The 72,089-nt window shown below is 35.8% G+C and overlaps 4 protein-coding genes, 1 non-coding gene and 1 pseudogene across 6 annotated transcripts; 4 read left to right on the plus strand and 2 right to left on the minus strand.

Moving 5' to 3' along the window:
• The first annotated feature begins 4,023 nt into the window (after positions 1-4,023).
• Positions 4,024-5,178, plus strand: LOC141685554 (uncharacterized). The gene has a single exon (XM_074490648.1). The coding sequence runs from the start codon at positions 4,024-4,026 to the stop codon at positions 5,176-5,178; it is 1,155 nt and encodes a 384-aa protein (XP_074346749.1).
• A 2,951-nt stretch (positions 5,179-8,129) lies between these two features.
• LOC141684544 (WD-40 repeat-containing protein MSI4-like) lies at positions 8,130-22,307 on the plus strand (annotated as a pseudogene).
• Positions 22,308-26,388: 4,081 nt separating this feature from the next.
• On the plus strand, positions 26,389-30,929 carry LOC141684543 (transmembrane 9 superfamily member 7-like). The gene is made up of 7 exons (XM_074489571.1): positions 26,389-26,676; positions 27,265-27,429; positions 27,559-27,668; positions 27,857-27,965; positions 28,051-28,163; positions 29,175-29,325; positions 29,413-30,929. The coding sequence occupies exons 1-7, from the start codon at positions 26,563-26,565 to the stop codon at positions 30,568-30,570; spliced, it is 1,920 nt and encodes a 639-aa protein (XP_074345672.1). The 5' UTR covers positions 26,389-26,562; the 3' UTR covers positions 30,571-30,929.
• Positions 30,930-31,051: 122 nt separating this feature from the next.
• Positions 31,052-38,390, minus strand: LOC141684546 (uncharacterized). Its single transcript, XM_074489574.1, has 6 exons — positions 38,112-38,390; positions 37,896-38,020; positions 37,114-37,203; positions 32,355-32,407; positions 31,731-31,836; positions 31,052-31,435 (listed from the first exon to the last, which is right to left on the minus strand). Exons 1-6 carry the CDS (start codon positions 38,302-38,304, stop codon positions 31,349-31,351), a joined length of 654 nt encoding a protein of 217 aa, XP_074345675.1. The 5' UTR covers positions 38,305-38,390; the 3' UTR covers positions 31,052-31,348.
• Positions 38,391-39,376: 986 nt separating this feature from the next.
• LOC141684545 (calcineurin B-like protein 10) lies at positions 39,377-42,444 on the minus strand. Of its 2 annotated transcripts, XM_074489573.1 has the most exons (10): positions 42,237-42,444; positions 41,966-42,146; positions 41,766-41,848; positions 41,306-41,365; positions 40,556-40,664; positions 40,375-40,427; positions 40,090-40,170; positions 39,861-39,973; positions 39,677-39,750; positions 39,377-39,557 (listed from the first exon to the last, which is right to left on the minus strand). In XM_074489573.1, the coding sequence occupies exons 1-9, from the start codon at positions 42,267-42,269 to the stop codon at positions 39,696-39,698; spliced, it is 768 nt and encodes a 255-aa protein (XP_074345674.1). In that variant the 5' UTR covers positions 42,270-42,444; the 3' UTR covers positions 39,377-39,557; positions 39,677-39,695. The 2 variants fall into 2 exon arrangements, with proteins under 2 accessions (XP_074345674.1, XP_074345673.1); XM_074489572.1 differs by having other exon boundaries at positions 39,377-39,750; positions 42,237-42,442.
• Positions 42,445-65,822: 23,378 nt separating this feature from the next.
• Positions 65,823-65,929, plus strand: LOC141687849 (small nucleolar RNA R71). Its single transcript, XR_012561329.1, has one exon. It is a non-coding gene; the product is annotated as a small nucleolar RNA R71 (small nucleolar RNA).
• Positions 65,930-72,089: the final 6,160 nt, after the last annotated feature.

The following is a 72,089-nucleotide window of genomic DNA, read 5'->3' on the forward strand; positions in this document are numbered from 1 at the left end:
TCATCAGTATGAAAAGCATAAGTAGTCTGAGGTACCTTTGATTCAGCAGCTTCAGAACTGCTTTCAGCACTTGCTTTATCAGCATTTGCCATCAAAGCATAATTCTCCTCACTTTCAGAGTCTGAGGTGTCTGTCCAGCTTTTCTTCTTTGTGACAAGAGCCTTGCCTTTGTCACCCTTCACTTTCTTGCAATCAGGGGATATGTGGCCTTTCTCACCACAGTTATAGCATTTGACAGTTGTATAATCTCCTCTGTCAGACTTTCCTCCTCTGCCCTCAGATCTTCTGAAATTCTTCTTATCAGAACTTGTGCCTTTCCTGGAAAACTTCTTTCCCTTCTTGAACTTCCTGTATGCAATCTTTGTGATCCCTTTCACCATAAGAGCACACAGATTCATCATCTCCTCATCAGCATCAGTCTCAGGTAAGCTTTCAGAATCTGAGTCATCATCACTTTCAGAACTTGATGACTCAGTATCAGACTTTGTGAAAAGAGCTTTACCCTTGTCTTTCCTTGAGGCAGTTGCCTTGGGGGATTCTTCTTCAGCCTTAAGAGCAGCTGTCCTTGACTTTCCTCCTTTCCTCTTGCTTCTTTGTTCCATCTCAAGTTCATGAGTCTTGAGCATTCCATAAATTTCATCAAAAGTTGTTTCATCAAGATTGTAGTTGTCTCTTATTGTTGTTGCCTTCAAATCCCAGCATTCAGGAATAGCTAACAGGAATTTAAGGTTTGAAGCTTCAAGATCATACTCTTTATTAACCAGTGACAAATCATTCAAGAGTTTGACAAATCTATCATATAAATCAGTCAATGACTCATTAGCCTTTGAGTCAAAGTGTTCATACTCTTGAGTGAGTATTGTCTTCCTGTTCTTTTTAATTGTATCAGTTCCCTGACACATTGTTTCCAAAGCATCCCATATCTCCTTTGCAGTCTTGTAGTTAATTACCCTGTTTGACATTACATTATCAATGGCACTATGTAGTAAGTGTCGTACCTTAGCATCCTTAGCAATTGATGCGATATCTTCAGCAGTATAATCACTTTTCTCCTTTGGTACAGTTTTTGCTGCTTCACCTGTAACTGCAACAACGAGCTTGGTTGGTTTGTGAGGTCCTTCCTTGATTCTATCAAGATATTCTGGATCTGTAGCTTCCAGAAACATTGTCATCCTCACCTTCCATATGGCATATTCAGATGGTCTCAGTATGGGAACTCTGATGGTCTCATACCGACTTTGAATTTGTGTCTTTGGAGGTTCTTCAGTTTTGGTAGGCTTAGTTGGAGTTTCTGTGTCAGACATGATTGTGTTTGGATCTTAAACTGTTTGTGCATTAATAGATAGGCTCTGATACCACTTGTTAGGTCACACACACACTGTAGAGGGGGTGAATACAGTGCAAAGTACAATCAATAGAGATCTCAGAGATATCGACAAGTCACTTCTACATGTAAAGATCTCACAGATACCGACAAGTCATTTCACATATAGAAAACTAGAGACCTCGACAAGTCAAATATACCCGTAGAGAACTCGGAGATATCGATAAGTCATTATACTTATCGATATGTCACTTATCTATAGAATAATTGGAGATCTCGACATTCTATCTCAAATTCAGAATATAGACAAGTTCAAGATTCAAGATTATCAGTCAATAAATAATTTATTCACTGAATTGAAAAGTCTACAAAAGTATCTTGAAGAATACAAGATCAAGGGCCAAGATTCACTGGACAAAGGTTGGTCATAGACCTGCAAGATTATGCACAGATTTGCTAACACCGAAAAAGGAAATAGCAAGGTTGGTTTAAAAATTGGTTTAGTACATTTTAGTGCAAGTTTTGTAAACCCTTGTTGCTAGTCTATAAAGCATGCACGGGTTCTTAGTTTAAAAGTAACAAACATATCTAGATTTTCTTGTATTCTCTCAAGATAGAAGCCGAGTTCTTAATTTTCAAGAACACAGATTTGTAGAAAGACAAACTTAATTAATACAATTAATTGAGTTTTTTATATTGGTGTGTTTTGTGTGATTCTGTGAAACATAATATCTTTACATATCTTATCTAACGTTGTTCAATCATAATCCAAAAAGTTTAAAACAAAGAAAAATCCAAGAAACACATTCACCCCATGTGTTACTTTTCATAGCATTCAATATCTAACAAGAATAGTTGTTTAATGGTATTATATTATCATCATAGATGTGAGATGTGACGCCCCCAAATCTGAGGTCAGGGATTTAGGAACTCACGCCATCTTGAATCATATTTCAACATTTACCTTGTATAACAATATAATAAATCACGCATCTACGAACCCGCACTTACTATTACACATAATCACAAGTTATTGTCTTGGAAACGAAATCAATGCACCACTAGAGTTTTAAATCCATAGAGTAATAGTTATTACAATCCAAAAGTAATTAAGTTATGTCGGCGGTGTAACCTCTATTTGAGATTAGACCGACGACCAAAAAAACTTTTGTTCATAAATGCTTTACATAAGTCATACTTATATATGATCCGAAGATTGCTGAGATTCGCGCGGGAACATCCACTTTGACCAAAAATAACTCAAAAGTGAAATAGCTCATACATTCGACATGTGGTACACAACTCTTTTCCCAGTGATACACACCTTTTTTTGAAACAATGTCTTTAATTGACTCACTTATTCTGCGAATACCTTTTTAGTAAGGATGCACAATAGTTATAGGAACCAGACCGACCAGATCTCAGTGTTCTAAAAATCGGTCTAGGCGGCCGCCTAGGCGCCGCCTAGGCGCTAGGCGGATGGAAAACGCCCGGAGAAGTGGCTAGGCGGGATTTTAGACGTTTTTTCGAAAAGTCGGTCAACCTCGGATTAAAGCGGGTCAAAATCCGCCTAGGCGGTCCAAATCGGCCAAAAAAAATCTTTCATATGGTAAAAGAAAATGAGGGCATTATAGGTAATTCACAAAACAAAACAAATAAATATTTATTTTGAAAATAGGTAGATATTTATGAGAGTAGTTACAGAGTTACGCGATACCCAAATTAAGCTCCTGTTTCCCTAATTCTCTTCGCGAAGATAGGTAAGTTCTTCAAGTTCTCATCTCTATTTCACAAATTGATATGGTTAATTACATCCCCATTTTTAGTTTTCTTCACCAATGCTTATAATGTATTGTATAAGTATATATCTGTACCATTGTGGCTTGTAGGCTTGTATAGTGTTAGGTCACACTTTCACTGTAGAGGGGGTGAATACAGTGTTTATTACAATCAAATCAAACTTCAAGAACTTATGTAACAGAAAACAAACTTTATTGAAACAATAAACTCTGTTACAATCTGGAACTGTTATCTCTCAGTGATGAACAACAAATCACGAGAGCTGCTAGGGTTACAGTAAATAATATTCTCGATATATTATAACACCTCTAGTGTAAACCCTATGTCTGTGTTTATATATTACACAGTTACAAGATAATCGCTAATTGATATGGAATATAATTCTGCTTCCTAATATATATCAATCAGATATCTTTTCTTCCAAGTATTCCATTCTTTACGGAATTCCTTCTTCATGCATATCTCTTCTTATGTTTATCTTGATCTTCTTAACTTTAATCAGCTACTGTCCTTATCTGATCGTCCTTCAGCACTTAAGTTCTGATATCTATCTCCTGATGCTTATCTCCTGATAACATAAGTACTGATATCCCTTAAGTCCTGACGTCCAGTATAAGTACTGATCAGTTAAGTACTGATTTGTCCTGTTCAAATAAGATCTGAAATCTAAACATAAAACATATTAGCCATGACATTATCAAATATATCTAACATATAGACTCGACGATTCGTTGATTTTTCATTCGTTATATACTTATATTTACATGGGTTAGTGTTCTTGTGTTGTTAATTGATTTGTATTTTCTTGTTGTTGCTTGTTATCCGTTATATCTTGTTAGTTGTTTCTCGACAAACAAATTAAGTTATGATTTTTGTGTTATGTTTGTGTGTATACAAAAATGGACAATTCCTCTACACCTGCATCTAATTCAGAAGCTGTTGGTTCAGTCACCTCTTTAAAAAGAAAATCTGATGATGTTGGTTGGGAGTTCTGTGAACTAGCAGTTACAAATGATCCAGAAAAAGTGAAGTGTAAACTATGCAATAGAGTGATCAGTGGAGGTGTCCATCGGCTAAAACAACATATTGCCCATATTAAAGGAAATGTGGCCTCTTGTCAAAAAGCTACTCCAATTGACAAAGCAAAGTGTATGCAAGCATTACTTCATCTGAAAAAGAAAAAAGAAGAAAAGAGGGAAAAACTTCATGAATTGCAGGAGCGTGTTAATATTTCTGAAAAAAGCTCAAATGAAGTTGAGATTCTTGAAAGTTGTACGACACCATATTCGCTCGGTCCCATGGATAGCTTTGCCAGACCAATATCTCCGGCAGATTCATTGGTTGAATCTCGCAAAAAACTGAGACAACAAAATATTAATGATGTCCTATTTAAGAAAATGACTAGTGAGGTGCATGCGTACTTGGCACGCTGGGTGTATGAATCTGCAATACCTTTTAATGCTGTCAATAATGACGTATTTCAGCAACTTCTTGAGGCTGTGGGTCAATTTGGTCCTGGGTATATTCCGCCTACTCAATATCAACTTAGGGAGCCTCTGTTAAAGCAAGCAGTTGAGACAACTAAGGAAACAGTTAAGAAACAAGAAGAAGAGTGGAAAAAAAGTGGTTGTTCAATTATGACAGATGCATGGTCTGATAGAAAGCGGCGGAGTATAATGAACTTATGTGTTAATTGCAAACTTGGCACAACAGTCTTATCTTCTATCGAGAGTTCAGCTGATGCTCATACAGGAAAATATATCTTTGATTATGTGGACAAATGGATTGAAGAAGTTGGTTCAAAGAACGTTATTCAAGTAGTAACGGATAACGCGTCTAACAATATGGCAGCTGCAAAACTCTTAAATGATGCTAGCATGGCTCAAGCATGGATTGTAGAAGCAGATGAGGAAGATTTTGGATCTCAGTGGTCTACTAGCATTGTAGATGAAATATTTCGAGATCTTGATGAAGATAATTTTGAATCGGATGATGAAGAAGTTAATGCAGAATTAACATTCGAAGAAGATGAGGAAATTAATTGTCACTGGTGAATTAAATAGTAAGTATTAAACTATTAGTGTAACTTAATATTAGTTGTTGTCTATAGCCTGTAAATCTATTTTTGTTTCCCTTTGTTCTTGTTAAACTATAGACTATAGTACTGCAGTACTGTGACAATTGATAGCAAAACATTATGTTCCACTTTAATCTATCTTGTAAGTTTGTTATGACTTATGTGATCAATGCTTGAATGAATGAAAAAAGGCTTGTCAAATGTTATATTTTGTAATAACATATATATAATTAATTTTATAAAATAAAAATAATATTTATATATGACCGATTAATGCTCCGATTAATCCTTCCGATTAATTCCCGATTTCCCGATTAATCGCTAGAAGGTACCCTAACCGCCCTGGGACGCCTAGCGATTTCTTGAACATTGCCAGATCTAACCAAAAATCAGAATTTTTCAAAATTACGGATCGAGGACCGGACCGTTATAGACATGTTTAATTATCATTTATATAAAATTATTTTATGTAATTTATATATAATTTTTCTTTTTATGTAATTTATATATAACTTTTCTTTCATATTTAAATACATAAAAAAATTTTGTTACTTCGTATAAAAATAAATTTTTTAAAGTAAATATATATTTTATTATTTTAGAAGTAAATATAATACAATTTTTATATTTATGTTTTTTATTTAAATTTGAATTTGGATAAGGGTTTACTTCCCCAACCATGGTTGGTTGGGGTTTTTTCAGAGGCAGCTCATTAAATCATTACGGAAGGACGCAATGATTCATTGCGGAAAGTCCTTTCCCGATGATTCATTGCGGAAGGTCTTGAATATGAGAGCTGATAAATTTTATTTTGTGTAGTTAATAGTTTTTATTCGATTAAAACTCAAAAATAGGTATAACCGAGAAAATTTCAAGCAATTAAGGCTATAACAAAAGCAATTTCTTGTTATTCTCCTTCCACAAGTAAATTTATATTATTTTCATTTTTTATGATTTTTTAAAATAATTAAATTTGAAAATTCGAATTAAGTGATAAAAAAGGAAAATATTTTTTTAAGAAAACATTCCAGAAAAAATGTTGGGAAATAAAAACTTTGAGAAAATAAATATTTTAATTTTGTTGACTAAATTTATGTTAATTTTAATTTTTTATGAATTTTTGAAGTAATTTAAATATGAAAATTAGTGTAGTAATAAAAAAAATTCAAAAAAACCAGAAAAATACGAACATATTTTTTTTAGAAAATAAATAGTGTAATTTTGTTGGCAAAAAATTTATATTATTTTCAATTTTTATAATTTTTTTAAGTAATTTATATTTGAAAATTCGAAAAAAAGGTTGGTGAGAATTCATTTAATACTTCTTCCGCAATGATTCATTGCGGAAGGAGGTAAGCGAGAATGCATTTAATGCTTCCGCAATGAATCATTGCGGAAACATATTCCTTCCGCAATGAATTATTGCTGAAGCAATGAATTTATTTTTAATTTTTTTAAATAAATTTTTCGTGTCACAAAAAAAATAAATTAAAATTCATTATAAATTTGATACCCCTTGTTGATTTTATATAAATTTTTGATTTTATATAAATTTTTGATATCATTTTTAAAAAAAAAATTAAACATAAATATTGTTTATTTTACCTTCTATTTTGATAAAATAAGTACACTAAAAAATAAAAATAATAACAATTTAACAAATATAATATTAATTTTAAAATAATTTATTTATGATATAAAGTCCATTTACAAAAGAATAATATACAATTATGCATCAAAATATTTTAACACATCATAATCACGAATGAAGTACTTTGAGTATAAATTCTATTATTTGTTTCGAAATGGAAAATTTTATACATTTAAATTTGAAATATATATATATATATATATAAATTCAAATATAATAAATAAACTATTTCCAAAGTGGGTTTCTTATGTTCACATTTATATCTTTCAAAAAATATTTTATAAATTTAGTAAAAATATATTTCATTAAATAATACAATATTAATAATACATGAACTCGGTATGATTTTTATTCATGAACTCATGGTGTCATGAGTTTACGAATCAAAAACCTTCTCGAATATACGTTTTTTGGAATAATTTAATAGTACTAAATATTAAATGAGTATTATTATTTTTAAATTATAATTTTATTATTCAGTGTTACATATTTTTACTAAATTTATGAAATACTTAATTTTTTATAGTTGAATTATTTAATATTGAAAACATAATTTAATATAATGCAAGAATGTTATATTTATTTTATTTTAAAATAAGTAAAACAGGAAATAGTTTCCGGGAAGTCCACTTGACTTCCGCAATTTGTTGGAACTTTTGCCTTTATATAGTTTGGTATAAATCCTAAATAAGAGTAATAAATTCGAGAATAATGGATTAGAATGTCATTTTCGAGTGTTAAATGACCCAAAATGTTACTTTTGAGAATAATGGTCCGAAATGTCACTTCATAAAGGCACTTCGTATTCCGTTTTGTGTTTTTTTTAAATGCAAAACGGTACATAGTTACCATTTTGGCACTTTATTTTTTTAATTTTTTTTATAATGTGCAAAACGTTAGTTGAAGTAGCGTTTTGACTCAAAACGATTATATAATGTTTTGTATCAAAACCGTTTTGGATATATAATCCAAGTCGAGAGAAGCACACCCCCTTTAGATCTTTCTATTCACTTGATCTACCGCTTTGCATATAAAAAAAATTCAAAATGTCAAAACGCTACACGAAGTACCGTTTTAGATATTTTACATATACATTACACGATATACCGTTTTGAACTGATATTTAGGACCTTTTTCAAGCCGAAAGTAACATTTGCCCTGAATTTTATGCGTAAAACAAAAGAAAGAGTGGGTAACGATTGTTTAAAGAACAGGAGGAAAAGTAGTAGTGGGAAAGAGGAGAGGGAAGGCGGGAAATAAAAAAAGAGGGGAGGCGGGGAAGCGACGAGGAGAGTGGGGGGAGAGAGAGAGAGAGCAGGGAGAGAGAGCGAGAGAGAGAGGATGAACATTTCAGGTTGGAATTCAGAGAAGAGATACACACAGTGGAAATCGCTAGTACCTGTTCTTTATGACTGGCTCACCAATCACAGTCTTCTCTGGCCTTCCCTGTCTTGCCGGTCCCATTCACAACTTGTTATTGTAATCTCTCTTTTATTCTTATCATTAATGTTGACTCCTACCTGTACTACATGTTTAATTTTAATTTGGTTTGATAAATGTATGTTGTTATAGATGGGGTCCTGTGATTGAACAAGCTACTTACCAGACTCGCCAACGTCTTTACCATGCTTCTTTTATAGTTTCGTCCTCCATAGTTTTACCATGCTTTCCTTCATTTTTTTTGTTTGATTCAACTTGATGGTATTTTGTATTAATTTCTATTTTTGCTTTTATCCGTCTGCCAGACAGATGGCACGGTCCCTAATACGCTTGTTATCGCAAACTGTGAAATTGTTAAACCTAGGGTTGCAGCTGCAGAACACATTTCGGAGGTTAATTTTGTATCAATGTACCTTCCCTTTTTTGTTTTTTTTTCCTGTTTAACTAGGTTTGTCTAATTCTGACAAAAAAAACTAGGTTTGTCTAATTTTACTGATTTTTCGATTAATCCGGCTCTCATTTGATTCCATATATAGTATAGTTCAATGAAGAGTCGCGTTCTCCCTTTATAAAGAAGTTCAAGACCATTTTGCATCCCGGCGAGGTATTTACCACTTCTATAACTCTCTATCATATTTTTTACCTTATTTTATTCAGTATAGCTATTCACGTCGTGATTTATTTGAATATGTAAAGAAGAAAGGGATCAGTGGCATAAAATGTAGCCAGCCTTTGTCAACTAGAGTCGTTGAGAAACGGTTGTCCTCACTAACATAATAATATCTCATTTAAAAATGACTCAAATTTGATTAAAAAGAGTCGCCTACGCTTGCAATGGCATTCTAAGATATTCTATTTGCTTAAATGTTATTTGGTTTTTGATACGCATTCCAAATCATAATTTCAGGTGAATCGGATTAGAGAACTTTCTCAGAACAGCAACATACTAGCTACGCACACTGACAGTCCTGATGTATGAAATTAGTTTTCCGATATATTTATTTTCATTGAAGTTGCAGCTTTTAAAATAGATACTTATACAGGTATTGAGAATTTAGATACCTTATAGTGACTTATAGTTCTTGTTTACTTTTAAATAAGGTCCTCATTTGGGATATTGAAAGTCAACCTAATTGTCAGGCTAACCATCTCGTCCAAATTTGGTGCGTAAACTTTATAACTTTTGCTCCTTCTGCAATTGTATCAATATTAGTGTTTTTTCTGCTAGCTCAGTTTCCTTTCATAGTTTTGCCTATTTCGGGGTTTGCTATAATGCTAATCGTTCAAAAAGATTGAATTATGATGCTGCCTAAATTTGTACTCCCCTTTGTTTAGTTTATCTTTCCTAACTTATTAATTGTCATTGTTCAGATACTGACTGGGCACAAGGAAAATGCAAAATTTGCTCTAGCTACGTGTCCAACTGAACCCTTTGTACTTTCTGGAGGTATAATTTTTTTACTACTTCAAAAGTCCTCTTTGTTGGGGTTAAACCCAATAGGTAGTATGGTCTTGGTGATAGAAAACATAATTGAATTGAGTAATAATTGTATGGGTAGACAATTATTATCATAATTGAGTTGGGTAATAATTGTATGTGTTGACAATTATTATTATAATGGGAATGGGTAATAATTGTATGGGTAGACAATTATTATTGTAATTAGATTATGTATGTCTTGTTGGCTAAGTTTGTGATGACTATATATACATAGTCATGTTATTGTTTTGATGTATGCTTGAGTATTGTTTGACTTAAGTATCGCTTGAGTGAATACCGTTTGGTGAGATTGATTGTATTATTGATAATTGTTTTGATTAATAATATAAGTTGGGACGTAGGTTTTTCCGCGTCATATATTGAGTGTGTGTTTTGCATTGTTTGTTGGGTTCTATACTTGTGTGTGTTCCTCCTAACAATTGGTATCAAGAGCCAAGGTTCATGATGGAGAAGGTTGGGGGATTTGAAATTGAATTGTTTAATGGAAGAAACAATTTTACCTTGTGGCAAAGTACGGTAAAAGATCTGTTAATTCAACGAGGGTTATATGCGACTCTCGGAGGGAAGAAGCCTACTGAAGTTGATGATACAAAGTGGGGAGACATGAAGTTACGTGCGGCATCAACGATCCGGTTGGCCCTTGCACCGGAAATCAAGTATGATGTTCTTGAAGAGGACAATCCCAAGAATTTGTGGGAGAAGTTAACGAAGACTTATCACTCAAAGTCTTTGGCCAACAAGCTGTTTCTCAAGAAAGATTTGTTTGGGCTCAAGATGGAAGAAGACGGAGATTTAAGAGATCATCTGAATCGTTTTAATGGCTTAATCAACCAGCTAAATAATTTGGATGAAAAATTAAAGGATGAGAACAAAGCTATTCTACTACTAGTGTCTTTACCGAAGAAGTATAATACTGTGATGACTTCTTTATTGGTTGGGAAAACGAAGTTAGATTTGGATGAGACTATTGTTGTTCTTCTGGAGGCCGAAAGATTGATGAAACAAGAATCGAGTGACACATCTGATGGAAGTGCATTTGTGGTACGTTCGCGTGACACGGAAAAGAAGTATGCTAAGAAACATAACCCTAATATCATGTGTTTTTATTGTGAGGAATTGGGTCATATACAATTTATGTGTCCAAAGGCAAGAGAAGACTTGAGAGAGTTGAAGAAAAATCGAGGGGGTAGTGTTTCGCTTGTAGAAGCTGATGAAGATGTTCTTTTGGTTCAAGAAGAGAAGGGATCAAAAGAAGAATGGGTGCTTGACTCGGGATGTTCTCATCACATATGTGGTAGGAGGGAGTGGTTCTCGTCCTATAAAAAGTGGAGTAAAGTGCACTTTGTGTACTCGCACTATGGTGAAGACACCACTTGCAATATTACAGTTCAAAAACAACCAACTGAAATATTACATTTCTATTTTCGTTACGGATGAATGCAATCCGTTAAATCTTATTAATGCCGTGAGGGTATTTCAGTAAACTCAAGTCTCAACGGTCAGATTGGGTATATGCATATAAACATTTCACTGTATGTATCTCCTTCATCAGTCTAAACCTAATTTCCAAATTACATCCCACCCAAACAGAAATATGGCAGCTACAGAAGACATTTTGGATCTCGCTTGTGATTGTGATCGAATGAGTGTGGTTAAAACTCGTTGGTTTGGTGTGAACGCGGGTCGGAGGTTTCGCGAATGTGGGCAGCAATCTTGTGCGTACTTTGTTTGGATTGATCCACCCCTTGGAGCTCGTGTTGTTGAGGCTATTGAGGAGTTACACGAAATGCATTTTCAAGCTCTTCGAAGGAACAGTCGCAGGAGGGACAGTTTGATTGAAAGGCATGAAGCTGAGACTCTTAATTTGAAGCGAAAACAAGGTTTTATGGTGGTTGCTATGTTTATTGTCTTCTCTGTGATGATGAGTACTGGACTTGCTTCAGTTATGCCTGATAATGTGGTTGATGATTACGAGTCCGATGAAGATGCTTAAGATCTTAAGTTTAAGGTTTTTGTCGGTGTGTTTTGTCTTTTAGCTATGTTCATGAAGATGCTTAAGATTTTATGTTTATTGTCTTAATGTATTCGAATTGTACTCTGATGACTATGTTATTCTCTGTAATGTATCTGATATTTCATTTTTGAATTTGACTGCTATATTTGACAATGTATTGTAATAGAATTTTAACTTTTCAATAAAACAAAAGAGGTCAATTCATTGCAAATTGTAACATAAGGTTCCATACCAAGGTTGACCATAACAAAAGAAGGTTCATGTAGAACATAACCATGAGTCATGACTACAAAGGTTCTATTACATCCATACCAAAAGAGCCAAACTAAGGTTCATATAGACCATAATAAAAAGTTAGCATCAAAACAAGCATTATCTTCTCAAGATGGTTGATCAACATTCACAATCATTAGGTTATTTACAACTTCCAAACAGGTTTCTGCTTAAGCCTACTTTCCCTTTTCTTCTTTGCTAGCTCCAGATTCCTCAAACTTGTAACACTGGCCTTGTCTTTAGTTGTGAATCCAAGTGCTTGAACACCAAGAGGATTGTTTGTGCCTTGTTGAGTGTTGGTATTGGTGAAGACACCACCTTGACTGCCTTCTCCAAGTGTAGTGGACCTTGTTGCTCTCCTTTCACCACTTTGTCCACCTTGATTTGGAGTTTCTTGGCCTCCCTGACTGGCTTCTCCAACTGTCCTGGAGTTTGAAGCCTCCTTTCCACCACCAACTTCAGCTGTCTTTGCCTTCTTGGTCCTAGTTTTCACTTGCTTCTCACAGCCATTAGCTTTGTCATGTGCCTGTGAACATAAGAAGTACATACTCTTCATATACTACTCCTGATGTGCACACATTATCATATTGAGATAATGAAAAAACAACATACCTTAGCAGGACAAGTCCTCATGTTATGAGAATATTCAGTGCAATAAGAGCACCTGACTTTGGTGTTCTGTCTTTTTAACCTTGTAGCCCCAGGGGTGGTTGCATCATTGGTTTTGTTCCTTGATTTCTTTGGCCTTCCTGTTTGTACCTTGAGTACAGGTGGTAATGGCTTAGGGTATGTTGCATCCCATTCTTCTTCACCACAAATAGGATCAAGAATGTGGTTGTATGTTGCAAGGAAACTATCCTTTGAGTAGCAAGCATGAATATACTCCTCATAATTTTTCTTAGACCATGCTATGCAAGCACATGCATGGTAACATGGTATACCTGAGATCTCCCATTTCCTGCATGCACACCTTTTGGCCTCCAGGTCCACCACCATTTGGTAACCCCCATCACTCATAGTAACCAGGTACTTTGCACCTCCAGACCATACCACATGACAACCTTTAATCAACTCAACAACTCTGCAAACAAAATATTAGGCATTAACAATTAGTATCACATAAACTTAAAACATGACACTGCAACATAGTTAGTTGAAGACACTTACTTATTCAGTCTTCTCATGGCATTAGGGCAAATAGGGTTCAAGACATAACTATTAAGCATCTTGTCCCTCCTTTTTTGTATCCTTTTCATGACATCAATATGTATGCTTTGTAGCATTGACAGAATAGGCAAGTCTCTATATTTTCCAATGGTGCTATTAAATACCTCACATTGGTTATTTACAAACTGGTCAGATTTAGGTGTCAATCTGAAGGCACTTCTACTCCATTGAGTTCTTGGTTTTTCAGATAACCAATCATAGCATTTCTTTGATAACTGCCAATACATGATTTTATAATGAATAAGCAAACAATTCAAGAAAGTATGACTAATGATTAATAACCAAATGACTAATGACATGGAATGATAACAACTTACCTTTTGCAACTCATCCATGTGCTTCTTAAATGTGTATTCAGTTGTAGCCCTAGCTGCTTTCCAGAGAATCATCCTGACACCAATGCCTTTGTGTTCTTTCCACATGTTTCTGTACAAGTGCATAACACAGAACCTATGTTCTGCATTAGGCACAATAGTTTCCAAGGCATTAATCAAGCCTTTCTGCCTATCAGATATAAATGTCCAGCTGCTGTCATTCTCAATGTTCAAGTCTTCAACTACTTGCTTTAAAAACCAATTCCAGCTCTCACTGTTCTCAGCTTCCACCACTGCCCAAGCCAAGGGATACATCCCATCATTAGCATATGTTCCAATAGCTGCTAATAATTGGCCACCATAAGGGCCCTTTAAGTGGCACCCATCTAGCCCTATTAGTGGCCTACAACCCTCTCTGAATCCCTTCTTAACTGCTCCAAAGCAAGTATAGAATCTTTTGAATCTTTTATGTCCAACCTCTTCTGCACCACCAGCATCTTCAGTCATCACCAAGACAGTGCTATCAGGCAATGCTTTCAATAAAGCATTAGCATAGTCCCAAACTCTTGAATACTGCTCCACATGCTTCCCATTAATTGTCTGCAATGCCTTTCTTTTAGCCCTAGCAATTGCATAAATGCTCACATGACAACCCCAATCATTGACAACCTTTTTCAGAAAAGCTTGCAAAGGCCATGTGGGGTTCATCCTTATGTCATTTTCATAGTAATTTGCAATCCATTTAGAATTTATCTGTTTCTGATCAAAAGTTTGAGTGCATGTATGTTTGGGGTCATACACTCGAACTTGATAAGTGTCAGACCTCTGCATCTTGTTTGCATAAATATTCCACTTGCAACCATTAGAGCACACAAACTTCACTCTTGAACCATAATTTCTTTTCTGCACTACAGGCCTTCTTTCAACAATGGCTTGCTTCTTTACTGCCTCTCTGAACACCTTTGCACTTGCAAATAACTGCCCCAACTCAAACTTTGGATGCCCCATCTCACTCTTCTCATCAAAAACAGACCACTTAATCTCTTCTTCATCTGTGGAGTTAGCAGCCATCCTCTCTTCTTCACTGTCTGCATATTGTGTAGAGTCAGTTGAATATTCTACATTTCGAACTGTCCCCATGTCATCTGTAACCCTTGTTTTCCCCTTGTCAGTCATGTTTCCTTCTCCTTTTGCTTTTCCTTTTCCTTTTACAGTATTATTGTTTGCTTTCTCAACTTCTTTTGCTTCTCTTTTTTTAGCCCTCTCATTCTTATAGAAACAAACATCATCATCTGTGCTGTCAACATTGGAGGAGTCACTGTGAAATGAATCATCAGTCAACTCATCTTGACACACCACAAAATCTTCATCCTCTGGGTCAGTATGATCACTAAACACCTCTTCATCATCTACAAGATGTTCAACTTCACCTTCATTCTCTGGATTCTTTTCTACATCTGCATTCTCTGCATTTTCCTCCTCATCTGCTTCATAGTCAAAAAGACCCTCATACACACACATTTCTCTAAGAAAATCTTCAGAATTGAGGTGGTCATTCTCCACAAATTCCAAGTTAGGATCTTGTGAAGGGTTGTACTCCTGTGACACTTTCCCATCAGGTGTGACTACTGCTAGGGGTTTAGAAGCAATGGAAACAGCAAAAACAAACACCAACCTTGAAGGTGGCACAAGTTCACACATGTCTAAAACATCAGCATCTGATTCTAATGTCCATAGACCATTGACCCAATCTGTTTTTGGAAATTTATAACTAAATGAATGACACCCATCTTGACCACATTCTGTTAGCATAGACTTTAACTCAATTATACTCATCATGTCTACATTACACCCGTCTATATAAACAAAATCTCCACCAACATAATTCCTAGGTTTTTCAGAGATGACCCCACCATAATACAGTTTAATTGTAAACAAATCTGCAGCTGAAAAGAATAACAAACAAAAACAGAAAGTGGGGAAAAAAATCACAAACATATACATAAAGGAGGACATAAACAATTCAATACACGTGAATGGGACCACTACCAGGCCAAAACCCTAATTTGTACTCGTCAAACACTAACAGTCAACAAACCTTAAAATTTATCAAAACCCTAACATACATATATGAAAAAACCTAACATTACATCTCAAGAACCCTTTTTTAATACAAATTAAAGAGATTGGGGATACCCTAATTTACCCTAAAATTACTGGAGATATCGAATACTTACGTGTATAACTGGGGCATTCATTTGGTGAGTAAATATCCCTTTCTTCCCTTGGACGAATTAACCAACTCATGCTTACTAGATTTTGGATCACCCTTCTCTTCAGTTTGCTAGATTTTTTAACTAAAGTAAATGTTGCAAGAAAATGGAAAAAGAGGAGGCGAAAAGGTACTGGTAAAAGCCCGCGTAATTGGTTTATGTGGAAAAGACGATGAGGCCCTCCACTTTTGGTCACGGCGTTAATAAAATTTAACGGATTGCATTCATCCGTAACGAAATAGAAATGTAGTATTTCAGTTGGTTGTTTTTGAACTGTAATATTGCAAGTGGTGTCTTCACCAAAGTGCGAGTACACAAAGTGCACTTTACTCTAAAAAGTGTGAGGGAAAGATTGTAACTTTACCGAACGGTAAAACGGTAAAGGTTGCTGGCATTGGTGAGGTAACAATGAAACGTCACAACGGTCGTGTTCAGAAGTTAACTCAAGTAAGATACATACCGGAGTTAAATTGAAATCTGATTTCGTTGGGTAAATTAGTTGATTTGGGATATACTGTTATGATGAAGAACGGTATGTTGAAAGTCACTAAAGGAGATTTAGAGATACTCAAAGGTCGAAAAGATAAGAGAAATCTTTTTGTACTAGGAGGGGTTATTGTTCGAGGGGAGGTATTGGGCGATTGACGTCGATGGCTTGATGGTGACCGTTAATTCGGTTGTGCATGAAATCATATTGGGTTGAAGGGGAAGATTGTTGGGGTTAAACCCAATAGGTAGTATAGTCTTGGTGATAGAAAACATAATTGAATTGGGTAATAATTGTATGGGTAGACAATTATTATCATAATTGAGTTAGGTAATAATTGTATGTGTTGACAATTATTATTATAATGGGAATGGGTAATAATTGTATGGGTAGACAATTATTATTGTAATTAGATTAGGTATGTCTTGTTGGCTAAGTTTGTGATGACTATATATACATAGTCATGTTATTGTTTTGATGTATGCTTGAGTATTGTTTGACTCAAGTATCGCTTGAGTGAATACCGTTTGGTGAGATTGATTGTATTATTGATAATTGTTTTGATTAATAATACAAGTTGGGACGTGGGTTTTTCCGCGTCATATATTGAGTGTGTGTTTTGCATTGTTTGTTTGGTTCTATACTTGTGTGTGTTCCCCCTAACACTCTTCTGAGTCACATTATATAATTTGCAGTGGAGCCCCTTCAGGCTGACAGATGTCAATGAGTAATGTATCTAATTTACGAACATTTCTATTTAATTTATTAATGTGTCTTCATATCAAAATTTTCCAAGTATATAAATGGGATACTAGCTGATGGTTCTGTATAAGCAAAACATCATGTTTTACATTGCTTAAACAAGTACAGGCTAATCATTTTTACTAACAATGTGCAAAAAACTATACTGAGAATCTTCCACCCTTGCAGCTTGTATTAGTAGTAAATGAATATATGCATGTTATTACTTAAAACTTAAAAGAAGGGATTTCCAAGTTTTTCATAAATTAATATAATAGACAGAGGCACAGGCATATTTTTACACATGGATATGCAGATACTGTCTATTTGTACATTTGAACTATTTACTATATTTGCAACATTAATTAGATTTATATTATTGTATATCCATTGATAAAAGTCAAAAAATGTGCATTGACGTATTTACTTCCTGCAGCTAAAAATTTGAATTTTGTTCACATGAATGTAACCATAATGCACAAGGGATACATCTAAAAAGTTAATATTGTAATAACTATATGGCCTGCAATTTCAGGTGCAGGTAATGGCTGGTGTAAAGCATTATATGTTTTCATATATTGATATCAATGTCTGTTGCAGGGAAAGACAAGTCTGTAATACTATGGGGTATACATGATCACATATCCACTCTGGCAGCAGATCCAAGATCCACAAAATCTTCCGTACAAGCCCGAGGAACTTTCCAAGGGCATGAAGAAACTGTTGAAGATGTGCAGTTTTGCCCCACAAGGTATCTGGCATGATCACTCTGAATGACCTAAATTAAAGAAAACATTATGATTTGTTTTTTTATGGGTCATTATAGAAATTACACCAGAGGAAGATATGTGTGAGAAGATAATAATGATTGCTGCTCTTCTTATCCTTTTTGTAACCCAGTAAATCTACTCTATATGTCTAATGTTTCTTCACTTGACTTAAATTGTTATATCCTGAAGTGCCCAGGAGTTTTGCAGTGTTGGTGACGATTCATGCCTTATCTTGTGGGATGCAAGAAGCAGTTCTACTCCAGTCATCAAGGTCGAGTTCATTTCTCTGTTTCATTTTATTTAGGACCATTAGTTATAAATAAACAACTTGATTGCAGTTCTCCTTTTTAAGAAAAAGGTTGGAATTATTAAAATCCTGATAAGCAATCATAGGTCTCACCCAATTTTCCAAAGTAGCATGCATAGAGGTTACTAAATTAGCATTTGCCTTACATTACCCAGCAATATATATTCGAACTTGTTTGCAGTTCGTAGTCAGAGATGGACAAAAGATTTGACATAAGTGAAGTGACTAGAGTAGTATTCAGTGGAGAACCAGAGAAACGAGAGAACTGTCAGAACCAAAGATTTTGCACAACTGAAAAGTCAAAATCCAAAGGCTATGCACTTTTTCTGTATACTGGTGATGCAAATTTTGTGCAAAATCGTTGCTTCTCACGGTTCTGTATTTCTTCTTCGAACCAAAGTCAGGTGAATTAATAATAATAGAGACTAAAAAATACTGCTTGCAAACTGGTCAATACTATGGAAATTGAATTCACTAAACTATGTACTGGAGAAGCAGAAGTTTGAACTGAATTTTTATGATGCATACGTGAATTACCCCTAACAGAAGAATGTTGAGGTGAGGGAGAGTCATAGTTGTGAATGGACAAAAGAAATTCTTAATCCCTCATAGGATATCTCTGGAAGAGCCGAAGAGGCAATAGGAGCACTGTTTTTGCCACCTTATATTACTCTGACTGTACCTCTGATTGTAGCTAAGAACTTATGCACTAAATTATCTTGTCACATCCTACACATCACCTTTCGCTCTAAGCCAGGCTCTTCCACTGAGCTTAGAGCCTAAAATTTGTTTCCTCTATAGGTTGAGAGAGCTCACAATGCCGATCTTCACTGTGTTGATTGGGATCCTCTTGACGTAAACTTAATACTGTCAGGGTAGGTGTACTTTCTGTAGTTTTCTGTTTGTGTCTTTGTGCAATTTTTTAGTTCACAATGCAGACAAGTTATGACACCTTAAATAAGTTTGTTGTCTATTGTGGTGTCGAACTGTTCATTAAATAAGAGATTTAGTGACTTTTGTATCTAGATTTTCTGTCCGACTTAATGCCTTCAATTGTTTTTTTGGGGCTTTCAAGGTCTGCTGATAATACTGTTCGCATGTTTGATCGTCGAAACCTCACTTCAGGACCTATCAACATATTTGAGGGTCATACTGAAGCTGTCAATTGTGTACAGGCATGTATATATGTTCCTGACTTCCTGAATATTTTGGGTACGAGTTCTAGCTAGTTTTTCTTAGGTATTGATTTTTTTTTTGAAAAATGCTTCATCTTCAGTGGTCTCCAGATAGGTCATCTGTCTTTGGAAGTGCAGCAGAAGATGGGGTCTTAAACATATGGGATTATAAGCTGGTGCGGAACTTCAACTTTCATGCATCTACTATTTCAATTACCTTTTTATGGTCCTCCTATGAAAATAATATAAATTTGGATGAGGAATAGAAGTTCTGATTAGATAGTAGTACAACATATAAAGGAAAATGAAGTTCTGGGAAGTTGTTTATATAGAAACACTCAAAATTAGCAAGGATCTCTTTGAAAGATAAGATGGTATACGTAACAGGACATAGTAGAGGCTCAGGAGTCACATAACAAATGGGAAGAGATAGAGCATCGAATGTACCTTACTTTGCAAAGATGACACCTTGTTTCCAACATTATACAACAGTCACAACACAATAATTATCTTGTTAACCTTTCTAAGATTGTAAACGCCTAGTGTAATACCAAACTATAACCTACTGTGTATTTCAAACCTTTAATACCAGTTAAAACTAAATTAACTCTTGTATACATGTATCTCCGTGGTGTGCGCTTCAGTCTTCACATGTAGTATGATTGAGTTCAATGCTTACTTATAGATGGAATGTAGATGGTGGCTACCATATTTATTAGTATTAAGACCTAAAATGAAGTAGCAATTAAGGTTAGACCTGGAAAATCGCATACGGGTAGTTGACATACTGTGTATAAGAGTTGTTGACTAAGGATAGACATGTACTCATACCACATGCCACATGTACCGAGAATCTGGTAACACTGTTCTTCCTGAAGTATCAAAAATTAGGAAGTTTACAAATCTTAATCCAATATGACTATATCTTACGAAATGAGTTTGTATGCCAGATTGTATAGAGAGAAGATAGAAAACAGTTGGGATAGAAGCTTATGTATTGGACCTTGAATTATATTCATACTTTTCCAAGAAAATTCACTGCCTACACTATACATTTTACTATAACAGTAAATAGAATCTGATAACATCATAACAATATAAATTACTGCCTCCCTTTAACACTACTTACTGCAGTAAATATATTACTACTGCTGTAATTCTTCTACCAGTAATTTAGGCTAGGATGTCATTGTATTGGCATCATGCTATATCCTTGCTATTTTTGGTACTATATTTTAATTTGTACAGACATATTTTTTTTATTCCCTTCCTAAATCTCAAACTAAGTATTGAGTACTCCTAGTGATGCGTGTCCGACCTTTTGGTAATGGAACACTGCACTCTGTAAGGTCTAAATATCTTTGTTTAGAAACATTGGATTTTTTTATACCTATTGTATTAATCTAAAAGGATTATTCTTCATATTTAAAATTACAAATGCTTACAGAAAATGAATAAAAAACTTAAATGTACATGTACCTCAGCTTAGACTTGTTGACTATATGATCTCTTATTGGCCTTCAAATTTTAATGATATTTATTCTGATTTAGGTTGACCAGCAAAACAAGTCAACAGGCTTATTCTTTCGACATGCTGGGCACAGGTTACTGTTCTGTGCCTCTTTTGCTATACATATTAGAAAATTTTGTGTAAGATGCTCTTTGTTTAGTTATCAATTGCTCACGTGTAAAGTCTACACTGGCCTAATAACGTGTTTAAATAAGTTCTGGTGGCCATGATGTGCCACATTTAGGAGTAGCACATTATATTTAATTTTAAAAACACATTATATTATCAATTTAATATATATGGATATATATATATGTATTGTTCAAATAACCGGTGATTCATTGTAGGTTGTTTGCTTAGCTACGCAGCATCAACCTCTGTTCTTCAATAAAGTCTCCACTTTAGTAGATTCTCACCTAATTCAATTGTTATTTCTTGTAATACAGAGACAAGGTTGTTGACTTCCACTTCAATTCTTCTGACCCTTGGACGATTGTCAGTGTCTCTGATGATTCTGAAACGGAGGGTGGAACGCTGCAGGTGTGACTAGTACTCTTTTGCGTGTTCTTGTACTAACAAAAAAAGGCTTATTTGACTTCTGATGTCAAGATGACCATTTATAGTTGAAATCTTTTGATATGTTTATAAAATTAAACTTGGAAAAATCATAACCTTTAGCATTTTATGTATGGCCCGACACTTAAAGCTGGTGTAGGTATCCGTTATAGTTATTGTCTATACATCGACTGATACTGGTCTATGATGAAGGTTTTAAATTCCTATAATGCTAAAAATTTGGCTATGATGCGTCCGAAGTTTCTTTGATAAGCTTTCGGGTAACAGTGTAAACATTTTCATATAATGCAAGTTGTAATTATAATAAAAATACACGGAAATTAATTAATAAAGGTATCAAGTGTCTGTCGTTTCTTTGTTCATCAGATGATTCGCATGTTTATTAGGATTTAGGAGACTAATTGTTTAGTATTTCCTCCAGTGCAGAAAGCCATTTCAATTTTGGGCATAATGTGTAGTGTATGTTAGGTATCCTTCATTGCAGAAGCTGAGACTTGTTTTGGTGCAGATATGGCGGATGCTTGATCTGTTATACAAGCCAGAAGAGGAGGCTCTAGCTGATCTGGAGAAAATCAAAACTCAAATGCTAACATGATCCTCTTGATCTATCTAGTTTCTCTTAACCTGTACAGCTGGTTTCTAAAATCTACAAAGCTGATAATCAACCCGTTTAAGAATTCTATCCTTTTGCTGAAAACTGGCAGATGTCTGCTCTTTTCCGGATAATGTAGAACCTGGAAAGCAGCAAAAAACATGATCTTCAAACGTAATCAGTTTAATCTAGAGTTTCACAAGTAGAGTACATAACAGATAGCTCCATAATTACCCATTTCTATTTAATTTTGTACTTGGTAGTTGATCTTCTAAATAAACACGTTATCTGTGGAGTTCTTTAAAATTGTTTACGTGGAAAATCGTAATTTTCATATATAACTCCCGAATAAATTATGTCGGGGTTTTCCGCAACTTCGAAAATTTTCTGTATAATTTAACAGGATTTCATTTTACTTTCTTCAAAACTTTTTAAATAAAAAATTTCAATTTTTAAATTGATATCCTTCTTTTATACGACATAAATATCTCAAGTTCTAAACCGTTTAAATTCTCTTAAATTCTTCAAAATGACCCGTATTTTATAATATACAAAACGTTACACCTGCAAAGTGATGTACATAAAAAGTTACTAGAATTATTTTTATTCTATTTTATATTTCATTTTTGAAAGGAGGAATTAAATAATTTCTAAATTATTAAGAAGTTTATTTGAAATTCTCTTCCTTTCACAAAGTTAAAAGGATTCGCAGGCTTACGTTAGTCTGTGGTGTTTATCTGTATAAAAGCCCGCATTTCCGAACTATTAATTCAAAATATCAAACTAAAACAAAATATTATTACTAATCAAAAATCACTATTACAAAGTTGTCTATTACAAAAGCCTAGCTAACAGAAACTTAAAAGTCAATCTACTCCAATTCTAAGTCCACGACTCCAATGCTAACCAAATTGAGTCTTAGATGAAACCTGAAATTGAAAGAGGTGAGTTACAAAACTCAGCAAGAAAACAATCGACCAACTAGTAGGCCAAGTAACATAAACACATATAACAAAATACGATAACATATACAATACGGTATATGAAATAAACACTTTTAGTACATATTTTTATTCTTATTCGATACATACAATACACATATCACATAAATAACAATAATTTAAAATCCACAATTTATGCCACGACCACTACAACCCGGTGATAACGGTCCTAAATTTTCAGAAAACTGTCACTACAATCCGGTGACTACGGTCCTAAGTTCTTATTCGATATTTTCACAAACCATGTTACAAATCAAAGATCTTAAATTATCGCCGAGACACACAATACATACACAACAATACATATACTCTAACACATAATAATTTCAAATATATCATCACTTAGCCCATATTTTGTTAATCAAATATAAACGTATAATATACAATTTTGAAAACATTAGCAAAATTGATCGAAAACTTACCTCAAATATTGGTCAGACCTGAAATTAGCTTTTTTGACCCTCTAAATGATGTTATCTTGAAAAACACGAAATCGGAAAGTTGTAAAGAACGAAAAGAGCTTTCCAAAAAGTCCAGGATCACTGAATTCCGACTTACGATGAATTTTATACGGATTTTACAAGACTGCTGATTTTTGTGAATAAAGCCCTACGAATTTTATGAATAAAAACGAGAAAGACGAATATGGTGTATTTATAACGATACAAAACCTTATTTCTTAACCTACAAGTTATCCATATTAGAATCTGATCCAAATTTTAAGTCCATTACTCTAATTCAATTTTAAATCATAATCTTTATCTAATTTAAATCCTTTTTTCTATTATTATATTATTAATCGAATTCTAAAAATTACGGTATATTACATACTACCCTCCTTAAAAAGAATTTGGTCCCCAAATTCACAACAATCCTAAAGTTCGAGACCCATCTACCCCATCTACCCGTGATATATCAAAAGTCAAACTATGGTCCAGAGGAATGCATCCTAGAGAATGTACTAGTCCCATAGCTAGTACACTCCGAAAGACAACCTGACTCTGATACCAATTATAACAGCCCGCACTTCCGGACTATTAATTATAAAATACCAAACTAAAACAAAATACTATTACTAATCCAAAATCACTATTACAAACGTGTCTATTACAAAAGCGCAGCTAACGGAAACCCAAAAGTCAATCTACTCAAATTCTAAGTCCTCGACTCCAATATTAACCAACTTGAATCTTAGACGAAACCTGAAATTGAAAGGGGTGAGCTACAAAGCTCAACAAGAAAACAATCGATTCAACTAATAGGCCAAGTAACATGAACACATATAACAAAATACGATAACATATACGATACGATATACGAAATAAACACTTTCGGTACATATTCTTATTCTTATTCGATACACACAATACACATACCACATAAATAATAATAATTCAAAATTCACAATTCATGCCACGACCACTACAACCTGGTGACAACGGTCCTAAATTTTCAGAAAACTGTCACTACAATCCGGTGATTACAATCCTAAGTTCTTATTCGATATTTTCACAAATCATGGCACAAATCAAAGATCTTAAATTATCGCCGAGACACACAATGCATACACAACAATACATATATTCTAACACATAATAATTTCAAATATATCATCACTTAGCCCATATTTTGTTAATCAAATATAAACGCATAACATACAATTTTGAAAACACCGGCAAAATTGATCGAAAACTTACCTCAAATACTGGTCAGATATGAAATTAGCCTTTTTGACCCTCTAAACGATGTTATCTTGGAAAATACGAAACAAGAAAGTTGTAAAGAACGAAAAGAGCTTTTCAAAAAGTCTAGGATCACTGAATTTTGACTTACGATGAATTTTCTACGGATTTTACAAGACTGCTGATTTTTGTGAATAAAGCCCTACGAATTTTATGAATAAAAACGAGAAAGACGAATATGGTATATTTATAACGATACAAAACCCTATTTTTTAACCTACAAGTTATCCATATTAGAATCTGATCCAAATTTTAAGCCCATTATTCTAATTCAATTTTAAATCATAATCTTTATCTAATTTAAATCCTTTTTTTTATTATTATATTATTAATCGAATTCTAAAAATTACTGGATATTACAATCTGGTACGTACCCGATGATAGCGGTTGCGAGTTCCTTCTACGATAAAAAAGGGATGAAATATTACTAAATTTGTATCTTTACTAATTAACCCAATTCAAATACTGATTGATATAACTATTAATATTTAAGTTTGAATAAAAGAAATTGTTATGTTTAGTGCATTTTACAAATTATTTATGATTTAATTATTTTATTTTTTTATCTTTCATATCGTTTTATTTATTTTATTATATGTATTAAGTAAATATAAACTAATACTCCCAACTCTGTCTTGTATTACATGCCCATTTTTGATTTTACAAAATAGGCATATAAATATTTTTTAGTTGGATAATTTTTTTTTATGAAATGTGGAAACTTCATAGGGCTGTTAATTTCGTGTTAAAGGTCCGGTCTTGCCGATTTATATTCCCAGGTCAAATTTTAGGTCAACATTAATCCCGATCCGAAAAATATTGACCCGTAAAATTTTCACACCTACCCAACCCGTGTATTAAATGGGTCACCCGACCCGACCCCATCAGCCAGCCCATTCTCAAAGAATATAATTATTATTTAGTATATTTAATCTTAATGTTATATTTATCAAATCATTACACTTGATTTTTTTTAGTTTGGATAGTATGATGAACAAAATATATTTTTTAAGTTATTCACCGCAGACTAATTAATTGAAATGCATATGTATATTTCATCATAAAAAAGTAATCATATAATGACTAATTTTTTATAAATTTATGTAAGTTTACGTTTTAAAAATTAATTATATTATATATATTAATTATATTTTAGAAACTATAGTTTTACGGATCATGTAGGTCAGGTTTATGTTAAATGAATTTATCGTAACTCGTCTTTTTTTATTCGTATCAATTTCGGGTCTGACCCTACCCGTATGTGGACAACCCTAATTCGTAAAACTTGTGCGGAGATAATGTCGGGTAGTGTATTATCTTGATGGGCCTAGTAATTAATATTTAAAAACTGCGAATACACTTAAGTTTAAAATAATGAAATCATGTAAATATGAATTATAGAGATAATTTTATAAAAGTAACTTTAAATTCGCTTTGAAAGTATTAATGAACATGTAAAACCGGGACAAAAATAATTAAAAAATGAAAATGTTAAAGGGAACGGATGGATAGATTAGACCGGTTCCAGAAAAGAAAAAATGAAGAAGAAAGAGTTAAGAAAACCCCCCCAAAAAGAAAAAGAAAAAGAAAAAAGAGGTGAGAAAATTAAATAAACGATGGGGAAGAGAGGAGAGAGAGAGATCTGATTTGGGAGTCTACTCCTACATAATTAAATAAATACCCGCATCGACTCCCTTGAGTTATCTCTCTCTCCCTCTCTCTTTCTCGCTCTCCTCTCTGGAATCTCTCTCCCTCTCTCTCTCTGAGATGGGTCGTCTCTATTCCAACTTTGTACTCTCACCCGTCATCTTCTTCCTCATCTTCATCTCATCTGCTCATTCCTTTTATCTCCCTGGTGTTGCTCCTCGTGATTTCACTAGGGTATCTCTCTCTCTCTCTCTCTCGACCTTATTGTATGTTATGCATATATGTTTATGTATTCCAGCTTAAATAATTCCATTATGATTTACTCTTTCATACATCTACTTAGATCTGGGATTTTAGCTATTAGATCACTGTTATATACCTACTCTATATCATATCTTAATAATGTATTTTTATTTTGGATCTTGGGCTTTATATGTACTTTGGACTTGGATTAAACTTTAATTTATATTGTTATGCCCATTTTATGTATTTATGTCTTGGTTGTTTATGTTGACAACATCTTGAATGTCGTCCGTGATTAAATTCATTAGCAATTGTCATGTTATTAGTACATTGTCTAAAAATGCACATTGGTAAGTTTCACTTGATCTTCATAAGTATTTGCGTAAATGGTTACTGCAAGTTTCCGTGGTAATTTTAAGTGAAGGAAATTGCTGTTGTTAGGTGCTTTCCTTTTTACTTGTTTCAGTGATGGTGTTTTCTGTTGAGTGGTTCAATGTTGGTTGTTTTATGCTTTTATCTCCTGATCTGTGCGGAGAAGTGCATTGTTACTTATTTCCTTTTGGGTACTTTTTTTTAAAGGGCGATCCACTTCAAGTTAAAGTCAACAAACTGTCGTCTACTAAGACGCAGCTTCCATATGACTACTATTACTTGAAATTCTGCAAACCCCAAAAGATCATGAATAGCGCAGAAAATTTAGGGGAGGTTCTTCGAGGTGACCGTATAGAAAACTCAGTTTATACTGTGAGTACTATTATTTTACATTTAGTACTTTGTGGTTATATGGGCTATAATACAAACACAACTGGGTAATGTATTTCGTGTGACCATTGTGCCTGTTGCCTTGTTTGTGCACCTTTTTATTTTTCGCAGTTTAATATGAGGGAGGAGCAGCCTTGTAAGGCAGCCTGTCGTATGAAGCTGGACGCTGAAACTGCAAAGAATTTTAAGGAAAAAATTGATGATGAATACAGAGTTAACATGTAAGCGCTCTGACTAAATTTTACTTTGGTAACAACTTAAATTTGAGCTTTTGTCTCTAAATTGTTGCCTTGTAAGTTGTAGGTCCTGCACCTCTTTTCTTACTTGCAAGTCTTTTAATATAATAATATTTTATATGCAATAAATTTTGATGCGTTTTTGACTGTTATTTATGGTAATGGTTATACAGGATCTTGGATAACCTTCCAGTTGCTGTTCTTAGACAAAGAAGGGATGGCAGTCAGTCAACCACTTATGAACATGGATTCCGTGTTGGGTTTAAAGGAAATTATGCAGGGGTAAGTTCATCGGCAGCATTGGAATTTTTCTCTATTAGTTGCTGACTACCCATACTATAATATATTCATTTTCTTACTGATGCAGAGCAAAGCGGAGAAGTACTTTATTAATAACCACTTGAGCTTTAGAGTTATGTATCATAGAGACATTGAAACTGATTCTGCAAGAATTGTTGGGTTTGAAGTTACACCAAACAGGTATGTAATTTCTATTTCTATCTCTATCCTCTTCTTGTGTTGCTAATGTACATCTTGGGTGTTCGTTTTGTCTGGAAAAATCATTTTTGTTATATTTCATTACATGTTATGCTTTTGGAAGAGTCAAAATATATTGTTTTTCAATTTTTTGGATATGCCAAATAGAATTAGCACTTCCTTAAATTTACTGGAATCTGGAATTTTGAAGTGAGTATAATAAGTGTTGGTCATGTCCTATGTTGCTCAAACTTCAGTACAGGTTGTCTAACTGAGTTCTGGAATTGGTACCACGGGACCCTCTCCTCAGTGGAACACAGCATAATTTTAATTGTCAGTATGCATGTTTAAGTATCCACTAACAGTAGGCATTTATATTTTCAGCCAGTCACTGCTTTAATCATTGTACCTTCTTTAACTGATGATTTTGCAATTTGCAGAACTTCATAAGCGTGGGGCTTAGTAGTTTATCATTTGGTCTAGACCACCAAGATTTTATAAGACTTATGCAAACCTGTGATGCTCGGACTCTTTGGAAGACTAACCGTACCCGTGTCCATAGGACTCGACACTTATACCGCCACTTGGATCCGGATCCGAATGCCATTTGGAAAATGAACCTATATCTAATTGTTTGTTAAACAGTATAATTTAATCCTTTAACTTTGGAAATTGTACCTTTTATGAATTTATACATATAATAAATATTATTTTACCCTTGTTTTTCAAAAGTTTATATACTATTTTATATAAAATGATAGGTATTTTTTAATACAAAAAAATGATATTATATTAAAAATAATAAATGCCATGTCCAAATCCAAGTGTCGGATCCTTATAAAACGTGTCCCCGAATCTTTGATTTTCGAGTTCGAAGAATCGGACTCTCAGATTTGTGTCCGTGTCGGATCCTTCTAAAGGAATCTGAGCATCATAGATGCAAACTTCTCCTATTTTTGTTAATTAATTTTTTGGTTTATTTTATTCTTGTATTCTTTTCTTCTATATCTACAGCATAAATCACGAGTACAAGGAATGGGATGAAAAAAACCCCCAGCTAGCAACATGCAACCAGAATACCAAAAATATTATTCAAGGTAGCACTGTGCCCCAGGAAGTTGAGAAAGATAGGGAGATTGTATTTAGTTATGATGTTTCTTTCAAGGTATGCTGCGAAATTTTGTATTTTGCTCGTGTTCAAATTCTTGCTTAGCTGTATCTCTTACCCATTTTTGCTGTTACATGTGTTAAGGAAAGTGATATCAAATGGGCATCACGATGGGACACCTACCTTTTGATGAACGATGATCAGATTCACTGGTTTTCTATAATAAACTCTCTGATGATTGTCCTATTCCTTTCTGGAATGGTGGCCATGATCATGATGAGAACTCTTTACAGAGATATCGCAAATTATAATCAACTAGAAACACAGGATGAGGCTCAGGAAGAAACTGGATGGAAGCTTGTTCATGGAGATGTATTTAGGGCACCAGTTAATTCCGGGTTACTCTGTGTTTATGTCGGCACTGGGGTTCAGATTTTGGCAATGACCCTTGTAACCATGATATTTGCTTTGCTGGGTTTCTTGTCACCTTCAAACCGAGGTGGGCTTATGACTGCCATGGTTCTATTATGGGTTTTCATGGGCTTATTTGCTGGTTATTCTTCTGCACGGTTGTACAAAATGTTTAAGGGAACGGAGTGGAAAAGAAACACATTAAAGACAGCTTTTCTGTTTCCTGGTATTCTGTTTGTCGTCTTCTTTGTGCTGAATGCCTTGATCTGGGGCGAGAAATCATCAGGAGCTGTACCCTTTGGCACGATGTTTGCTCTTGTCTGTTTATGGTTCGGGATATCAGTACCACTAGTTTTTGTAGGCAGTTACTTGGGCTTCAAAAAACCAGCAATGGAAGACCCAGTTAAGACAAATAAAATTCCAAGACAGGTACCGGAGCAGGCATGGTATATGACACCGATCTTCTCGGTGCTTATTGGAGGCATTCTTCCCTTTGGTGCTGTGTTCATCGAATTATTCTTCATCTTGACATCCATATGGCTGAATCAGTTCTACTACATATTTGGCTTCCTATTCATAGTTTTTGTTATTCTGGTAATAACATGCGCAGAGATAACAGTTGTACTATGCTACTTCCAGTTATGCAGTGAAGATTACAATTGGTGGTGGAGGGCTTACCTTACAGCAGGATCCTCTGCCTTGTACCTATTCCTCTACTCCATTTTCTACTTTTTCACAAAGTTGGAGATCACAAAGCTAGTTTCCGGCATCCTGTATTTTGGGTATATGTCAATCGCGTCGTTTGCCTTCTTTGTCTTGACTGGAACGATCGGCTTCTATGCTTGTTTGTGGTTTGTTCGAAAGATTTACTCATCAGTGAAGATTGACTGATCTGGTGCTGGAAATAAGGGGCCTTGATATTCAGTACATTATGAATGAATGATGACCATGTATGAAAGTCTGAAAGTACGCTCTCAAGAAGAATTCTCACTTTTGCAGGATAAGAACAAAGTTACTGAGTTTTCCTACTTCAGAGAACCTTTTTTTTTCTTTCCCCGTAATTTCTGTAGGAATGATTGTATGTTTCTTATAATTGTTCACAATTTACACCAGGTTCCTGATGTCGCCTATGTTAGTAGTTTGTGACAAGGTTAATATATCTTAGTGGTATTGAAAGACTATCTTTACGTATGTTGCCAATGGTGTATTATAGTTGAAAAATATACCTGGTCGAAGCAGTGAATTGGTCAGGAGTCAGTATGTAAAGTCATATACCATGTTTGTTTTAAGGGAATTCTCTGAATCCAAGACTATTACCATCCAACTAAATTTCAATCATAATTTTTGTTCAGTTCTATGCCATTATAATACCTAGTGAGAAGGTAACGTCAAATTAATAGAATAAAATATATCTACCATGAAACAATGTGCATTGTTATATACAATTCTCTATCCAGGATGTAAAAATTAAAGACTCGGTCGAGTTCGAACTCGAACTTCTATATTTGAGATCGAGAACTTTTATTCGAGATTGTGAGCCGAGCTTGTCAGTGTTTGACTCAGTTCGGTTCGATTACACCCCTGGTAAATACATTTAATACACTACAAATGTTAGCTTGTGAACTTGAACTAGCACCTTGCATTCACTTGCCATTTTCTCCATTTGAGTTTAACTTGACGGACCATCAGCTAAGAAGCCTAACTTTAGCATGACCTCTTCCAGACGTTTTGTGTTTGTCAAGTATAAATATCCAATCTACATAAAAAAATTCAGTAAGATAATAAGATCAAAGGAATCTTATGTTGGAATCTATCACTGTATAATAGTTTTTTGATTTTTATCTCTTTAAAACAATTATGACGCGGCTCAATTGAAAATTGCATCTTTGGATCATGCTTCTACCACACAAGTTCTACGACGGCTAAACATAAGAGTTTTTGTGGCAATAGTTTCCAGTAGAGATGGAAGTTATTTATTTAAAATTTAACAGCACTTGAGCTCATTTTCTACAACATGATTTAAAGGAAATAGTAGGTAGAAATGAACTAACAAGTGTTTCAAATGAGGACGCTCTGTTGTAAACAGCTACACCAGCACGTTTCTTTGTCCTTGTTTTTGCTGCCGAGCCAATATTTTTTCCCCAGCGGATAATATCCCTGCGGTGGTGGATGCTTATCAGATGCAATAAATTAATATTGTACTTCACATTTAATAAAGTCACAAAATACATATATTTGAGCTTCCTTAATGGAATCAGACTGAAGGCACATTTGCTATGTACAATTAGTAAGTACAGGCCGAGATTTAGTGCGGCCTCTAAAAAGCCATCTGATGTAATATAAGTGCTGATAGCAAAGGCCAAAAGGTTTAAATAAAAAACGCTTTCTTGAGCATGGTTGGATAACTCAAGTGGTCAGGAGTTTATCCTATGTCGTCCTATCAGAACAAATACTCATTTGTAAGGCTATAAGTCATATTTCTTAAAAAAAAATTAATATAAAACTTTTTCCGGTGTCTAAAAACCAGGTGTAATTCACTAATAAACTAACTACTCCATATAAAGATAAAACACAACACATATTTCGATATCTCATTCTTTTCAAACTTATCCACAATATCAACAACTATAAACTGACCAATCAAACTTTTAAGAGACAACGAAATGTACACTAACATCTCTTCTTCGGATAAAACTTTCTCATTTATAAGCTTTCGCAGCATTGCATCCTGCAAAGACATGAGACCAACTTGTATTGATTATTTTTCCAGATAAATTGATAAGATATATAATACATAAACAAAATGTATGATATTACATAATAGAAACTTGACTAGCGTATAAAAATAACATTTTCTTTTTCTTTTTTTGGTATTATTCTTTCGCATCATGTAGACTTTGACACTTATAATGGGAAACTGGAATGAAAAAACCATATGTTCATTTTACATATAGTATAATAAACTTACTGCTATTAAAGTAGCTGGCTACCAGATTCTGAACTTGTTTGCAAATGTACAAGAGAAATGCTAAACATCGTATGAAATCCCAAGTCACTCACAACATCTCATCAACAATTTTGAATATATAATAAGAACTTATTGTTGACTTGCATATTTCTGATGACCTAATTCAAGATGTACGTAGAGAATACAGATTATGGGACTTAGTTATTGTAAGTGATAGGGTTTTTGAAATTCTATTTGACTGGGTAAATAAGTTTATCTTCAAAACAAACTCTATTTTGATAAACCTATTTGAACTATTCAAATCTTATCTTTTATAAGGTTTATCTTTTACAACTAACTAACGGGTTGTTTTACAAAAATTTATTCAAATATTTTCAAAAAACAGATTATCCAATCTTATCTCTTCTTTGTTTTGAAAATATTATCCGTTAGACTTGTGTGTATACACATCTTGTTTTTCAGATTCAATTAAGAGTGCTTATGCCACGTCCTAACTTTATTCTCTGAAAAATTCTTCTTATTCCATTCTCTTGAATATCCTATTAAATAAGAATACACATCTCATGTTTTCAGATTACACCTAATGCTTTACACGATCTATCGTATATACATTCTGAAAATCTTTCTTGTTTATATCTCTTGAATATCTGGTCAAACAAGAAGCTGGTTTGAGTTGTAAATCTTTATCATTGTTATTCAATGCGCGTATTTATATCAACTTGTGCCGGGTTGTGGCAAGGTTTTGATTCCAAGGGATTAGCCAAGGTAGCCAGTGGGCTAGGTTATAGCAGGTGTGCTAGGTAGCAGGTGTGCTAGGAAAAGGGTTCTTTCAGGGCTATCCTTTTGTAATCAAACAAAAGATTGTAAGTTCTTTTATTGAAGTTGATATAATACATTCTCTATACTAGTTGACATGGGGACTTGGATGTAGGCCATAGACTAGGAGTAGGGGCCGAACCAAGTGAAAACTCTTGGTGTTCTGCATTACTTTTATTTCTGTTTATTACTGCTTCGCATTTTAGTAATTTTTATTCTACAAATTAATTGAGACTGTATCATTGTCTGTCTCATTCGTGAAAGGGTCTGTCCCTTTTACAAAAGAGACTGTCCCATTCGTCTTAACAGTTAGATTATCACATATATAGATTGTGCCTTTGAATTTCATTTGTTATCAGAGCAGGTTTCATTTAATTCTCTATTTAGTGTTTATTTTGCTAGCGATCCATGGCTCAATCAGACAAGTATTCGAATAATTACCCACCATTGCTTCACGGTGCTGAAAATTACGACTGGAAATTCCGCATGAAAATCTTCCTCCAGCGTGATGCTTTTGAATGGGATGCTGTAGAAAATGGCTTTACAGTCCCAATAAAAGATGGCAAGACTAAATCTCTCGAGGAACTCTCTCCTGAAGAAGTCAATATGAATTCTAAAGCTAAAGCTATGAATTCACTTCTCAATGGAATGGTGGCTACTGAGTTACGAAAAGTATCAGCTTGTACCACGGCTAAACAAATCTGGGATACTATCAAAGTCAGCCATGAAGGTATATCTAAGGTACGTGAAGTCAAACTTAGTATATCTAAGGACTATTCCACAGTCCGAAATCAATCGGAAAATTCTCTCCGAAATCAATCGGAAAATTCTCAGGGCTATGCCAAAGAAATTTGCTCATAAAGGCACCATACTGCAGGATTCGATTCTTCTTTCTACGATGGACACCCTTACACTCTTCAGTGAACTGGAAGAATTTGAGAATCAGCTACGCAGATATGAAGAAGATGATATTCCTCGAGAAAAGATATTGGCGCTTAATGCAGATGCACATAAATCTCCTGATGATTCCGATGTGGAAATCGCACTCCTGACCAAGAAGTTCCACAAATTTCTTGCTAAAAGAAATGCATCAAAGGGACCTATGAAATCTCAGTTTCCAAAGAAGGATTTCAAGTCCAATCGCAGCAAAGAAAAAAAAATTAATTGCTTCAAATGCGGGAAAAAGGGGCATTTCAAAAAGGACTATTACAAGCTCAAGAATAAGAAGAAAGCATTGCTTACATGGAGTGATGATGATTCTGATGTGGAGATAGATGAAGTTGATCAACTATGTTTTCCTGGACTCGAAGACAGCTCCAGTGATAATGATGAGGTACAAAATGTTCATTATAATATAAATTCAAATATATCTTCAACTGTACTAACCCTGCAGGCTTAGAACATAAAGCTAAAAGAAAAGAATGCTTATTTAAAACAAGCATTAAGTGAAGTTCTCGGTGAAATGGATGATCCCATGAAAGATGAAGCATTGGCTGCTGAAAATCGATCCTTAATTGAAAAAATATCTAAGCTTACCGAAGAAAATGAGTATCTCAAGAATGAGAATGAGATTGAAATGAAAGATGTTTGTCTTGAAATTTTAAAGAAAGAGCCAATATTAGTTGATCAAGAAACTGTCAAAAGAGATAGTGCACCTGACCCGTTGGTTCCTGAATTGAAGCAGAAAGTTGCACAACTAGAAAAAGATCTAGCCCGATGTTTCCATGGTAAAAGAACTCTGAATACTCTTCTTGCTGAACAAAAATTCTTCTCTCGATAAAGAATGTATTGGATGTGAATCAGTCAAGAAGCGTGCTTTCCAAAGTGGTTACAAGAGGACTCTAATAAAGTACAAGATGCCGTATGATAAATGTCAAGATTGTGGTAAAACTGGTCACACTACTTCTGAATCAAGATTATGTGGTATCAAGGGCCACTACTCTAACTCATCTTATAGACCGTCTACTATATATAAATCTACTCATGCATCTGTTAGTATTGTTCAAATATGGATTAAGAAATCAGATAGATATTTATATAAGATTTGTGATACTAACAAACAAGGACCCAAAGTCAAGTGGGTACCTAAGAGATGAAGAATCTTTTGTAGATGTGCTTGAAAGTCCATGTTCAGACGAACTTGGTATGTGCTCTTTGTATAATTAATTATTTTGTCCCTTTTATGATGTTGAGGTGGAGAGAAAGTTGTTTTTGATTTGATTATGTACTTATTTCATTTGGTTTTATACTCATTGCTATATCTGTTGCATAAGGATATAATCTGCATATGCTATTTTCTTGTTACTAACATCTTGAACATGGCTTAAAGTATTTTTGATAGGGGGAGCTTTTGTACTCTCTGTCATCATCATAAAAGGGGGAGAATGTTGACTTGCATATTTCTGATGATGACATAATTCAAGATTTACGTAGAGAATACAGATTATGGGACTTAGTTCTTGTAACTGATAGGGTTTTTATAATTCTATTTGAATGGGTAAACAAGTTTATCTTCAAAACAAACTCTATTTTGATAAACCTATTTGAACTATTCAAATCTTATCTTTTATAAAGTTTATCTTTTACAACTAACTAACGGGTTGTTTTACAAAAATTTATTCAAATATTTTCAAACAAACAGATTATCCAATGTTATCTCTTATTTTTTTTGAAAATATTATCCGTTACACTTGTGTGTATAAATACACATCTTGTTTTTCAGATTCAATCAAGAGTGCTTATTCTACGTTCTATCTTTATTCCCCGAAAAACTCTTCTTATCCATTCTCTTGAATATCCTATCAAATAAGAATACACATCTCATGTTTTCAGATTAAACCTGATGCTTTTCACGATCTATCTTATATACATTCTGAAAATCTTTCCTGTTTATATCTCTTGAATATCCGGTCAAACAAGAAGCTAGTTTGAGTTGTAAATCTTTATCATTGTTATTCATTGCGTGTATTTATAACAACTTGTGCCGGGTTGTGGTAAGGTTTTGATTCCAAGGGATTAGCCAAGGTAGCCAGTGGGCTAGGTTATAGCAGGTGTGTTAGGTAGCAAGTGTGCTAGGAAGAGGGTTCTTTCAGGGCTATCCTTTTGTAATCAAAGAAAAGATTGTTAGTTCTTTTATTGAAGTTGATATAATACATTCTCTATGCTAGTTGACATGGGGACTTGGATGTATGTCATTCATAGACTAGGAGTAGGGGCCGGACCAAGTGAAAACTCTTGGTGTTCTACATTACTTTTATTTCTGTTTATTACTCTTTTGCATTTCAGTAATTTATATTCTACAGATTAATTGAGACTGTATCATTGCCTGTCTCATTCGTGAAAGGGTCTGTCCCATTTACAAAAGAGACTGTCGAATATTTAGTGATGATGATGTTATTGGCTTCCTGTCTCAAAACTGTAACATTTCATGCGATAAAAGCAGTATACATTCTTGAACCAATCACACATAACGACATGCCTATACAGCTACCGATATAAATACATATTGATATCCATAAGTTTTTCATCAGAATATCATAAACAACGAGATAAATTAAATCTTCAACTACATTTCAATTAAAAATTAGCAATAAATTTCAAATCTCAAGATTTTATTAAACATCTATGTAAATTTAGATAGGATACCCTACCTGTGCCTCACAACGTACAACAGCCATCACACGATCATTGTATTCTTCAATATTTAGTGGAGGAAATAGAAAGTGTCTACGAGCATATAGCTGCACATAATTTAGTATAGAACAGGCAAGTTTGTTATGGAAATAAATGAATAAGAAATATTTTATAACCAATGAATAGGAAAATATATGCCATGTAACAAATGAACGTTCTCAACTCGTAAGTTTTGTAAGACATCCTCAGTTATTATTTAATGTTAATAAAAATTCACAAGCAACTCCTACTAAAGGAGAATGGCTCCTTTACAGTTGCACATGTGATAGAGTGCATGTCAAAGAAAAAGATTATTCACCAATGTCTAATTGCACAAGTATCACGAGTATCCATGATTGTCACGGCGCGCTGGACTAGTTGACTAGTTGATGAGCTGGACCTGTCAACTCGACTTAATGCTGTGACAAACATGTGGACATCATCAACTATTCTTCTTCTGCTGACCTTTGAAAGGATGCGGCCTAGTCCCCACTAAATGGCCCAACATTTGCAGATTATTCACACACAAAATAATTAGAACTAGAAGAATACTGATTACACAACACCTAAATCACGGAGACAAAACGCGCGAAATCAATCTATCTTACATTCACATTACCTTTTCCAACAATAGCCTCCTAGATACTACTTGTGATTCATTTCAGTGTAGTCATTACGTACTTGACAAACTAAGTAACTAACTAATTAACTAACATAACATGATACGACAGATGTCAGATATTTAAAACCGAAAGCAAACCTCGTAAATGCAGTCACCAATAAAGGCCAGTGATGCTGCATTGTAGATGGAGCGAGGGTTGTCTACTATAGGCGGTGTCGGTAACCACGTCTCATAACCCATACAACTAGTTTCCCTAACCTTCCCTGTTACCAAGACAAGGTCAGGAAAGTAAAAGAATGACAAGTAAAAATAATGCACACGAAGTGTATGATGAAATGCCTGAATGAAGAATACCTTGGACAGGAGCTGTGGTGCGGAGGTCCGAGACCGAGGTGGTTGTAGTTATGCCGGAAGGAGAAGGGGCGGGGATTGTGGGTTGTTTGGGAGTAATACGATGTGGGGTGTAAGGAAGTCTTTGATGTGTTGTTGTGTCTAGTGATGAACACACATTCAAGGACACTATCCGGTGCTGACAATGCAGTAGCATACTTACATATCCCTTATCATTCTACTTGAATTTTAGTATTTATAATGACAATATAGCATCATACTTGTATATCCCTTGTCATTCTACTTGAATTTTAGTATTAATTATTGTTTATTATTTTTTTTGACGTTCTTCTAGCTTATGAATATCTGTTCTAATAAATTTATGGGGTGAGTAAAGGCGTAACATAAGCATAAAATGCAAAGTTATAACGTGAACATTTAAATTTTTTTCCTTAAATAAGCAATGAATTTTCTTTTAATAATAATATAAATGTGAGAATTTTTTCGCAACTAATGAGGCAACATTTGTTTATCTTTAACAAATAAATTATTAAATATATAAATGCGTATTGTAAATTTCTGATTATCAAAAAATTTAACCATGCCCGATATAATAATACATATAATATGATGCTTATTCGTTCCGACTTGTGTATTCAAATAACCTATATCCTGTCAGATGTTGGTTCAGGTGCTTGAAGAATGAGAAGCTGAGCACTGCAAATCATCATTTGAGCTTGGAAAATATGTTGATCCAACTCAGCTTATTCTACACATTTGTGCAAAGATATAAACTGCTTCAGCTTTATGTGCACAAAACAAGAACAACTATTGAACACTACTTTGTGAGACTATTGAACAATACTTTGTGAATTTGCCAATGCAATTAGCTAGTGAATTTCTACTTTGTAAGACCGTTGAACACTGAAAGTCTGAAACCAATCTGTAGAGATGCAGGCTATTTAGAAGTCTCGTGTGTTTATCATTGCATTCCAACCACAGTGACGAATTTGCCAGGCCTATCTGTAGAGATGCATGCAGGCTTTGGAAACACGTTTATTCTGGTGAAAAACCTAAGCCCTGCTTCATGGGGTTGGGCTGAGACAAGGTGGAGCTTTTAAGTTGTTTTTTTCCCAATATATGTCAGAATATAATGAGATTGTTTGGGTTTTTCTATTTGGTTTACCCAACTAAACACCCCTGACCTCAAACAAGTACTAAGTTGGCAACAAATGTCAATAGAAAGTATTGATGAAGTTGGTCATTTCATGTGTCAATTGCCCCTACAATAATATGTTAAATAAATTTGATATTGCTCTCTTTTATCTTTCAAAAATAATGAATCTGTACAAAGAATGAGAAAAAATAGAACCCAGGCAAAGAAATGCAGGTAGGCTATCAGTTTCCCAACTCTGTCTACTGTGGTATTTGTTTCCAATCTCTACCCTAGCTTCCTCTGCCAAAGGCAAGCAATGTTGGATGTCCCAGTTGTGCATGACGAAGCAGATGTGAAAAAGATCAGTCAATCTGTGCAACAGTGCAAGTGAATGTAATCACTTTGTGGCTGCACTGTTTTGCTAAGCTCTTACCTTTTGGAAGAAAAGGACTTCAGTCGATAACTCCTGTATTAAAAATAAAGCTCGGGAATGCTGTGGTGATGTCCCTGGTACATAGAATTAATAAAATGAATTTCAGAACCATATAGCATAAGACAACTGAGTACATGATTTGTGGCTATAATTTTAATACTAATATATGAAGAAAAAATACTACTTTAGATGAGGAAGAGTCATATTCTTTAAGAGTGTGGGGTGCCGAACAGCAAAGGATTTCCATTCTTCTTTGCTGATTTTACCATCCTTGTCAGCATCCGCATCCTCAAACGTCTGAACCCACAAAAACATAAACTGTTAGGAGTACTTTTAAAAAGGACTACAAGGTCACTGAAAAGCATAATTAGCAACAATTAAAACATCATCCAGTAACAGGTATTATCTCTTTCCTTGTCAATGATAGCTTCAAGAACCTCATCTGACAAAGATGCATTTGTTTCCTTCAAAATGGCGACTACCATTTGCATCACCTAAAGAATAAAGTAACCCTTATCATCTAAGTAAAATATTGCGAGTATTGAATATCTACGTAATATCTGCTCAAATACATTAGAAACGTGTATTAAATCAGTAGGTAGAAATACACTGAAACATTGGAGAAAATACACTACATCAATCATCCTCCTATTCATTCTTATGTCATCTCCCTATCTTAGAAGCATGAAGATACTTACTTCTTCCCGTTCTATGTATCCAGTTTGCCTTAAATCATACAACCTAAATGCAACTGCGTGAAACAAATAGGAAAAATAAATCAATGCATTTCAGCATTAAAATGTCTAGGTCTGAACAGATCCCTTTTCATCTTTAAATAGTAGGAAAATTAGAAAAGGAAGAAATTTTCTGAATGCTCACAGTCGATCTTTTTTGAAATAGAAGCAGCAGGATGGAAAACTCCAAGGACATGCACAAACTCTTCGAATTCAATAACCCCATTTTGCTTTTCATCGAAAAGATCAAAGACCTGAATAAGAAGGTAAACATGTTGTGGATCGTATAATGACGTAAAATTTCAGATCAAATTTGGCAAACCCGTGAAATTATATGAACATCAGGCTGAATCTGCTTCAATTGTGATACACATGTCTCTATTTGGATTAGTTAGATGCTTTATGGAGGAGCACATTGTTGCCTAAGATACAGAGTTTATGATATATAGGAATTATAGAAGAAAGTAAAATTCTTAAGCATCAATTATTAGTTAATGGCTATACAGTATAAAAGCTGTTTATAACGAAGGTAATATCATATCATATCTTTCGAATTCGTAAAGGTGTGTAAGCCCATACCACCGGAAGAACTTCTAAGTTTACCCCTTGCTGAGAAGAAAACTTTGTCAAACTATTGCAATCATATCAAATATTGAAGTACATCAGAAACCTATTATTTTTTTGATAATAATGCTTGTCATGAGGTCTACTAAAGAGACAATTAACTAACCATTGTTAAACATTCTAAGTGATGTCTTTGAAATATTGCTAGGAAAGATACTAACAGGTGATCCAAAAATGAAATTGATTTTCAACTTCTTATCTTAGGTAAGCAGATTGAAATTTACCTAAAAGCTATACTAATAGAACAAAAAGTTGTGGCATATAACTTTACCTTATCCAGGAAAATATTCTTGCCTGCAGATGAGTTGAACAAAGCCAATTGGAGCTCCTCCTTCGAATGTAACCAAAGAATAATGATGTATAAATAAATGATCATTCAATGCATATAAGAAGTATGACATAATATATCTTTAGAAAAATATTAAATTTTAATTATAATTACTTCATTAGCAAATGATTTCTAACCTTGCACTGCACTGTATACACATTTTATCCATCATAATATTACATTAAAAATTGTTGACGAAACCTAAATGCAATATCTATCTCACATAATGAGTAAAATGCAGGTATCAGTTTCACAGTACAACATTTATCGAACTCTCAACAGACAATCCAGAAACCACAACTTAAGCAAAAATTTAAATCACTTTGAAACTTGAAACGAACAATTCAAATATTTTACAGAATTGAAAACAAAAAAAAAAACAATTATCCGAGTAGGAAAATACCTTATGTATGAGACCATCATCTATAATGGAGCTACTCAATTTCTTAAACAGTTCACGCAGTGCCTCAACTTCATTAACCGTAACTGCAGCAACATAATCAAAAAGCACCTTAGCCTTTTCACATCAGATCTTCTAAACAATTAGAACACTACACTGAGAGAGAGAGAGAGATTGGGGAGAGAGAGAGAGAGAGGACAAACAAGGAGTTTCTTGAGAAAGACGAACGATGTCATTGAAGGAGTAAACAATAGGTTGATGAGAGGATGAAGAAGAATGCAAATCAAAGCAAGCAGTTAAATTGCATAAAAAAGCTTCACACAAAGCTGCACATGGTATAAATAGAGCGCAAATCTTCTCTCCAATTGTAAATGAGCTAGATCCCTGTTGTTTATAAGAAAGCAATCAGCAAGTTACAATATAAATGATGATGTATACAGACGGGGAGAGAGAGAGAGAGATTAAGTGGATTACCCAAGTAGAATTGGAGCTTTTTGATGCATTCATTTCCGGCGCCGATCGCAAGTCGAAACTGTTTTATTTTGAAAGATCTTGTTTTTCCATTTTTGTACGTAATCTTTAATTTAAATGCTATCAGTAATCAACTATTATTTAGCACAGCTTATAGTTTACCCGCTACATTAGAAATTTGTGGATACAACTCAATCTCATACAGCCTTTTCAATTAAGAGCCAGCCATCATTGTGCGTTAAAAAGATAATTTTTTTTAATTTATTTTCTAGCATGTGTGAATGTGATAGATAGAAACAACACCAAATTTCCCATTCTAAAACAAATGATTCAAAAATCCAAATATGGGGTAAATTACCCCAAATTTCATTACAACAGTGATCCAAACATGAACAATAGTTCCCTAATCCAAATTTTGATTACTTGATTTAATATTAAATAATGATTTTGTTATTTGTAGTTTATAAGTTTTTAAATTGATTTTTGATTATTTAATTATATAATTAATAATAGAATATAATTAACAGTTAACAAAATTTATTTTTAAAATAAAATTTAGAATAATGAGAAAACATAATTTCATTAAAATTTAAAAATAAAAAATAAAGAGACACATATTGCACTTATAAATTCATTAATTGAGCATTTGTGGGAAGAATATACTAATTCGGAAAATTAATGTGTATCAATGATATTCTATATGTTAATTATTGCAATAAATGTGTTTTTCGTGAATTAAATGCACAATTTTAATATGTTTATGTATATTATTTTTTTGATTTTATTAATTTATGAAATATTAAATAAATTGTTAATAATGATTAAATGATAAATTTAAGATAAAATAGCTTAATATGATATTTATATATATGTAAAAAATAATTTAGATCAAATATTTGAATTGAAATTTGTCAGAAGTTTGGTCAATATTTAGATCAGTTGATGATACAAATTTAAATTTTTGGATCGTTGGAGATGGCCTAACGGCCCAAAATAGAGCAATCGTCCAAAATATCAACAAAGTATGCAATATTGCATGTGATACGTGCATTAGTTTTAACATTAGTTATTCTATAATTTATATTATAAATATATTTCTCTAAAAATTTTACAGACTCTTTGCAAAAATACTATTACTTTTTAAGAATATTTACAAAAAAAAAACCATTTTGCAACTACGTTTGTAATTTGAATTTTAAAAAATAATTGCATAAATAAATTTTATAAATTTATAACCATATTTGCAACATAATTTGTAACCAAAAATACAACATACAATGCAATCCAAAATGCAATTTAGAGCAGATGCATAAAAAATTAAAGTAACCTATTATACAACATCGTATTTTTGCAAATATTTTCGGAATGAAATAGTAGTTTTGCAAATCTTTACAATAATTGATAAAATCGTAAATAATTTTACAAAAAAAATTATATTTTTGATAATTTTCCTATTTTTATTAGTAAACGAATACATTATAGAAATTTTAAGGAGTGATAAAATACAAAACTGATATATATTTGATGATTTCTTGAACAGTAAAACTTAATTATAAAAATTAAACTATAATATCATGTCGTAGTTTGAAATTTAAATATCTAAAAATAGTTTGAATAAACAAAATATTTTTTTAAGTATTTCAACTATCAATTCTCACTAGCATAATAACCCGTGCGAGTCACGGGTTATTTTTTAGATTTTTTTTGTACACCATACAATTATATTAGTAAATTTTTTGATCGTTTTCCTATTAATAAATATTGTATAACTTGTAAAACATATCAAATACAAGTTGAGTATTTATCGATATGTATAATTTTCATGTAAAACATTGATAACGTTCATAACGTTTTTAATATATCTCATTAATCATAATACATATTTTCTTATTTGTGTCATGTAATTTGTATTTAATAAATGAATACAAGCATGGTAGTCACTGTACGTGTAAAGGAAAAAAGATTGAAGTTAATCCATCAAATATTGTCAATATTTTTATAAAAGAAACTAAAAATTTAACATATATGTATATATTGCAGAGTCAAGTAAATTTTTTGAATTTTGGTCAAACAAATCTGGAGTAATGAGATATTTTATTACTAAAGTCATTACTAATTTACAATTACCTTGCTTAATTTAAAAGGATTAGTAATGCATAATTAAAGTGGTAAAGACTTGCAATCGTAATATTCAACAAAGTAGAATTTACACTATAATTAATATAAGTTTATTTTTTAAGAAAAATATTATTATTTTTTAATTCAAGATTTATGTTGATTTAATATCATTGATAATGTCTTAATTTATCCCCATAGTAATGCTTCAACCTCTGTCAATTCACTTTGAACGCTTGGCCTGGATCATTTTCAAAAATCTCCACCGCTCCATGTGGAAACACAGTTTTGATAATAAACGGCCCTGACCACCTCGACTTCAATTTTTCAGGAAAAAGACGGAGACGAGAGTTGAATAAAAGAACTTGTTTCCCCGGTACAAATGATTTGAGCACTAGACCCCTATCGTGCCACCTCTTGACTTTCTCCTTATACATTTTTTTGTTCTCATACTCTTGAAGTCGAAACTCATCGAGTTCATTCAATTAAAGCATTCTTCTTTTCTTTTCAGCTACATCCAAATCAAGGTTTAACTTCTTCAAAGCCCAATACGCTTTGCACTCGAGCTCCACAGACAAATGACACCCCTTACCATAAACAACTGAAACGGTGACATACCTAGCGGAGTCTTATACGCTGTTCTATACGCCCGGACAGCTTCATCCAGCTTTAAAGACCAATCCTTCCTTGATGGACACACAACTTTCTCTAGAATTCGCTTTATCTGCCTGTTAGATACCTCAGCTTGACCATTAGTCTGAGGATGGTAGGCTGTAGCAATGCGATGATTCACAATATATCTCTGCATCGTAGCAGTGAACTTGCGATTGCAGAAATGCGATCCCTCATCACTAATTATGACTCTTGGAGTCCCAAACCTTGTGAATATCTGCTTATGAAGAAAATTCAGCACTACCTTATTTGTCGGCAAAGCCTTGACTTCAACCCACTTCCAGACATAATCAACTGCCAACAAGATATACTGATTGTTGCAAGATGAGACAAAAGGCCCCATGAAGTCAATTCCCCAGACATCGAAGACTTCAACCTCGAGAAGCACATTAAGGGGCATCTCATCCCTCTTGGACATGTTACCCACACGCTGACATCGATCAGACTTTAAAATAAATTGATGTGCATCCTGAAACAATGTAGGCTAGAAAAATCCCGCTTGAAGGATACGAGTTGCCGTCTTTTCTCAACCATAGTGGCCTCCATAAGCAGTCGAATGACAATCTCGCAAGATCCCCCCCGTTTCGTTGTACAAAATACATCTCCTGATGATTTGGTCAGCTCCTTACCTAAACAAAAATGGCTCATCCCACATGTACCACTTCACCTCATGAAGATACTTCTTCCTTTGAGTAGAAGACAAGTCTGGAGGCATGATATTACTCACAAGGTAGTTCACAATGTCTGCAAATCACGGTTCTTCTTCTTGCACCCCAAACAACTGCTCATCGGAAAAAGACTCATTTATCAATGTCTTATCCTATGAAGTTACACTTGGATCTTCTAAACAAGAGAGATGATCAGCAACTTGGTTCTCAATACCCTTTCTGTCCTTGATCTCCAACTCAAATTCCTGAAGTAAAAGAACCCATCGAATAAGTCTAGGCTTCGAGTCCTTCTTCGAGACAAGATAGCGAATAACAGCGTGATCAGTGAAAACTGTCAACTTTGTCCCAAGCAAATAAAATCGAAACTTCTCAAAACCATAGACAATAGCCAATAGCTCTTTTTCAGTAGTAGTATAGTTCAGTTGAGCACCATTGAGGGTCTTACTAGCATAGTAGACCACATGAAATATGTCATTCTTTCTCTGCCCAAGTACTGCATAGTCATTTGCATCGCACATCATCTCAAAAGGTTCATCCCAATTAGGTGCAGTTATGACCGATGCTGTGATCAAACTCTTCTTCAAAATCTCAAAAGCAGCTAGGCACTCGTCATCAAACTTGAAAGGGACATCTTTCTCTAGGATATTGCACAAGGGTTTAGAGATTTTTGAGAAGTCCTTGATGAACCGCCTATAGAAACCCGCATTACCAAGAAAGCTGCAAACTCCCTTAATAGAAATTGGTGGATGAAGGTTTTCCATAACCCCCATCTTGGATTGGTCCACCTCAAGACCTTTACTAGAGACCTTGTGCCCAAGAATAATGCCCTATCGCATCATAAAATGACATTTCTCCCAATTGAGAACCAGATTGGCCTCAACACACCTTTTAAGAACGGCGCTAAAATTCTATATGTACTCGTCAAAAGAATCTCCAAACACAGAGAAATTGTCCATGAACACCTCCATATTCTGACCAATCATGTTAGAGAAAATAACCATCATGCATCTCTGAAATGTGGCAGGTGCTCCACACAACCCAAAAGAAACTCTTCTGAAGGCAAAAGTACCGAACGGACAAGTGAAGGTTATCTTTTTTGATCTTCTGGAGCAATACAAATATGATTATAACCCGAATAGCCATCCAAAAGACAATAGTACTCATGCTCAACCAACCTATCAAGCATCTGATCAATAAACGGAAGAGGGAAGTGATCTTTCCTTGTGGCCTTATTCAGCTTCCTGTAGTCCATGCAAACTCTCCACCCCGTGACTGTTCGAGTAGGAATGAGCTCATTCTTCTTATTAGCAACAACAGTGATACCTCCTTTCTTCGGCACACACTGAACTGGACTCACCCAAGAACTGTCAGAAATGGGATAGATGATCCCGACATCTAGCCATTTGAGGATTTCTTTCTTCACAACTTCTTTTATGATCGTATTAAGCCTTCTCTGTTGCTCAATAGTATGCTTGTTACCTTCCTCTAGCAGAATTTTATGCATACAATAAGAAGGGCTGATTCCCTTGATATCTACTATAGTCCATCCAATTACCGACTTGAACTCTCTAAGGATTCTCAAGAGCTTTTCCTCATCACTACCTGAAAGGTCAGATGCAATAATAACAGGTAAAGTAGATGCATCACCTAAACAAGCATACCTTAAGTGTTCATGCAATGGTTTAAGCTTAAGTGTAGGAGCTTCCTAAATAGAAGGCTTGAGTCGCCCCTCAGCATTTTTCAGTTCTGACATCCCAAGAGATTCAAAAGGCATATCGAGCCTGCTCTTCCAAGGAGAAGCATTCAAATACAGTAATTGCTCATCACCTTCGTCATCCTCACTATCTGAATTTCCCAACAAAGCCTTCTCTAAGGCATCCGACCTTAGCATTTGATCAAGTTCTGAAGTAACCACAAAATCGACCAACTCCACTTTTAAGCACTCCTCGTTTTCAGTTGGGAATTTCATGGCAGCACTCGCATAGTAAGCTCACCCTTCTGCACATCAATCAAGGTGCGTCCAGTAGCCAAGAATGGTCTTCCCAAGATTATGGGAATCTTATTATCCTCCTCAAAATTAAGAATTACAAAGTCTGCAGGAAAGATGAGTTTATCCACCTTGACCAAGACATCCTCCATAATGCCTCGTGGATATGTAATAGAACGACCGGCCAACTGCAAGGTCATATAAGTTGGCTTTGGATCAGGTAAGTCCAACTTCTTGAAGATTGACAAGGGCATCAGATTGATGCTCGCTCCCAAGTCACATAAGCATTTGTCAAATGACATTTTTCTAACGGTACAAGGAATAGTGAAGCTTCCAGGTTTTTTAAGCTTCGGAGGCAACTTCTGTTGCAGCACAACACTGCATTCCTCCGTAAGAGCAACTGTCTTTAAGTAATCAAGCTTCACTTTCTGAGAGAGAATACCTTTCATAAACTTCGCATAACTAGGCATCTGTTCAAGAGCTTTAGCGAAAGGTATATTGATATGAAGTTTCTTGAACACCTCCAGAAACTTCTCAAACTGCTTATCCAACTTTTTCTTTTGCAGCCTCTTAGGAAAAGGAGGCGGAGGATAGATTTGTTTCTCCCCTGTATTACCCTCAGGAGGAGTGTGTTTCACAATAGTCTTCCTTGGTTCCACTTCTGCTTCCATCTGCATTTCTTCCTTAGCCACAACTTCATCTTCCAAAATATGAGATTTTTCGGGATTTGCAACCTTCCCAGACCTCAATGTGATTCCCTTAACCTGCTCTTTAGCTTCCTTCTTGCCTGGAACTTTCGTGTCACTAGGTAGTGAGCCAGGTTGACGATTCAGCAAAGCATTGGCAATCTGCCCAATTTGATTCTCCAAGGTCTTGATAGACACCGCTTGGCTCTTACACATGAGCCTCAACTCCTCCAGTTCAGATTTTTCATTAGATTGTTGTAGCTGGAGTTGTTGTCCTGGTGCATATTGTGATTGCTGAAAATCAGGAAGGTTGTATTCCTTTGCTGCATACTGCTGATAAGGCTGCTGAACCGCATTATGATTATTGCTACAACTGAATTTAGGATGATTGCGGTTGTTGGGATGTTAGGTGGCTGGAACAGGCTGCTGCGACCTCTGAAAGTTGCTCACGAACTGAGCTGATTCACTAGAAATAGCACACTGCTCTGTCTCATGGGCACCATCACAAAGCTCACAGACACTAGTGATCTGATTAACTCCATAATTTGCCAAATAATCCACCTTCATTGTAACGACCGGGAAATTTACGATTGTATTATATCATATTTATAATAAAGTATGTGTATTAATATGTCATTTATGTGTGATTATCTGTTGAACCCTAACTGTTACATGTTACGTGTATTCCGTGTCATTTATGTATTTTTAAGGTATTTTCAGATGTTTTATTTTGCATTCATCACTTTCATTTCAAACGTTTTACGACCCAAACAATGATTTTAAAGCCAGTATTTCAAATAAAATAATGAGCCTTATTTTCCATCAAACGGCTTTTATAATCGCAATATTCTAAACATCTAGATATTTTATAAATTTTCTCGTTTTACGAAAAATGAGTTTTCCGGGCCCCATTGGGTGTTAAAAACCCCACAAAAATCACATTTTTTTTATAAAATTATAGGACTTTCATTTATATTATTTCTTTGCATTTTTGCATTATTCACAATTTTTGGGAAATTTTGGCATATATATTGTATATATAAAATATTTATAAATTAAATTTTAATACCCAAAAATTATGAAAATTAGGGCCAAATATTTTTATTAAATGTATAATTAGCCCCTTAATTTTATTTAGGAGTATTAATTTTACTACTATAAATAGCCTAATTATTAATTAATTATAATTAATAAATCATTAAAATTCTGAAAATTACACAAATTCTTTGCAAACCGGGTCAAGAAGAACAGGGTCGGGTCAGGAATTAAAACGGTGATTTTGATCTGATTTCTATACCAAATCAATCAGTTCGAGTACTCAAATCACAGGTTTTGATCTGTTCTTTCCGTTTCTTCCATCAATTTCAAGTTTTGAGTTGTTATTTTTGATTTTCGATTTCTAGGGTTTATACCCGATTTGGTACTTTTTGATTCTGGGGTTATTTGTTGAAATTGATGATATGTATAGCTTTGTCTGATGATTTATGATCGAATCCTGTTAATCAATTTCTCAAACGATTGATTAAACTGATAATTCGATATCTAGGGTTTATGTGTTTTTTTCCTTGAATCGTTTTTGATTTTAGGGATATCTGAGGTATATTTGGATATGGGGGTTTGATTATGGGTGTTATGAGCTTTAATTTGTGCTATAGAACGTAATTTTTGATGTATGATTTAAGCAAATCAGATTTTGGCCGGACTTTGAGTCGGTTTTGGCCGGAATCTTGTTTCCGGGATTATTGATGTGTTTTGTTCATTGATTTGTGTTTAAAAGTAAGTTTAGAATTGATTCCCAGTAAAAACAATCACAAACGGTTCATAGTTTGGCCAGAAATTGACTTCGTCGGAAACTGCAGAGGTTCACCTGAGTTCTTCGGGTTTTTGGTCGGAGAACATCACCCGGGGATGATTGAAGCCTGGAAACTTGGGGATTATGTTGTTGTGTTTGTATGGAATAAAAACCCTCTAAAAATTATGTCAAACCATCTCTGTAGTGGCCTGAATTGAAGTGGCCGGATAATTTTCCGGTGACCGGAAAGCCACCGGATTCTGGGTTCTTGGTGACCCATTTACCCGAATTCAAACCCGGATTAAAACCCGGTTTTGATCTGTTTTGTCAGAAACCAATTTCTGACAACTGTTTCTGAAATTTTGATTTTGATTTTATTTTTATTAATTTTAAAAATCAGTTTTATTTATTTTATAAATCGATTAATTAATTATTTAATTAATTGATTTATATTATAAATAATTCTGAATTATTTTCTAAAAATCAGATTGAATTATTTTCTTAAATATTTATTATTTATTTATTGGTTATTAATTATTTAAAAATGATTAATTATTTTGATAATTAATTAAATAATTTTCTATAAATCATAATAAATTCATTTTAATTCCAAAAATTATAGAAAAATCATTTTTAATTCTGATTTTTTCTTAAATAAATAATTAAAAATTATTTTTGGGTTTTAAAAATTAGTAACAATTATTTATACTGAATAATAAATCGAATTAACTGTGTTTAATTGATAATAATTAAACCGTTAGTCCGATTCGAGTGGAACGAAAGCCTGTTGACTCAGAAAAATGAATTATTTTCATTAATAATAATATTAAAGTTTAATTTCTTTTAAAAATTAGTTGATTTTGTTACTTGTTTGATTATCAGTCGAAATGCGTGCCGAGACGAGTCCGAAAAATTCCGGAAAAATGGAAAATGAGTTAGATAACGATCAGTTGAGCGATCAGCGAGTCGATTTTGGTTCTAAAAATTATTTTAACTATAAAAATGATTATGTGCTTATGTGCCTATGTGTATTATGTGGTTAATTGAGTCTTATTTGCTAATAAATAATACATGAGTCAGTCATAAGCACATGGATAGATGTTAGGAACGGTGTGACGTCGATTCAAGATGCAATTGAAGTACGAAGTGACTTAACCAATCTGTTTTGCTAACAGAAGCTAAGCCAGCTAGGCAAGTTGAGTCGGTATTAGTCCAAGGTGATAGACGACAATGATCAAATTGTAGTGAGTTGCGCAGAAGGCAAGTTTTTCCCCTATTCTACTTTCATAATAGTGATATTTATTCAAATGCTTATCATATTTGCACTCTTTTGATTCTTGTTCTTAATCACTGATACACACTTGATATTCCTTTGTTCATATTTCATATCGATTCTTGATTTCTCCGTTTCTTTGGATTTCTGATTCATATCCCGTTGATGATGCAATGAGATTGATATGTTCTGGTGTTTATAATATATCAAAGCATACCGATTGTTCCGGTTGCTAAGCGATGGACTGGATAATGATATTTTTGGGATTGAGTGTGTCTTAATCCTGAGGACCGGGATTTGACTGGTGCCTCGACATGGGCCGTAGTGCTTGGGTACCCGACTGGATCTATATAGTGAGATATAGATCTGCATTATATTCTGACTGATCAGCAGAATATAGATGCAAACTTGTGTCCAGTTTAATTCATTTATACTCGCCAGTAATGGCCTTCTTTCTATTCTCGTGGGGGTTATATCTTTGCAGATATACCCGAGATTACGGATTCATTTAAAATGCTTTAACACTGTTTATATATTGTGGACTTGTTGAGCAATTTTTGGCTCACCCCTTTTTGTTGTTATTCACCTTATTGTTTTCAGTTAAGAAGGAATATGAAACCCATCAGGACTCGAGTGGTAAAGAAGCAGGTCAAGCCTCGGGATCCTCTCATACCCAAAGTGTTGATCCCAATCCAGGAAGAAAGCTTTGAGTTGCCCGAACAGGTGGAGTGTTGATAGATAGTGTATGTGTTTGAATAAAAGTTGAACTTAGTTTAAAATGAAATAGACAATGGTTTGTAATAAAGAGAGTTTGTGAGATTTTAAATGTTGGTTTGTAATAAAAGTAGTTAGTGGTTCTTGTTTTCATACTTCAACCTAAAAAGATCCTGGTTAGTGTTAAAGGGGTTCAGTTTCATTTCTTTATTTATTGTTAATTAGGTTGTACAGGTTTGGTGATTAGCTAGTAACCCCCAGACTTATACCCCGGGTCTGGAGGGCGTTACAGTTTGGCATCAGAGCTGTAGGTTTGGTCCCTGAAAACAAGAACATTAGGGTTAAGATAAGATAGGGAGATCACATAAGATAGGGATAGTCAAATTAGGAAGAATAGTGTTAGGATTTAGGTCAGATTAGAATAGGAAAGTATAAATCGTAGGATTGTCTAGTGACCTTTTCTTTTCTTTGGTATATTATCAGATGACATCTTCTGGTTATTCTGCATCTTCTGAGAGGATAGTCACCGGACCAGCAGCACCAGTTATACCTCCAGTACCTGAGTATATGTTTCCTCCTCTACCACCTCCACCACCATTGCCACAGGAGCCGGTACCACCAGTATAGGGGATAGTTCATGACCCCATAGAGATGTTTGATCCCTTTGAGTTCTTTGAGCCGATGGTTCCTTTACCAGTTGAGCATCAGTTTTTATCGAGTATTGAGCAGGAGTTACCACCACCACCATTGTTACCTCCTATACCAGTGCATGCCCAAAGCCGGACATAGTTCAGATGATTCCAGTCGAGGGGATGAGAGAGCATAATGTAGATCTACAGATAGGATTACCACAGCAGGGTGCAGGTATACCGAGGGTTCCTTCACAGGAGTCAGTAGGTCAGGTTGCTCAGCCGTATATGGTACCATACCATGAGTACAGGGTTATGAGGGATGATGTGGAGTATGGGCGGGCACAGTGTCGAGAGATCATGTATATGTTTGACCAGAGAGACAGAGGACCGTTAGCGGCCCTACAGCCAGATTACTATATGAGACAGCGCTTGCAGTCAGTGTTGATGAGTGCCACTTGGGAGCTTGATGATTTGACCCATGAGGGACCACCTTCTTTTGCAGAGTTCTATAGGATATTCTGCTTGGCACAGACCTTGGTCCAGGCACTTAGAGAGGAGCTTAGGCGTGTTCCGCCTGGGTTTTGAGACAGTGACTTCAGAGTACCGATGTATATAGAGGCAGCATAGTATAACCTAGTGAGTAGTGTGTATGCGTGTATTAGTAGATTAACCTGTAGTAGGATTTTGACCTGTAATGGTAGTATGACTTTTAGCCGTTGTGATTACCAGTGGCACAAGACCTTTTGTATCAAGCATTTACACCTGAAGCTGGTGTCACATATATATAAGATGAACTTTTTCAATTTCTTTTATTTAAATTTCAGTCTTTACAGTTTTACAGCATTTACTTTCACTTTATTGTTTTACAGCTTTTCATATTATAATTCATGTTGAAAAAAAAAGAACAACCATTTTATTTAACTGTTTACGTTTCCAGTTTTTACATTCAGCAACTGTTTTCTTTATATAAACCATGTTATTAATACATGATAAATTGTTTTCCTTACATATTGTCAATTGTTTATTAAACTGTTAAAGAAATATCACCTGTTTTATTATCAGAAGAAGATGGCACCAAAAAGAAAGACTAGGGCTGAGACCTCTAACAGCAATTCTGAAGGTCAGACTAATGAGACCATGAACCAAATATTCCATCTGATGCAACAACAGATGGTAATGATGCAGCAACAGATGCAGCATCAACAACAGCAGATACAACAACAAATGTTACAACAGCCACCTCGTCTTGAGCCTCAACTACCACCAACATTTCCTATTGTTACTTTAAGCAGTTTCAGTCAGTTAAACCTCCAGAATTTGAAGGGTCTACTGTTCCTATTAAAGCTACCACCTGGTTAAAAGAGATAGAGAAAACGTTTGTACAAGTAAAGATAGGTGAGGACCAGAAGACTGATTTTGCTAGTTACTTGTTGAAAGGAGAGGCAAATTATTGGTGGGAATCTAAAAAGGCTTTAGAGGTTGAAGAAGTTATTGTTTGGGATAGGTTTAAAGAGTTGTTTTTAGAAAAGCATTTTCCTTGCTATGTGAAGAATCAAATGCAGATTAAGTTTTTAGAACTGAAGCAGGGAAATATGTCCGTGGCAGAGTATGAAGCCAAATTTACTGAGTTGGCTAGGTTTGTTCCAGAACAGGTTGATACTGAAGAGAAGCTAGTCCAAAGATTTCAAGAAGGATTACGACCATGGATTTGTGGCCAAGTAGCAGTTTTTGAATTGACAACGTATACCGTCGTAGTCCAGAAAGCTTTGATTATCGAAGGGGAGAGTGAAATATCTCAGCAAGACAAAGGACAGGGAAGTTTCCAAGATCGCTCCAGCAGAAAGCCGGGATTTCAAGCCCGGGCAAATTTGAATTTTAAAATGATAGGACAAGGTCCACAGAAAGCAGGTAATCGTTTCAAAACCTCCAGTCAGCAGGGAATGGCCAGAGTTCCAGTGCCGTACTGCAAGACATGTAATCGAAAGCATACCGGTGTATGTATTAAAAGGGATGTAATGTGTTATCGGTGTAAGCATAAAGGGCATTATTCTAACGAGTGTCCAGCAGGTAGAACAACGGAAATGACTTGTTTCCAGTGTGGAAAGAAAGGGCATATCACCAGAAATTGCAAAGGACCAGCTATGGCAGCCAGTATTGCAAGAGTCTTGGCATTACCTCCGCCGCCGCCTAATCAAGCCAAAGCAAGGACTAATAACATGACAATGAAAGAAGCAGTGCAGAGTCCAAGTGTTATTGCAGGTATGATTTTGGTGAATTCCGTAAGTTCAAAAATATTAATTGATTCTGCAGCTACTCGTTCATTTATTTCTGAAGAATTTCTTGATAAGTTACATTGTGAAATCGAATGGTTGGCGAGATGTTAATTATAAAATTAGTGAATGACGACCAAGTTCCAGTAGATCGAGTATGTCCTGCGTGTAATGTAGAAATAGCCGATCATCATTTTTTTGTAGACCTGATTCCTTTTAAGCTAGGAGAATTCGATGTCATTTTGGGAATGAATTGGTTAGCTTGTCATAATGCTCAGATAGATTGCGCGAATAAGAAAGTTAAATTGTGAACTGCGGAAAATGCAACGGTAATATTCAAGGGCGAAAAACAGCGGAATAAATTTTTCACCGTGATGCAGACTAAACGATTGCTTCGACAAGGTTGTGAAGTGTACATAGCTTACGTGTAAGATACTGAAAAAGGAAGTCCTAAAATAGAAGACATTCCAGTTGTTTGTGAGTTTCCGGACGTCTTTCCAGACGAGCTTCCAGGGTTACCTCCAGACCGAGAAATTGAGTTCCCGATAGATCTAGCACAAGGCACAAAACCAGTATCGAAAGCTCCATATCGAATGGCTCCAGTTGAGATGAAGGAATTGTCAATGCAACTGCAAGATCTTCTAGACCGAGGCATCATACGACCTAGTGTATCCCCATGGGGTGCACCGGTGTTGTTCGTAAAGGAGAAGGACGGCAGCATGCGACTGTGCATCGACTATCGGGAATTGAATAAACTCACTATCAAGAACAAGTATCCTTTACCGAGAATTGATGATTTGTTCGATCAGCTAAAAGGAGCAGCATGGTTTTCGAAGATAGATCTGCGATCAGGCTATCATCAATTGAAGATTAAAGCTGAAGATATTCCAAAGACTGCGTTTCGTACGAGATAGGGGCATTTCGAGTTTTTGGTAATGGCATTCGGTTTGACAAATGCGCCAGCAGCATTCATGGATTTGATGAACAGGGTATTTAAGAAATATTTGGACAAATTCGTGATTGTATTCATTGATGACATCTTGATTTATTCCAAGACAGAAGAAGAGCATGCGGAACACTTGAGGATAACTTTGGAAATTCTGAGGAAAGAGCAACTATACGCGAAATTTTTGAAATGTGAATTCTGGTTAAGGGAAGTACAATTTTTAGGGCATATCATCAGTAGAGAAGGCATCCAAGTCGATCCAGCGAAGATTGAAGCTGTGTTGAATTGGGAACGACCAAAGACACCGACAGAAGTTTGAAGTTTCTTGGGACTGGCAGGGTATTATCGAAGATTTGTCAAAGATTTTGCGAAAATAGCAACGCCCCTGACCAAGTTAACTCGAAAAAGCGAGAAGTTTGTATGGAATGATAAGTGTGAAGAAAGTTTCCAAGAATTGAAGAATCGGTTAGTAACCGCACCAGTACTAGTATTGCCAGACGAGCAAGGGAATTTCGTCATTTACAGCGACGCTTCGTATCACGGACTAGGCTGTGTATTGATGTAGCACGGTAACGTCATCGCATATGCTTCGAGATAACTTAAACCTCATGAACAGAAATACCCTATGCATGACCTGGAATTGGCAGCGATCGTATTTGCGTTGAAACTTTGGAGACATCATCTCTATGGTGAAAAGTGCGAAATCTACACGGATTATAAAAGTCTGAAGTATATCTTACGCAAAAAGAATTGAACATGCGTCAACGTCGATGGTTGGAATTAATTAAAGATTACGATGTCTCAATCAGTTATCATCCAGGGTGAAGCAAATGTTGTAGCAGATGCTGTTAGGGCGAAAACACGCGCTAATATTCACGCAAGTATACGCGTTCGCAAGTAATATAGAATATTTTCTAGTTCGTTCCCTCAGAGACTCAGACTAAATTATTGTCTAATTAAACTCACTCACCAATGTATGATTACTTCTCAATGCTAAGACACTAACACTTAAAATTGTTGATTAAATATTAACTATAATTAACTACTTAATTAATCACTTAACTAACACTTCAATTTATCAATAATAAAACACTCATGAGATCACAACTTCATTATTACTTCCTTCTATAGCCATTGTTATTACCTTTAGCATGTGTCATTGATGATATTAATCGAATAACACGAAACTGATAAAAGCCAACTTTCATTGTACTAATACCATTCTACCAAACATCCACAATTAAGATAGAAGTTGAATAGTCATCAATTATGTTGAGTACCTATATGTCTACAGAAATTGACAACACAACGATTTAAGCACAAGTTATTCCTTTTGATTACATAGGGCAAATAAAACTGTTAAAGTTATCCACTAATCATGCACAACGTACATGAACCTATGCTAGCATGGCAAGTTCTAAATCTCAAGATCCACCGTCGCTTCACAAGAGATTAACACCCTATCTTATATGTTTGCGACGCACATAAGACGAATACGCACAACCAATACTAGATATCATGCAATCATCACACACTAAAGTATTAAACGATTAACTAAAGAATTCCATAATAAATCTGTTGCAACCCCATGATCACGATTAGCCCATAATAGAACTTATCGTCATCATGGGTTCATATGAAATCATGATAAACAAACACAAGAAAATAATAACTAAACTAATTATATTAAAATAGAGTACGTCACAAGAGTAAATAAGTTCAAAGCAAGAAAACTAGCATCCAACGTTACAACGAAACAAGAATCACAAGAAGATATGTTTCCTCTTCGTTGCGGTGTGCTAAATCGGTCTTCTTCCTTATCTCCTTCGCTTCTTGCGTAAAAACACAATCTTCTTTTAATCCACACTTGTGAAAACGTCTCAAATCTACTTATATAATAGTCCCATAAAACTCAGATTACATAGAAGTGGAAACCAAACAGAAGTAGAAGTCCTAAAATAATTTGTCTTTTTTCCCGACCCTGCGCGGCCGCTCAGCATAGCTGAGCGGGCGCTCAGCTTGCTGCGCGGCCGCTCAGCAATGCTGAGCGGGCGCTCAGACCTCTACTGGAAAAAATCTGATTTTGCTCCGTTTCTTTGCCGTAATCTGCCCGTTTCTTTTCTCTCGCAATGGTGAACACATGCCAAGGCTTATTCTTGATGATTCTTCCCCCGAAATGCAAGTAAAACCCTGAAATGCATAAACACTAGAAAAACGCATCAAATACACAAAATACTTGATTTCAAGACACCAATTTAAGCCATTTTAAGACGTTCTAAGTGGTATAAAATGCCACTTATCACACCCCCAAACTTAAATCGATGCTTGCCCTCAAGCGTCACAGACTCAAAAACAAATAAAAACATGCATGAATGCAATCTATTTAAAAATGCAGCGATCCCCCTTACTACAATTAACCAACCAAATTGCCACATCTCAACGAGTGTAGTTAGACAACTAAAGATCAATAAACTCATGCAAACGGACATACAGCCAGAAACGTGGTGTGTGCAAATGCTTAACAAATGTGCTTCGGAACTAGACCAATTACTATGATTAGACTATCCTCAAGGCAATCCTACGATTATACAAAGAATAAAAAATTCTAGGCACAAAGTGATATACAACACTACAAGAACTCTGGAGCTTATTACGGAATCGTGCTTTTTATTTACAACTCAAATGCTTATTTGACCGTGCAATGAGTGAGGTCCACAAAAGACTTATACAATAGTATCCATGTAACGAGCGTTAGGTTAGCGGATCCCAGACTCTAAAAGCCTTAGGTCACTAGGCACAAAGTCCCCTAAGAACTTAATAACTCGAATACCAAAGAGCACACTCTTGATCAATTATGCATAAACTAATTTTTTTTTTAATAACTTCTGAGCAAGTGTGTTTCGCTCCATCTTGCTCAACCCTAGACTACTCGCACCATATGCGAGCCGGCTACTAGCCATTTGACGCCTAGCCACAACTAGCAACAACTTCCATATTTTTTCTCCAATTTTTTTTTTCTTTTTCATGCCTTTATCACTAAGAACCTATAATCGAATTCTAAGCATAATAAGTAGATTGACCTTGAAAACAATCAAATCATAACAACAATCTAGCCCTTACGCATTCTCTAAGACTTAGTGGACTTACAATTGTTTCTAGCATGCATATCAACCTACACCACTTAATATCACTTTAATGCTATCACTACACTCGCATCAATATCACAATTCAGTCGATAAATCATTACAAAAGGGATCATGGTAAATGCATGAGCTACATGACATTCATAACAAAAAAAACTATATGGCATAAATTATGCAACTATATGAACTAAACTATCATGAATATGCAACTATATGACATACACACAATATTCCTTAACTACCACCCCCAAACTAAAAATCTTCACTGTCCTCAGTGAAAGTAGTAGAAAGGAACACAGGGTATACCTACTCGGAGTCATCATCATCATCACCCTCAGTGGGTGGAGTATCAGGCGGCGGATATGCAGAGTCCTCACCAAAAACTGGCCACTGGATATCAGCTCCAAGGCCTCGAAAAGCAGTCCCTAACGCAAGGGTGAGCTCCTGAGTAAACCTGCTCTGCATCTCATACATGGCATCCATCCGCCGTGAAAGCCTCATATACTGGGCATCAACCATCCCAGCACCCTCCTGAGCTCTCGAAGAACCAGCCTCATCACGCCCTGGCCTAGCCATAGTAGCACCTCGTGCTGGACGCCCTCCTGGAAGACGATAACCCAGCCCATGCTCCTCAGGCTCACCACCGGTCCACTCCTGCATCCCATTCAGAGTGCCAGAATCAATCGGAGCTGCTGACAACTGCAACTGCTCATGAGCCGGCCAGTTCACTCCCACTGCTCGACATAGCTTCGTAACCGTAGATGCATAAGGGATGTTCATATGCTTCGCTCCCCTCAAAAACTTCAGAATTCCTTGGTAGATAAACTCACCAAGGTCCACATAGTATTCCTCATTCAGAATTCCCCACAACAACTGTGCTCTCTCAACTGTGACCTCGTGTGCATGCGAAGAAGGCAAAATATTAGCACAAATAAATGCATTCCATGCACGGGCATACCTGTTCATGGCGATCGCCGGAAAGTGACGATACTCATTAGTGCCGGTCCTGCAGGTCCAAACTATGCCCGGTCGACAGAGAGTCGCACAAATCAAATCCAAGTCAAAATCCTCAGCAGTCTTTTCATTCCAGTTCTCCTCCTCGGGCTTCCTCTCTCGCTGTCCAATCACACGGCGAATCGCCGCAGGATGATAATCAACCGTCAGCCCACGGACCACAGAAAACCCATTCTTTTCGGCCTTCGCGTTCGCGTAGAACTCACGAACAACGCTCATCGGTACTGCTTCGGGTGACTCACAAAAAGCTATCCACCCCTTCTCTGCAATCATGGGCAACAACTCACCATCCCTCCCTGATGGTAAAAACCCCCTCTCCTTCAGAATCGGCTTCCCCAACAGCCTAGTGTACTCCTCCTCCGCGGCTCTGTCAGTTAACCGAGGCCTTGCAGCAGTACCCCTCGATGAATCAGAAGTAGGAACTATGCTGCTGCTGTCAATAGTGCGTGCTCTCTTGGGTGCCATTGATTCGTGAATAAAAGTGTGTAAGAACTGATTTTTGATGTTTGTGAGAGGGTTTAAGTGTAGGAAGTTTTGTGGGAGATATGTAGGATAGGTGTATGTATATATAGGGTGTGGATTAGATTAGGGTTTGGGAATTAAGGGGTAAAATGATGGGTAGTGGGAACAAATCGTGGGTTTATGAGCTAAAACTGTTTTTGTGTGTTTTTTTTTCTGAACTGTAAAAAAAAATTCTGGTACTCGACCCCTGAGCGGTCGCTCAGCAAAACTGAGCGGACGCTCAGCTTGCTGCGCGGTCGCTCAGCAAAGCTGAGCGGGTGCTCAGGGGGTCACTGGAATTTTTTTTTGAGCCCCTGTATCTAATTTTTTTTGTGTTTTTGGATAGGTTATTAACTTCTAAGGGTTCCTGTAACAACAATTCATGGGTTGCCTCCCACGCAGCGCTTCTTTTTCATCATTAGCTTGACGTTTCGTACCCTTCTCAAGTAGTCAACAAAATGGCACTAACCACTTCTCGGTTTGCCATGTCCCCATAGTAGTGCTTCAACCGCTGACCGTTAACCTTGAATGCTTGGTCCGGATCATTCTCAAAAATTTCCACCGCTCCATGTGGAAACACAGTTTTGACAATAAAAGGTCCAGACCACCTTGATTTCAACTTCCCAGGAAAAAGTCGGAGCCGAGAGTTGAATAAAAGAACTTGTTGCCCTGGCACAAATAACTTAGGATGTAGCTTCCTATCGTGCCACCTCTTCACCTTTTCCTTATACATTTTGTTATTCTCGTACGCTTGAAGTCGAAATTCATCAAGTTCATTAAGCTGAAGCATTCTTTTCTTACCAGCTGCATCTAAATCCAGGATTAACTTCTTCAATGCCCAGTAGGCCTTATGCTCAAGCTCCGCAGGTAGATGACATCCCTTACCGTACACCAACTGAAACGGTGACATCCCAAGTGGAGTTTTATATGCTGTTCTGTAAGCCCAAACAGCTTCATCGAGCTTTAAAGACCAATCCTTCCTTGACGGACAAACAACCTTCTCTAGAATGCGCTTTATCTCTCTGTTAGACACTTCCGCTTGACCATTTGTTTGCGGATGATAGGCAGTAGCTACTCGATGATTCACATTATAACGCTGCATCATAGAAGTGAACTTACGGTTGCAAAAATGCGATCCTTCATCACTTATAATTACCCGAGGTGTTCCAAACCTTGTGAAAATTTGCTTATGAAGAAAATTTAGCACTGCCTTTGCATCATTTGTCGGTAAAGCTTTAACTTCGACCCATTTTGAGACATAATCGACTGCCAGCAAGATGTACTGATTATTGCAAGACGAGATAAAAGGCCCCATGAAATTGATTCCCCACACATCAAAAACCTCGACTTCAAGCATCACATTTAATGGCATCTCATCCTTCCTTGACAAATTTCCCACTCTTTGGCAACGATCACACCTTAAAACAAACTGATGAACATCCTTGAACAAAGTAGGCCAGAAAAAACCTGCTTACAGAATACGAGCTGCCGTCTTCTCACCACCATAGTGTCCACCATAAACCGTGGAATGGCAGTCTCGTAATATCCCCTCCGTCTCACAGAACGGGATACATCTCCTGATGATCTGGTCAGCTCCCTGTCTAAACAAATATGGTTCATCCCACATATACCACTTCACCTCATGCAGAAACTTCTTCTTTTGAGCGGATATCAAATTAAGAGGCATTATATTGCTGACGAGATAGTTTACAATATCTGCAAACCATGGTTCTTCCTCCTGAATTGCAAACAACTGCTCATCCGGAAAAGATTCATTGATTAACGTCCTATCCTGTGAAGTAGAATCGGGATTCTCCAATCTAGAGAGATGGTCAGCTACTTGATTCTTAGTACCTTTTCTATCTTTGATCTCTAACTCAAATTCCTGAAGTAAAAGCACCCAACGAATGAGTCTCGGCTTCGAATCCTTCTTGGAAACTAGATAGCGAATAGCTGCATGATCAGTGAATACTGTTACTTTCGTACCAAGTAGATACGATCGAAATTTCTCAAAACCAAAGACTATAGCCAAAAGCTCCTTCTCAGTAGTGGTGTAGTTCAATTGGGCACCATTTAAAGTCTTACTCGCATAGTAGACCACATGGAAGAGGTTTTTCTTGCGCTGTCCCAGAACTGCACCTACCGCATAATCACTCGCATCACACATCATCTCAAACGGTTCTGTCCAATCTGGTGCTGTAATAACTGGTGCAGTGATCAGACTCTTCTTGAGAGTCTCGAATGCTGCCAAACATTCATCATCAAATTTGAAAGGCACATCTTTCTCAAGCAAATTGCACAACGGCTTAGATATCTTTGAAAAGTCCTTGATGAATCGCCGATAAAAACCCGCATGACCAAGAAAACTACGGATTCCTTTCACAGAATTAGGTGGGGGAAGATTTTCAATGACTCCCACCTTGGCCTTGTCCACCTCCAGACCCTTGCTAGAGACCTTATGCCCAAGGATAATGCCTTCACGCACCATAAAATGACATTTCTCCCAATTGAGCACCAAATTAGTTTCCACGCATCTTTTGAGTACGGCGCGCAGATTATTCAAACATTCATCATATGAGTGTCCAAAGACGGAGAAGTCATCCATGAACACTTCGACGTTATTTCCAATCATGTCAGAGAATATAGCCATCATACATCTCTGAAAAGTGGCTGGGGCGCCACATAACCCAAACGAAACTCTGCGAAAAGCAAACGTGCCAAATGGACAAGTGAAGGTAGTCTTTTCCTGATCCTCTGGTGCAATACAAATCTGATTATACCCGGAATAACCATCCAGAAGACAAAAATACTCATGACCCGCCAATCTGTCAAGCATCTGATCAATAAATGGAAGAGGGAAGTGATCCTTCCTTGTGGCTTTGTTCAATTTTCTATAATCCATGCATACTCTCCATCCTGTAACTGTTCGAGTAGGGATGAGCTCATTCTTTTCATTTACGACCACAGTGATACCTCCTTTCTTAGGTACACATTGTACGGGGCTCACCCACGAGCTGTCAGAAATAGGATAAATGATGCCTGCATCCAGCCATTTCAGAATTTCTTTCTTCACCACTTCCTTCATGATGGGATTCAGTCTTCGCTGTTGTTCCACAGTTGGCTTACTACCTTCCTCTAGCAGAATTTTATGCATACAATATGAAGGACTTATCCCCTTGATGTCTGCTATGGTCCATCCTATAGCCGATTTGAATTCTCTCAAAATCCTTAAGAGCTTGTCTTCCTCACTACCTGAAAGGTCAGATGAAATAATAACAGGTAACGTAGATGAATCACCTAAAAAAGCATACCTCAAGTGTTCAGGTAATGGCTTGAGCTCCAAGGTAGGTGCTTCCTCTATTGATGGTTTGAGCTTCCCTTCAGCATTCTTAAGGTCAGAAGTACCAAGAGATTCAAATGGTATATCTAGCTTTCTCTTCCAGGGAGAAGCGTTCAGATATTGTAATTGTTCGTTGCCATCTTCATCATCGCTGTCAAAATCCCCCACTAAGGCCTTTTCCAATGCATCAGACATTAGCATGCGATCGAGTTCCGAAGTAACCGCAGAATCAATCACATCCAATTTTAAGCACTCCTCATCTTCTGTAAGGAATTTCATTGCCTTGAATACGTTGAAGGTCACATCCTGATCTTGGACCCGCATAGTAAGTTCACCTTTTTGCACATCTATCAAGGTACGACCAGTAGCTAAGAAAGGCCTTCCCAAGATTATGGGAATCTTCTTATCTTCCTCAAAATCCAGAATAACAAAATCTGCAGGAAAGAAGAGCTTATCCACCTTGACGAGCATATCCTCAACTATGCCCCTTGGGTAAGTAATGGAACGGTCAGCCAATTGTAGCGACATGTATGTGGGTTTTGGATCAGGCAGATCCAACTTTTTAAAGATCGACAACGGCATCAGATTAATGCTTGCTCCCAAATCACAAAGGCACTTGTCAAAAGTCAGATTGCCAATGGTGCAATGAATGGTGAAGCTTCCTGGATCTTTCAGTTTTGGTGGTAATTTTTGCTGCAGATAGCGCTGCATTCTTCCGTGAGAGCAACGGTTTCAAGGTCATCCAGTTTCACCTTCCTTGAAAGAATAGTCTTCATAAACTTCGCATAACTAGGCATTTGTTCCAGAGCCTCAGCGAAAGGTATATTGATGTGAAGTTACTTGAACACCTCCAGAAACTTCCCGAACTGTCTATCCAGCTTTTGTTGCTGCAATCTCTTAGGAAAAGGTGGTGGAGGATAGAGCTGTTTCTCCCCTGTATTAGCCTCAGGCAGAGTGTGTTCAATAGTAGTCTTCCTTGGTTCCGCCGCTTTCTCCTTTTGCTTAGATTCTTCATCTCTAATTTCAGATTCTACTTCTTTTGCCTTTTCAGCATCAGCCACTTTTCCAGACCTTAAGGTAATAGCCTTGACTTGCTCTTTAGCTTCCTTCCTGCCTGGTACTTCCGTGTCACTGGGAAGAGTGCCAGGTTGACGATTGAGCACTGCATTGGCTAATTGACCGATTTGATTTTCCAAGGTCTTGATAGAAACCGCCTGACTCTTGCACAACAGCTTAAGTTCCTCAAAATCAGCACTAGTAGGTGCAGCTGTACTTCCCTGTTGAGGATATGATTGCCTTGTAGCATACTGCTGTGGTTGCTGGAATCCAGGTGGGTTAAACTGTTTACTCACTCCTTGCTGATATGGTGGCTGAATAGCATTCTGATTATTCCCCCAACTGAAATTTGGATGATTTCTGTTGTTAGGATGATAGGTCGCTGGCACAGGCTGCTGTTGTCGCTGATAATTATTCACATACTGAACAGATTCGTTGACAAGAGAACACTGATCCGTAGCATGAGAAACCTGCACAAAGCTCACAAACCATAGCTATTGATTAACTCCATATGTAGCCAGAGAATCAACCTTCATTGATAGTGCTTGGAGCTGGGCTGCAATAGCGGTGGCTGCATCAACTTCCAGAATACCTGCTACCTTGCCTAACGTCATCCTCTGAGTTGGGTTTTGATGCTCATTTGCAGCCATCGTCTCTATAAGATTATACGCCTCAGTATAGCTTTTAGCCCATAAGGCGCCTTCAGCTGCTGCATCGAGCATGGGCCGAGATTGGGCCCCCAAACCATTATAGAAACCAGTGATCACCATCCAATCCGGCATTCCATGATGTGGACATTTTCTCAACATTTCCTTGTAGCGTTCCCAAGCCTCGCACATAGATTCTGTAGGTTGCTGCGCAAACTGAGTAAGAGCACTCCTCATAGCAGCAGTCTTTGCCATCAGATAAAACTTCACCAGAAACTTTTGCGTAAGATCTTGCCACGTAGTGATGGACCCAGCTGGTTCAGAATGTAACCAGTCTTTAGCCTTGTCCCTCAGTGAGAATGGGAAAAACCTCAACTTGATAGCCTCATCAGTCATGCCATTATACTTAAAAGTGCTGCAGATCTCGACAAAAATTCCTTATGTGCATGTTGGGGTCTTCAGTTGCCGCTCCTCCAAAGAAACAGAATTCTGCACCATCTGTATAGTGCCCGGCTTGATTTCAAAGGTGTTAGCTTGAATAGCCGGATGAAGGATGCTTGACTGAATGTCATCAATTTTAGGCCGAGAAAAATCCATAAGAGCTGGATCAGCTTGAACAATACGATCTCCCATGTTTACTGGTTCTTTCTGCTCAGTTCCTGAATCCGAATCCTCAAAATCTAACTTGTCCAGAATATCAAGAACTTCGTCTGTCTCCTCAGCTGTATCTAAAGTCCTCTTGCGAGCACGTGAACGAGTTTGCATAAACGCTTGCTAAAGTACCTGAAATACAACCAGAAAAAATAAGTAACTACTACGTCCTAATCACTGAGTCCTAATGACCAATGATGGTAAGTACATAAACTAAACAAATATGCCGAGTCCCCGGCAGCGGCGCCAAAAACTTGTTAGGGCGAAAACACGCGCTAATATTCACGCAAGTATACGCGTTCGCAAGTAATATAGAATATTTTCTAGTTCGTTCCCTCAGAGACTCAGACTAAATTATTGTCTAATTAAACTCACTCACCAATGTATGATTACTTCTCAATGCTAAGACACTAACACTTAAAATTGTTGATTAAATATTAACTATAATTAACTACTTAATTAATCACTTAACTAACACTTCAATTTATCAATAATAAAACACTCATGAGATCACAACTTCATTATTACTTCCTTCTATAGCCATTGTTATTACCTTTAGCATGTGTCATTGATGATATTAATCGAATAACACGAAACTGATAAAAGCCAACTTTCATTGTACTAATACCATTCTACCAACATCCACAATTAAGATAGAAGTTGAATAGTCATCAATTATGTTGAGTTCCTATATGTCTACAGAAATTGACAACCCAACGATTTAAGCACAAGTTATTCTTTTGATTACATAGGGCAAATAAAACTGTTAGAGTTACCCACTAATCATGCATAACGTACATGAACCTATGCTAGCATGGCAAGTTCTAAATCTCAAGATCCACCGTCGCTTCACAAGAGATTAACACCCTATCTTATATGTTCGCGACGCACATAAGACGAATACGCACAACCAATACTAGATATCATACAATCATCACACACTAAAGTATTAAACGATTAACTAAAGAATTCCATAATAAATCTGTTGCAACCCCATGATCACGATTAGCCCATAATAGAACTTATCGTCATCATGGGTTCATATGAAATCATGATAAACAAACACAAGAAAATAATAACTAAACTAATTATATTAAAATAGAGTACGTCACAAGAGTAAATAAGTTCAAAGCAAGAAAACTAGCATCCAACGTTACAACGAAACAAGAATCACAAGAAGATATGCTTCCTCTTCGTTGCGGTGTGCTAAATCGGTCTTCTTCCTTATCTCCTTCGCTTCTTGCGTAAAAACACAATCTTCTTTTAATCCACACTTGTGAAAACGTCTCAAATCTACTTATAATAGTCCCATAAAACTCAGATTACATAGAAGTGGAAACCAAACAGAAGTAGAAGTCCTAAAATAATTTGTCTTTTTTCCCGACCCTGCGCGGCCGCTCAGCATAGCTGAGCGGGCGCTCAGTTGCTGCGCGGCCGCTCAGCATGCTGAGCGGGCGCTCAGACCTCTACTGGAAAAATCTGATTTTGCTCCGTTTCTTCGCCGTAATCTGCCCGTTTCTTTCCTCTCGCAATGGTGAACACATGCCAAGGCTTATTCTTGATGATTCCTCCCCCGAAATGCAACTAAACCCTGAATGCATAAACACTAGAAAAACGCATCAAATACACAAAATACTTGATTTCAAGACACCAATTTAAGCCATTTTAAGACGTTCTAAGTGGTATAAAATGCCACTTATCAGGCACTGGAAGAGGAACTGCAAGGTTTACCTTGCAGAATTGAAAAAGAAGAAGAAGGGTAGTAAGGCTACCGCTTCTGATTCAGGCATGTTCATGATCGAAGTTAATATGTCACTAGGTCAAATTTCTACTTGGGTATTAGATACCGCCTATGGTTCTCATATTTGCAATTCGTTGCAAGGACTAAAGGGAAGTAGAACTCTTGAAAAAGATGAGGTGATTCTACGTATGGGCAATGAAGCAAGGGTTACGGCCATATCTGTAGGATCATTTAGTTTACATATGCCTACGTGCAAGACTATTATTTTGAATAATGGTTATTACGTTCCCTCAATTGTGAGGAATATTGTTTCTATTCCTATGTTGGATTTGGATGGTTTTTCATTTATTATTAAGAATAATGAATGTTCTATCCTTAGAGATAATATTCTTTATGGATGTGGCATTTTAAATAATGGTCTGTATGTATGTGACGTAGAGCATGATTTACTTCAGATTGAACAAACTAATAAAAGAAAACTAGAAGATGAAAATCTGACCTATTTATGGCACTGTATGCTAGGTCATATTAGTGAAAATAGACTGTGGACATTGCATAAGGAAGGGTTACTTGACCCCTTTGATTTTGAATCATATCCTACATGCGAGTCTTGTCTATTGGGTAAAATGACCAAATCTCCATTTAGTGGACATGGAGAGAGGGCTGCAGATTTGCTAGGATTGGTACACACAGATGTATGTAACCAATGTCTACGCAAGCCATGGGTGGATTTTCGTACTTCATTACTTTCATAGATGATAGATCTAGATTCAAATATGTGTATTTGATGAAACACAAGTTTGAAGCCTTTGAAAAGTTCAAAGAATAAAACATAAAGTGGAGAAACAACCAAACACAGTATTATAACTCTTCGATCAGATCGAGGTGGTGAATACTTGAATGGAGAGTTTCTAGATTATCTCAAGGAAAAAGGTATAGTCTCCCAGTGGACTCCTTCATATACTTCATAGTTAAATGGGGTATCTGAAAGGAGAAATCGAACTTTGTTTGACATGGTTCGGTCCATGATGAGCTATGCAAATCTTCCAGTATTCCTATGGGGTTATGCATTGGAAACCTCAGCATATTTACTGAATAAGGTGTCTTCCAAATCTGTTCCTCAAACACCATATGAGATATGGAAAGAAAGGAAACCGAGTCTTAAAGACGTTAAGATTTGGGAATGTCCAGCTTATGTCAAGAAAGTTGACCCAGATAAGCTAGAATCTCGATCCGTAAAATGTAATTTTGTGGGATATCTTAGAGAGACTTTGGGGTATTACTTTTACACCGATCATCGGGTGTTTATCTCCAGACATGCTACCTTCTTGGAAAAGGAGTTTATCCTTGAAGGAAACTTTTTTGCCTGTAGCCCTGTTAAAATCAATTCGGATTTTGCTTGCGATTGCTGCTTACTACGACTATGAGATCTGGAAAATGGACGTGAAAACAGCCTTCCTCAATGGGGAACTTGAGGAGGAAGTGTATATGACACAGCCAGAGGGTTTTCTTTCCAAGGGAAATGAACACCTAGTGTGTAAGCTGCTGCGAACTATATATGGTTTATGGCAAGCTTCTCTTAGATGGAACATCCGTTTTGATGAGACAATCAAAGAGTTTGGTTTTATCAAAAACATAGATGAACCATGTGTGTACAAGAAGGTTAGTGGGAGTGCGGTAACATTTCTTGTATTGTATGTGGATGACATACTTCTTATAGGAAATGATATACCGATGCTACAATCAGTCAAAGTATGGCTATCAAAGAACTTCACCATGAAGGACTTGGGAGAAGCATCCTACATTCTCGGTACGAAGATCTATAGAGATAGATCTAGAAGAATGATAGGTCTTACCCAGGGTACATACATCCAGAAAGTGCTTAAAAGGTTTAGCATGGAAAATCCAAAAGAGGTCTCATACCGATGAGCCATGGAGTGTCCCTTTCCGAAAAAATGTCTCCTAAGATACTTGAAGAAAGAGAGCGTGTTAGGTCACACTTTCACTGTAGAGGGGGTGAATACAGTGTTTATTACAATCAAATCAAACTTCAAGAACTTATGTAACAGAAAACAAACTTTATTGAAACAATAAACTCTGTTACAATCTGAAACTGTTATCTCTCAGTGATGAACAAAATATCACGAGAGCTGCTAGGGTTATAGTAATAATATTCTCGATAATGATAACACTTCTAGTGTAAACCCTATGTCTGTGTTTATATACTACACAGTTACAAGATAATCGCTAATTGATATGGAATATAATTCTGCTTCCTAAAATATATCAATCAGATATCTTTTATTCCAAGTATTCCATTCTTCACGGAATTCCTTCTTCATGCATCTCTTCTTATGTTTATCTTGATCTTCTTAACTTTAATCAGCTACTGTCCTTATCTGATCGTCCTTCAGCACTTAAGTTCTGATATCTATCTCCTGATGACATAAGTACTGATATCCCTTAAGTTCTGACTTCCAGTATAAGTACTGATCAGTTAAGTACTGATTTGTTCTGTTCAAATAAGATCTGAAATCTAAACATAAAACATATTAGCCATGACATTATCAAATATCTAACAATCTCCCCAACTTGTAAATTAGCAAAATATACAAGTTTAACAGATATTTGATGATGTCAAAAACATTAAGTACAAATGCATGAGAAATAGACAAGATAACTACAACTTACAGTCCTTAAAGCTTTTACCAATTCAACTTCTGATAACAACTTTAATCTGTATAAATATCAGAATTTAAGCAGTTGTAGATCTTCGACTTGGCTTCATCATTTTCTGATCTCTCTGATGTCAGGAGTAGTTCTGAGATAATTCTTCAACAAACATTTCTCAGCATATCTGAGTTCATCAATCATTCTCCGTTTGACATCTTTAAGCTCTGCAGTATCTTCACCAGTTTGAAATATTGCAGCTCTGAGATCATTAATCTTTGCTTTTCTCAACTCCCGATCTAGTCTTATGACATAAGCTTTGTTAGACTCTAGATTGAATTCAAGCCCCTTAATACCAAGATATGTTCTGATCTGTGCAGTATTAGGCTTCATATCAACAATATCACCATTGTGATTTCTGTACTTTGGAACATATATGCTGTCAAACTTAACAGAATAAAGCCTTTTCTGTCTCTGAATCTGTTCTTTTAAGTAGTTTGCAGCAGTCTCTGTTATTCTGTCATCCACTTGAAGTAAGAAAAGTACATGTTCCAATTCTTCAAAATACTTCAAAGGAATGGCATTTTGTCTTATATGATAAACCCTACCATCTGTCATGAAATACAACATGATGTATTCTTTCAAGTAGGTATGGTAAACCATCTGTACAGATTCTAGTTGATTCAATCTTTCAGGAGTTGCTCCAATACCTGGTTCACTCAAGGAAGTTGGATCATCGGTAGTGTTGTGTACTCTTCTTTCATCAGCACTTCCCAATCCAGTTTTATCTCTAGCTTCCTTTCCAGTAACTACTCTTGCTTCAAAACCACTTGGAGTAGTCTTCAAAGATTGAGTCTGTTTTGCTTTAGTGAATCCTGGTAGGAGTGTTTTAGATTTATTTTCTGATATCAAGTTAACTTGAGCACTGTCAGAGGTTACTTGCTTCTTCTGAATATCAGAACTTACAATTTCTTGACTCTGAACAACTTGAGCCATGTCAGAGGTTGTTTTAAGAATTTTTCTTGAAGTTAGAGCAAGATCATCTTTTCCATCAGTAATTTCTTCTTCCTCAAGGTACATAAGGCTTGATAGGTTCACCAACCTTTTCTTTACCCTTGGATCTTGGATCTATCTGTGGTTGTGATCTAGCCAAAGTTTCTTCAGTATGTATCCTTTCTTTGATCACAATGCCTTTAGGTTTTGGAAGTAACTTTTTACCAGAAGCTTCAGATTTAGATGTGACTTTCTCTGATTTAAGTCTGGCTTCTTCTTCCTTTAAACTTTCCAAGTCCATCCCTGGATTTTCTTGAAGAAATAACTGTCTTGACATTTCCTCAT

Source organism: Apium graveolens, chromosome 9 (genome assembly GCF_009905375.1).
Source record: "Apium graveolens cultivar Ventura chromosome 9, ASM990537v1, whole genome shotgun sequence".
NCBI classification, from domain to species: domain Eukaryota; kingdom Viridiplantae; phylum Streptophyta; class Magnoliopsida; order Apiales; family Apiaceae; genus Apium; species Apium graveolens.

Coding starts and splice junctions, on each gene's coding strand:
- LOC141684546 (XM_074489574.1), bottom strand. CDS start 38,304: ATGCTACTGCATTGTCAGCACCGGATAGTGTCCTTGAATGTGTGTTCA. Junction 37,204..37,895: donor TTGGTGACTGCATTTACGAG/GTTTGCTTTCGG, acceptor AATTATGTGCAG/CTATATGCTCGTAGACACTT. Junction 31,837..32,354: donor GTTTTATCCGAAGAAGAGAT/GTTAGTGTACAT, acceptor CCACCACCGCAG/GGATATTATCCGCTGGGGAA.
- LOC141685554 (XM_074490648.1), top strand. CDS start 4,024: ATGGACAATTCCTCTACACCTGCATCTAATTCAGAAGCTGTTGGTTCA.
- LOC141684545 (XM_074489573.1), bottom strand. CDS start 42,269: ATGAATGCATCAAAAAGCTCCAATTCTACTTGG. Junction 40,171..40,374: donor GATACATAGAACGGGAAGAA/GTAAGTATCTTC, acceptor TTTATTCTTTAG/GTGATGCAAATGGTAGTCGC. Junction 39,751..39,860: donor ATGACTCTTCCTCATCTAAA/GTAGTATTTTTT, acceptor TCTATGTACCAG/GGACATCACCACAGCATTCC.
- LOC141684543 (XM_074489571.1), top strand. CDS start 26,563: ATGGGTCGTCTCTATTCCAACTTTGTACTCTCACCCGTCATCTTCTTC. Junction 26,677..27,264: donor CTCCTCGTGATTTCACTAGG/GTATCTCTCTCT, acceptor TTTTTTTTAAAG/GGCGATCCACTTCAAGTTAA. Junction 28,164..29,174: donor TTTGAAGTTACACCAAACAG/GTATGTAATTTC, acceptor CTATATCTACAG/CATAAATCACGAGTACAAGG.